General features: G+C 40.9%; 4 protein-coding genes across 9 annotated transcripts; 2 read left to right on the top strand and 2 right to left on the bottom strand.

Annotated features, from left to right (window-relative positions):
* Nucleotides 1-1,333: 1,333 nt before the first annotated feature.
* Nucleotides 1,334-35,479, top strand: LOC147330651 (AMP deaminase 2-like). 4 transcript variants are annotated; one of them, XM_086292369.1, is made up of 19 exons: nt 1,334-1,479; nt 1,780-1,826; nt 22,519-22,649; nt 22,902-23,032; nt 23,614-23,682; nt 25,921-26,026; nt 26,333-26,519; nt 28,147-28,288; nt 28,376-28,465; nt 28,560-28,689; nt 28,832-29,026; nt 29,159-29,290; nt 29,384-29,547; nt 29,795-29,921; nt 30,015-30,178; nt 30,293-30,413; nt 31,152-31,325; nt 31,425-31,535; nt 32,216-35,479. In XM_086292369.1, exons 2-19 carry the CDS (start codon nt 1,817-1,819, stop codon nt 32,429-32,431), a joined length of 2,400 nt encoding a protein of 799 aa, XP_086148495.1. In that variant the 5' UTR covers nt 1,334-1,479; nt 1,780-1,816; the 3' UTR covers nt 32,432-35,479. The 4 variants fall into 4 exon arrangements, with proteins under 4 accessions (XP_086148495.1, XP_086148494.1, XP_086148493.1 ...); XM_086292367.1 differs by lacking the exons at nt 1,334-1,479; nt 1,780-1,826 and adding an exon at nt 4,776-5,467; XM_086292371.1 differs by lacking the exons at nt 1,334-1,479; nt 1,780-1,826 and adding an exon at nt 13,795-14,169.
* A 272-nt stretch (nt 35,480-35,751) lies between these two features.
* Nucleotides 35,752-45,381, bottom strand: eps8l3a (EPS8 signaling adaptor L3a). Of its 3 annotated transcripts, XM_086294226.1 has the most exons (20): nt 45,286-45,381; nt 43,914-43,993; nt 43,724-43,797; nt 43,410-43,474; nt 43,160-43,318; nt 42,166-42,315; nt 42,002-42,066; nt 41,818-41,909; nt 41,604-41,716; nt 41,352-41,466; nt 40,638-40,711; nt 40,464-40,538; nt 39,278-39,423; nt 38,954-39,170; nt 38,843-38,868; nt 38,674-38,770; nt 38,476-38,583; nt 37,899-37,984; nt 36,002-36,134; nt 35,752-35,890 (listed from the first exon to the last, which is right to left on the bottom strand). In XM_086294226.1, exons 2-20 carry the CDS (start codon nt 43,976-43,978, stop codon nt 35,879-35,881), a joined length of 1,872 nt encoding a protein of 623 aa, XP_086150352.1. In that variant the 5' UTR covers nt 43,979-43,993; nt 45,286-45,381; the 3' UTR covers nt 35,752-35,878. The 3 variants fall into 3 exon arrangements, with proteins under 3 accessions (XP_086150352.1, XP_086150351.1, XP_086150350.1); XM_086294225.1 differs by lacking the exon at nt 45,286-45,381 and having other exon boundaries at nt 43,914-44,014; XM_086294224.1 differs by lacking the exons at nt 35,752-35,890; nt 45,286-45,381 and having other exon boundaries at nt 35,900-36,134; nt 43,914-44,014.
* Nucleotides 45,382-49,479: 4,098 nt separating this feature from the next.
* Nucleotides 49,480-50,337, top strand: LOC147330649 (uncharacterized). Its single transcript, XM_086294223.1, has one exon. It carries the CDS (start codon nt 49,480-49,482, stop codon nt 50,335-50,337), a length of 858 nt encoding a protein of 285 aa, XP_086150349.1.
* Nucleotides 50,338-51,600: 1,263 nt separating this feature from the next.
* On the bottom strand, nt 51,601-54,584 carry LOC147330648 (interferon regulatory factor 6-like). Its single transcript, XM_086294222.1, has 6 exons — nt 54,409-54,584; nt 53,561-53,756; nt 53,155-53,442; nt 52,292-52,684; nt 51,966-52,084; nt 51,601-51,857 (listed from the first exon to the last, which is right to left on the bottom strand). Exons 1-6 carry the CDS (start codon nt 54,580-54,582, stop codon nt 51,684-51,686), a joined length of 1,344 nt encoding a protein of 447 aa, XP_086150348.1. The 5' UTR covers nt 54,583-54,584; the 3' UTR covers nt 51,601-51,683.
* Between the last annotated feature and the right edge of the window lie 275 nt (nt 54,585-54,859).

The raw sequence follows: 54,859 nt of genomic DNA, 5'->3' as shown, positions 1-54,859 counted from the left end.
TCTTTGCTTTTGCAAACAGCCTTGCTTTCTAAGCTAACATATAAGCTTAAGCAAACTTTCAGTAAAAGTTTAGGAAACTATATTTTACATTTTCACCACTGCTTTACTTTTTAAACACCGGTATTCACTGTGGTAAATAACAGTAAGCAGAATAAGTTATATTCTGCTATAAGTAGATACAAATCTGCTTTTATGTCATTTTAGAAGTATTTTACTTCTACTCAACAGCATTTCAGAGAAAAATGCTGTACTTTTTACTCCACTACATTTACTTGACTTTAGTATTTGACCTCTGTAACAGGTATGACAAATATGATCTACACATAGAAAATTATTTGCAACACACACTCACCATGTGTTTTGTTAAGTATACCTGTTCAGCTGCATATTCATGCAAATATCCCAACCAGTCTCAGCCAGTCACATGGCAGCCACTCAGTGCTCTGTGGACATAGCCAAGATGACCTGCTGAAATTCAAACTGAGCATCAGAAAGGAGAAGAAAGGTGATTTAACTGACTTGGCATGGTTGCTGGTATCAGATGCGCTGATCTGAGTATTTCAAAAACTGTTGATCTACTGGAATTTTCAAAAACACAGCCATGTGTAAGGGTTATAGAGAATGCGCCGGATAAAAAGGAAAATATCCAGTGAGTTTCGAGTTCTCTGGCTAAAAGTACTTTGTTGATATCACAGGTCAAAGAATGATGAGACTGCTTTGAGCTGACAGGACAGCAAAATTAAATCAAATAGCCACTTGTTAAAACAAAGGTATGCAGATGAGCACCTTATGCACAGCATGCTGAAGCTTGAATCAGATGTGCTATAGCAGCAGAGGACCTCACTGGGTGCCATTCCTTTTAGATAAGAACAAGACAATTAGGGTAAAATTCACATAGGCTCACGAAAACTGGACAGCAGAAATGCTGTCTGGTCTGATGGGTCTTGATTTCTGCTGCCATTTTCAGATGTTAGGATCAGCATTTGGCATAAAGAACACGAAAAGCATGGATTCGTCTCCAGACGGCTACTTCCAGTACAATGCACCGTGTCGCAAAGTTCAATTCAACTTTGGGATGTGGTGGACTGGGAGACTTACTAGCAAGGTGTACCTAATAAAATGGCCAGCGAGTGCATGCCAGGCGCTAAAAAATGTGCTCCATCTAAATAAGAAGAGGAAAGTAACACATAAAACTAACACCGATAGCGTTTAATATATGGTGACCTTTGAGATATTACCAGTAAGAAAGTCATTCTAGGATTTAATTGCTAAATATTTCAGAACTTGTTTTAAATACAGCTGCTGAAGATAAGCTACTATCAAACGTTATCTAACCAGTGTGGAAACACATTTGTTCTTCTTTCACCGGGACCTTTGAACCCTCTCCCAGCGCCTCCTTTGAACACAACACTTCATCCTACTGTGGAGGAAACTGAAGTAACAGAATAACAAAGCCACCCAAACCGAATATCACCACTGGTAAGTATTTCCTAGCTAGAATTATTTAACTAATACTTATTTCTCTCATGGGTTTGCCATTTTTAAGCTAAAACGTAGGCTATTGACACTGCAGTTATCGTGCTTGAACTAACTTTGTACATTTGATAGTGGACAGTTAAGCTAGTACGAAGCAGTCGCGTTGTTAGCTATGTGAAACTCCTCGATAACGTGTTTACAGTCGGCGCTCTTGTTAGCTACTCTGCGGATGTATACGCACACATATTTAGAGCCCGTATATACTGTAACGAGCCGTCGTTGTTGCTTTATCTTTGTGTCAAGGTATTTCCTGCCACTTCCAGCGAACGAGTCGTCAACAATGTCCGTTGGTAAGTCGGCACCCGACATAGCTGTACTCAAATATACACGAAACACGCTCTAGAAAAAGGAGTTTAGCTCTCCCTTTAAGTGTCTTATCACCAGAAACTCTGTCAGAAGCTTATTACATAGGTAAAAAAACAAAAAACAAAACGAATTTAACCTTATTGCAGTGCAATACATCACAAAACCTTGCCTCAAATAAGGGAAAAACAGTAGTTGTTTGGTATTTTTATGCGTTAAATGTACTAATAGTACTAATATTTGAAAGCTTGTACCCCTGCTTGCTTTTACGTGGCCAAGGAGGAAGCTGTGAGGTCCTATTTGTGCCAACATTATGCTCACATTCATCGTGTCTTTTCGGTTATGCTTTGGTTCACCTTTAAAGTTGTGACAAAACTATTGTTACAAACTGATTGTGTCTGTGCGTTGATCAGCTGACAGGACAAAAACAAAAATGTGGCTGTGACTTTGCTTTCGTCATCCTGTTGCACTTCCTGTCATTTGACAGTGTGGCTTTGCAGCTGGTCTTGATGCGTCTTTTGATTGTGTTGTCTTTATGTGATTTATGAGTAATGGAGTCAATTTGTGTGTGCCATTGGATGAACTTGATCAGCTTTGACGTTGTAGGTGGAGTGAACAATATAGAACTAGTTCTCAACTGACACTGGTTATCAGTTCACATTCCTGTATACCATCAGTATTTTTGTTACAGTGGTGGGTGAAAGCCACCACTCATTTGTTTCTGCTTTTCTTCCAACGAGCTAGACTTTCTTGTAACATGTTAAAAGTGCTCTTAAGCAATAGTTCTCCAAAGTTTTTTCTTTGGACACTGGCTGCTTTTTTAACTTATTTTGAATACAGTCTGTGTATCTGATCATATTCATAGGAATGTTTTTTGCTTGTTGAGCCATTTGATAGGGAACTGAGAGACACTTAACTCAGGGGATGTCTACACATAACAGACAACTTTTTAAAGTTTTAAAGGTACTTTTCCCCCCCTGGCAACCTGGCATGAAAACACATAATTAGTTCACAGTTTGACAGCCCTAAAAATTGTATTCACTGAAAACTTGGCATATGTTGGCATGATGTGCTGTGCATCCTTAAAAAACTAGACTAATGGAGGATAAGCAAAGAGACTTAAAGAGCTATTTACAGCAGATGGACACAATCTGAAAGTGTTCTTAAGATATGCTAAAAATAAAAAATCCAGCAAAGACCTGACTTGAAAGATGCATTTGACCCTGCATTTGATCCATATACTGTTTTCTGAAGCCTCATCAAAAAGGTGGCTGTCACTAAGCCATTGTTAAGAAAGGGAAACTGGGAGAAAAGACTAAGGTAATCCAGGGACCTGGCAATAGAAGAAGCAGTGCTATTAATAAAAACATGCCCTGGTTGTATTTTATTATAGAAAATACCAGTATAGACTATTTCAAAGTGTATATTAGCTCATTTGAAAATATGTTACTTTGTTCAGCAGGATTTTGTGTAATGTACACTGTCAAGATGCTGTTTAATAGATGTGACCACACTAGGGGTTTTTCCTGTATGGCCCTGGTAAACAAAATGTTGCACTTCATAAGCACTGGTCTGAATAAGTGGGGGAAAAATCTCCTAAGCAGCCAGATATATGCTCACTGGTCTCATTTTTAACAAAAGGGTGTGCAAACAGAAGGCTTGACCAAGCAGCAGAAGCAGGGAGAAAACCAAAGGAGAGTTTTCAGGTACTATGACTGCTTTCTGTTTCTTGCTGAGGCTTTAAGAATATGACTAATTTGTATTTTGCGAAGTAGTTAAGATATTCATCGGGTTAGTTATTTATTTTTTCCTTTTCAAAAGTGGGCCTGTGTGTTTTAGGCTTTTCTGCTGGTGCTGCCGCACCAGATGGTAAGCAGTGTCATTAAAACCTGGGTGAGCTTTCAGGAAAAAGAAACCCTGATATAACCTTTTATTTTTTCCTTACTTTGCAGACACTTCCACTTCAGTACCCAAATAAGATTATCTTTTAAAGATATTATTGTAAATTTAAGTGTTTGTTGTACAATGTACTAGTCTTTTTTTAAAAGCTTTATCAGTTTCCGTTTTGCTTTTAGAGTTTTGGTTAGATACACTTGAATATTTTACTATCACATGAGTTACTTGGATGTAACTGTTAGATATAAAGGTTTTACCATGTAAAAAGCAAAAACCTTTCACACACATGTTTTTTAAACTTTTGAAAAGAAGGAATAGAAATTTTCATCCAGCTGCATACAGTTTTCATGCCACTAGATGGGGCTCTTTGCTTGTTCTTAACAACTCTCTTTGTATGACTATTCTGGTCCATAATATAGTTTCTTCCTAGTTTTGGAGAATTGGATTTACAGAATATTGAAATTTAATTCTCAAGTTGAATAATTGCAATCACTGATTCAGCATTGTGTTTAAAAGCTAAATTAGCAGTGACGTTAACATTACTAAAGCATAAAATATGCAGTATTGAACTTATAAAATATACCAGTGTGATTATTAACTGTGTAAATTTCCAGTCTGTGAAACTTTCAACAGAAAACACTTTAGTTTGCAATTTAGTGATGTGTGTATTGAGAGCATGAACACTAGTAAAATTTAAGATTTTTTTTAAATCATTGACCTTCTGTGTTGACTTTTGGATGCTTGTGTGTTTGCTAAACTTTTAAAAGAGTTTATGATGTATTGTAATTTTGCTCCTCAGCTACAGGAAGTAAGTGACAACGAGTCATTAATGCACTGTACTTGTCACAGGTTGTACCACAGCCTCTAGCTGGGCAATAGCTGTCACTATTTATAATACTCCATGTCAGGCGGGCCTGTGTGTGTGTGTGTGTGTGTGTGTGTGTGTGTGTGTGTGTGTGTGTGTGTGTTTAAGCTGTCCGTCTCCCCTCAGAATTTTCCAGCAAAGAAGACTGGGAGCTCATTGGTGAGCTGGTTATCGTGCTTATCCGCAGAGTACCTTCTCTGTTCTTTATTTTTTTAGTTACTTGCTGTTCATCGCGATCCTTTGTTTTTGCTTCTCTTGGATACACTGCATGTTTTAATGATATCTATCTAGCTGCTATTTTTAGAAGAGTGGAAAAACTTTTGTCCTTCGCTGACCTAGGCGCTCAGCTGGCTCAGCTGCAGCTGGTCTTCTGGCTTGCTAGCTGTCATGCTAGCTACACTCTTTGATTTCCAATGCCCTCCTCTGTGGCCGCTTTTCCCTGTGCTGCCTACAGGAAGCTCCTTCCCTGGTTGCTAAGGCAACCGAGGACGATGGCCCCCAGCAGGAGTTGGGGAAGCCTTGGGCTGTCTTTCAACTCGGCGTTGTGCAGTGTGCCTGCTGACCCGCCGCTGACTGGGAGGAGGAGCCAACTTTGCAGAGGAGCTTCGCCTGGCCCAGTATGGGTCCTACCGTCCCGCTGTCCCACTGTGAGACAGAGCTCCAGCATCAGAGCTAGTGCTCCTTTCTCCCCCTGCTGGCCACTTCAATGCTCTGACCCACTGTGCTCGACTAGTAACAAGAGCACAGGCGGCAAGATGTCATCTTCTTCCTCCACCTCCTCCTCTAATGCTGCAAATGGACAAGGGAAGCCTAAGCCTAAATCCCCGATGCACAAGAGGGGGAGCCTGCAGAGCACCACCAGCCCTGGTGAGTGTGGGTGAAAGGGTGGGTTTGGGGGGTCCCAAAGAAGAAATGGGGGAACATCTTACGTGGATGTGGAGTCAGAAAATTACACATGTGCTTGTGCAATGGTATTTAAGAATCCATGCTGCTCACAAAGAGCAATGAGAGGGAAGTGGAGAATTCTGCAACTCTAGCTAGTTTTTTTCCGCCTGTAAATTGATTTGAAGCTTCCACCCATGTTGGATACGTTCAGCATGTGTGCTCTTCTGTGTGTAATACACCTCGCTGAATCGATTAACTGCAAAGAACATTTTCACAAAACTTCAGATGAAAGTGATTATTTAACAATTGCTATTCTAGTTTTTTCAGTCGGACAATTACTTAGTGTATGAAACATCAGAAAGTATTGACTAGCGCACATGAATGGTTCTCGAAGCCAGATAACAGTGTAAAGTCCAGCAAGGTTGTGCAAAAGAAAAAAATAATAGTGTGTACTTTGATAAGAAGGTAAAGTTCAGGTTAAGTGTATCATTTGTCATAACGAGGCACCGATGAACAGCCTTTGCTTAACTTGTGAAGTTAATGTTTTGCAGATGAGTGTGACAGTGTAATGTGCATTTATTGTCCTCTTTTGCACAGTGAATATCGCTTTTTGTATACACATTTCTGACTGTCTGTGTATTATTGTCAGATTGTAAAGGAATGTGAGGAGTTTGTGGGCCTATTTACCCGACCACCTTGCACAGTTTCTGCTACAGTTTATCAGCTTTGCACAGAGCAGTGGTATCAGTTTATCTTTCAACTGCAACTCTCTCTCTCATTACAAGTTTCTGTTAGATTGTTCTCTCAGCATCCCAGATAAAAGAAAACAACACATTTAACATTTTGTTTGTGTGAGTGATGGAATAGACAAAAATTATTGTGCTTTTATGATTATCTTTGATTTTAATGTTAACTGCTCTTTCCAGTGAGAAACAATCAAGTTAGACCTGCAATTTATATGTGAAATGAATTGGTTCCTCAGGGTGCTGCACAGCACAAAAGTCGAGCATTTGGAGGGATGCAGCAGCAGATCGTGAGGAGTAACTCACGCTGACACACTGCTTACAGTATTTGCTGAGGACGCCTGTCTTTGGTGCAGTAATAAATAACTTATAGGTCTCTCCAGCCATGCAGTCATTCAAGTCCTCTCAATTAGCCGCTTGGCTGAGCCTTGTGCTCTCCCAGTGTGATAATATGGTCCATTATGGTCCATCTGACTACATTTTTATTTTTGCCTCTAAACGACTGTTCTCAAAGTCAGGTCATGGACTGAAGCTCAATATTTGCATTGTTTCTTCTTGTAACCTCAGCAGAAATAGTTCTCTTATCACATTTTCCCCTCTCACCAAACACATCTCTCCAGCACTGATGCACCCCTGCATACTTGAAACAGTTCTCTTATGCAATGGTTTGAGTGGATTTGCTGGTGTAAACATTGATTAACCAACCAGCTTCCTGGAGGAAACTGCCTCTGCCTGTAGGCTCCGCAGCTCTCCCACTGGACTCTGGCATAAAGCAGAATATGTAATACCCAGTTATATGACGTGATATGTGGAGGTTATTAAAGTGTCTGCCAGAGCAGTGCAGGGAATTCCTCTCACCAGTTTGGATCAGCGCTCTTCTTCCTGTATGCAGCCTTCTATCTTTATTTTTGGCTCTAACTTCATACAGGCTTTTGCACATTTTACCTGCAGGCTGTCTGGTTGTCTAGCTTGATGCTTTTGTCGAGGCAGTTATTTTTGTCTCTTGTATGTATGATGGTTTGTCAGCTCAGCATTTCATAGGTGTGGGGATTGCTGTCTTGTTACCTGGATTTAACATTAGTTTTGTGCCATCTATATAATACTGGATAATGTATTTCTAGTACCCATTTATGTGATTTACCCTCGAACCCCCCCCCCCCCCCCCCCCCCCCCCCCCAAAATACTGTATCGGTTATTAATAGGTGGCCACTGGTCTGCGGGCACCACATTAATCTGTATCTTTTATACTCTCCACACATCCTGCTGCATGCTGCAGTTGGATGGTTACCGTATTTCCTCCAAGACTCTGGCTGTCTCCTATTCTGGTTCATTATTAAGCAGATATACTGCTTGTGTCACAGCATGTCTCTTGTGCATCTGTCTTCAATTTATGTGTATTCTTACCCCAGGTCATGTGAGCTCTGTGCCGTTACCCCTGAGGGGATTTGCTGTAGTCCTTACTGAATGATTATCATATCTACTCGTCTCCCTGTGGACTTTAACCCAGCTGACTGAAAAGCACCGTGCCTGTTCACCTCTTCTCACTCCCACGCTCTGGCCCTGCAGTAGACAGAAACACGTGACAAGCAAATACTGGGAGAAAACCAGAAGTTGTGTTTTGATCTCCTATTGAAAAGTTGTCAGTGTAACATGTTTTTCAATGTCACTCCTACAATGAATACGCTTAATAGCTTCAATTTAAAGTGAATTTGTTTAGAGAAAAACAGATTATTTTTATTCCGTTTTTGCTCTACACTTTAATATTCAATATTAAAAATGTTTCTTTGCTTTTCTTTCTAACCACTAGAGGGAGGCTTGGGAAAATACAAGGCAGCCCATCGGTTTGAAACAAGCAGCTGGTTGTTAGGGTCTCCGGTCTGTGGCTGTGCTCCCCTCAGACATGACTGAGGACCACTTTGCTCTGTGTTTGGTGGAAAATTCCAGGTCTTTCTTTTGCTATGAATAGCTCAGCTGCTTCCCATGTTAGAAAGGGAAAGCGTCTCAGTCCTGGAAAAGGGATTTTGGAGAGGTAGGAAGTGAGGCCTTGAAAACTGTCACACCAACAGGTGGGCCTGTCGCTATCTGGTAACAACAGGCCCACCTGTTGTTACCAGATAGCGACTGATATCATAATATCTGTCCAGGCAACCCACTCCACTCCACTCACACAGACACACACACAGACACACACAACCCCGTTCAGCTATCTTAGTGAGAACCTTCATTGACATAATGGTTACCCTAACCCTAACCATTAAAAATGAATGCCTAACCCTTACCCTAAACCTCACCATAACCTAATTGTAACCCTGACACTAAAACCACATTTTGAGCCTCAAAAAGGCCTTCAAACTTGTGAGGACACACTCACTGGTCCTCACAAGTGACTGCTGGTTCTCACAAGTATAGTAGAATGCGAATTTCGGTCCTCACAAAGATAGCTAGACAGAAACAGACACACACTCACATAGAAACACACAGAAGATTGGTTTGTTTCCACTCTACCATTTCTCACTCGGGTGCTCTGCTGGCTGACAGGCTGTACAGATGGTTATGATGGGTTGTATTTCAGTGCTTAAGTACAGTTAAGCATGCTACTTTGGTCTGTCTCTGCTCTTGTCGTGGCTTCCAATGAAGATCCATTTTCATTTAATCCACCTCATTCGATCACACATGAAGCAGCATCAGCTGATGTTTCAGTCCTTCACTGACTTCTTATTGTGTTTTGACCTCAGTGACTCATTGAATCTCTCACCCACCCCCTCCTGTTCATTTGATGATTCTCCAGATCATATTCTAAACTTTAATTAGGAATATACTCTCACACTTGCAACTCCACACTGATGTTTCTCACATTCCAGTTCATTGGTCATCTCACACATAGAAAAGTCATTTGTTCAGTCTGACAGCTGGCCAGTTTTCCACATTTCTGATATCTTCATGTTAAACTATTCATCTTTAGTTGATGTCAGAACATATAATAGGAACTTTTTCCTTTTGTTGTTATATTCTTATCACACCGCAACTCGTTCTTGCTTTGAAAAAATAGATTCCGCTATACAGCCTGAGTCAGGTTAGTCGCAGTTGTTTTAGTTTGCAACCATTAGTTGATACAGTAATGAAATATTAGTCATTAAAGCAAACAGTGCACAATTGGCCAGAGTTTAATCTTTAATCAAACTTCTGTATTTATAACATCCTTTTGTGGAAGCTCTGCCAGCAACACAAGACACTAAATCACAGCTAGAATTGCGAGTTTTCAACAGTGCGCAATTCATTTACACCAAAGCAAAGAGAGCAGTAAATGTGCATGGAAACGGATCAAAAGCTTTCTTGCTTAGCCATGGCAGGGAAGCAGTAGTCCCTTTATTGTCTCTGGCTTTGATACTTCACACAGTTTTTGTCTCAGGGTTGGAATTGTGAGCTCTTGATGTCCGAGCAGCGCTAACTGCAGAGGGTTATATGTTGACACTATCAAATGACACAGTGTTCCTTTTAGATATTCCGATATGGTGAGAAGTGCACTGACAGTGGTGACAACAACAACTGTGGTCTGGATAATCACAGAGGGTCAAAATGAATGATGTGAATACGTGTGCCTTTTTTGGTGTGTGACTATTAGTGTTTACATGTGCTGCTGTGGGTATGCAACATGTTTTGTGCACAGTTCGGTGTCTCGGGCTCCAGAGAGAACTTATTGTTTTGAGAAGATTCCCGTTGGACGGGGGGATGGGATACAAAAACAGCAGCGCAAATGCTGGGAAGCAGTTTTATTTGCATGTTCACCCTCTTTCATTCACACGGAAATGCTTGTGCAATTGTGTCAGCTCTCTTTTTCTTCAGGGAGAAAGGGAGTGAAAAATAATGCACAGCGACTCCCCTGTGCTGTTAATTAGTCTCCAGGGAAAGAGATTTGCAGAACACAACAGATGATGTAACTGCAGAAAAACTCAAGCTGGGGCTGAAAAAGAAAACATACCTCAGTGCTTGTGAGAAATGTGACTTAACAAAAACCACTGGACATATAGTATGTCTGAATTTAATTCACACAAGGCTGTAGGTGGTTTCAGCCAGCAAGCCTCTTAAATGATTCTGTTGTAGTAACACAATCAGTGGCAGAACACATTGCCATTTGTTGTTTACAATGGATGTCCTTCTTGTTTTTAAGCTCAGAACAGAAAGTCAAAGGAAATATTCCACAAGCCAAAGGCCCGAAGGTCAAATAAATCAGGACTGGTCAACTTACTCTCATAACATTTATAACTTCCTCAGTCAGCTTCTTGATAGGTTCATGAAGATGAGATATCACCTATTTGTACAAGAAATTTAACCGTCAAGTCTCCAAACAGTTGGAGTGTTTCCATTCAAGCATCTAAATAAATCTCATATACTTTTGCTGTATTAAATTTGCAATATTGAACTCCATTAACCGTGTTGCTTAAGTCCTATTAGGTTATCATAGACAGGTAGACAAAATAAAATAATAAAGAAATATAAATAGTAAGACTGAGAATGTGCAAAAGACAATACAAGCAAGTAGTAATGGCAGTTGAGTTGAATAATTCTGAAGGAGAATCAGCTTGATTTAATTAAAAGTTTTTGAAGACTTCTATAAGAGGCTCCTCATCTGTGCTTCAGGTTGGATTATATAACAAACACAAATTTCAAATTCAAATTTTATTCGTCACACACACACACAACCATGCACAGTATGACATGAGGTGAAATTATTATTGCTGTGCAATTGCCCAACCATTAAATGACAGTAAGAATTGACACTAATATTTACAGATTACTACCAAAAATTTGCAGATTTTAACTTAGAAATTTACAGTAAAAATGTTCAAAATAGTTTACATAAGAAATTATTAATAAAAAGAAATTATAAATTATAAGAAGTGTGCAAAAATAAAAACCAGAGTGCGTGTGGAAATGTAACATCTGTGGGAGAGTTCAGTCCTACACCTGGTTCAGAGCCCGAATAGCCTGGGGGAAGAAGCTCCTCTTCATTGTCTCTGTTTTGGCCTTAAGGAAACGGAAGCACTTCCCAGACCTCAACAGTGAGAAGAGTCCATTGTTGGGATGGGAGAGGTCCATCGTAATCTTCCTGGCTTTAGTCCTGCACCACTTGGTGCAGATGGACAGCAGGTCAGGAAGCTCTGATCGAATGATACGTTCGGCTGAGCGCACCACTCTTTGCAGATCTTGTTTGTCCTGCTTGGTGCCGTTCCCATACCAGGTGCAGATGTTTGCCGTCAGGACGCTCTCGATGGTGCAGGAGTAAAAGTTCTTAAGCTCCCTCAGTGGCAGATGGAAGTCACTACTGTAAGTCTTCTGAAGAATAAGAGACGCTGGCGGGCTTTAATGTAGCAGGACCATGACAGGTCCTGAGTGATGTGGACACCCAGGTATTGGAAACTGTCCACTCTCTCCACTGGCATGCCATTGATGATCAGGACTCATAATTCCTCGCCTGCTTTGTAGTGAAGTCCACGATCAGCTCCTTAGTCTTGCTGACATTTAGGAGGAGGTTGTTCTCCTGGCACCAGGTCTCCAGGTTCCTAATCTCCTCCAGGTAGGCCTTCTCGATGTTGTCGGAGATCAGGCCCACAACAACAGTGTCGTCAGCAAACTTGACAATGGAGGTGGTGTCTGATGTGGCTACACAGTCATAAGTGTACAGTGATTACAGCAGGGGGCTTAAAACACAGCCCTGAGGCGCTCCAATGCTGAGTGACATGGAGGGGGAGACTTGTTTTCCTACTGATTGGGGTCTGTCTGTGAGGAAGTTGAGGATCCACTGACACAGTGATGAACTGAGTCCTAAATCGTTCAACTTGGTGAAAAATTTAGAGGGAATTATTGTGTTGAATGCTGAACTGTAGTCCACGAACAGCATCCTAACATAATTCCTTCTGCCAGTGTCCATGTGACTCAGGGATGTTTGGAGCAGGTGAGCTATGGCATCGTCTGTGGAACGATTAGTCCGGTATGCAAACTGAAGTGAGTCGATGGTGGCAGGAAGTGAAGAAGTGATGTGATCTCTCATCAGTCTTTCAAAATACTTCATCACAATTTATAACATATTAAATGATTGTTACACAGGAAGGTGTAGTGGGGAAAACAGAACATCACTCAAAACAAAGAAGATTAACTTTTACAGAATCACAATGATCACATTATCAATTATTTGTCAGTAATGAAATATAAAGCAAACATTTGTTTGTTATTTCATCTGTTTACATTTATTTGAATAAATTCAATTAATGTTCTACACTTGCCACATCCTATACAAGAGCTGCATTTGAGGCGGGCTTCCTCTTTACCTGCAAAACAAGATGGCTGCCACAGAGGTTTGACCTGAGTGACTTAAACGAAATTTTTTTTTCCTGTACATTGGTCCACAAAGGAGTATTTAGCACTCATTTTACAACATTTAAGAAGCACTATAGGGGAGATGAACTTAGTGATTCCTAACAGTGATTGATTGTTTGTGTGTCCTGCTCACATTCAAAGCCCACAGTGACTAACATAGTCACATGACAATACCATTAACACTACTACTGCTGTTATTAATAGCAAACCCGTGGGTGGGAGATAAACATATATACACATGCTACGATCATTGTAAAATGATGCTATGGGTATATTGTAATCTGAAATTCTATTCAGTGCTCAATGAAACTGTCAAATGCACCAAAATGATGTATGATGATGAATATAATGAGGGATATGTATAAAATATTTTAAATATGTCATATAGATGTTGGCACTCACGGTACCCTGGGAAATGTTTGTTTCTATTTAAGTTTCCTCAAGACTGTTCCACATGCCTAGGAGAAGATAGTGATTTCTTTCATCCATGGATTATTTTCATTAATTCCAGTTACCGGTAATGTACTTTTTGTTCAGTCTTTTGACTGGCAGTCAAACAATAGATCAGTCTTTACAAGAACCACACCCACCCCATATCCCTTTGAACATCTCACTTAGCCATAAAATTTACTCCCACAAAAAACAAACAAACACCTTGCTGTTTTTTCAGGGACATGCTGGAGACCACAAACCTGCAGTATAAAAATTAACCTTATCCTGCTGCTGACTGTGTGTTCTCATCTATAAAGTAGTTGGATACACAAAAGGATAAATTACACTTGCAGTCAAATAAATATTTTAATCACAAACACAAGACTGAACTTCCAAAACCACTCTTTAAAAGTCGTCCAGCTCTGAAGGACAAAATAAAATCAGAAATTAGAAAGAAGCAGTGAATGAGCATCAGAAAAGCAGTTTGTACAGAAATAATAAATTTCCATTTATTAGATTTTCTTAATACTGGTATTCATAACATCATTTACAGTCATGACATGACTGAAGCTGTGTGTTCATGAATGAGAGGTGGGAAGGGAAGTAAAGTAGGAGTGGCTTTTTATCCAGGGCCGCCTCCATTTTATAGCACAATGCATGAAGCATGAAGTGGTTAACGCTTGTCCTTCCCCCTTTTTTTTGCCACGTGGTATGATCCAACCCAGTATTTAAATCCGGGGGCTTGAAGGCTCTGCTGTTCATGCACAGTAAACCGGTGTAGTACAGGAAGCAGCTGAGAGAGAGGCAGAGACAAAATCGGGGAAAAGAGGAGAAGAAAGAAAAAAGAGAACTGCTTCTGCAGCACACTGAAGGTGGCGGCAGTTACAGCAGGAGCAGGAAAGGAGAGACAAAAGGAGGAGAACTGGGTGATGTCGTCTTAGAGCGGCTTGGTTTCTGGAGAGAGCGTTCTTTTCTCTGTTTGCTGTCATTCTCTCTCTTCCACTGTACCAGCGGGGGAGGGTACATCGGCCGTCCCAGGCCTAGTTACATGTCCCAGCATCCCACCACAGCTCAGACAAGGCCACTGCGACCGTAACGGAGACTGTGAGAACAGGACAAGACAGGGAGCTAGAGGTACTGTAATCTATGGCATTAAAATACAAAACAGTACCTTAGCATGTAAAGCCTGTAAACGTGAATAGTGTGTTAAAAGAAGTTTCATCAGTTCTTATTAAGCATGATACTTATCGCTCCCAAAATACCTCACAAACGAGCTCATCGTGACAGATGAGGTGCAAGTAAACAACAGTTGTTGTGTATTGGAATAAGTTGACAGCATAAGGCTGACAGTGAGGGGAAATGTGTACATGAGTGTGAGATAAGTGTGAGGTAAGGAGCATAAACAACCGGTGTGTTGCTTATGGTGATCTTTGCAAAGCTTAATATGCTTCGGTTTTTTGTTTTTTTTGTTTTTAACAGGCTCTGGATGTTGCAGTGGTTGAATATTTGGGGCATCTAGTCTTTGCTGCTGTCTGCTACAGCTAACTATAGTGCAGTACCGTTACTTGCTTGATTAATCGGGCAAATTATTCAATGTGAGTTGATTAAAAACAAAACGCATACAGTTCATAGCAACCATTCTCTCAAGAGTGCACAGTGAAGTAAAGAGGTGATTTGCAGCAGCGTGTCGGTTGCTGAACAGGTGCCACTGTAGCTAGAAGAAAACAAACATCCTTTTCAGATTTGCCCCTTCATTAACACTGAAACCCTCAGGCGGTTAGTGTCAGCAGATACTCGCTTAAAAACCCACCTGAGCATGTTTACCTTCCCGATGTTTGTAAGGGCAGTGCTTTAGTGAGAACAGCTGGTATCTGTTTTCTTTATTTTTGTATGCGAAGGGGATTATTAGATATGTTTCCATCTTCTGTTAGAGGCTGTTTATGTTATACACAGCAAGGGAAAGCACTGAGAATGATCCTGTTAGTTTCTATGTGTGAACTGACACATGTTATCTCTGTAGCAAACCTTCATTATGTTTAAAAAAAGGTTCCTTCAGAAAGCTTTTTTGCAGGCAGTAGTTAGCTGGAAAATTTCATCATCTGTGTTTGTTTCCTTCTGCAGGCTGAGTACTGAAACTACATTTTGGAGATTAAGGTCCAAAGTAGAGATTTATTCTCATCTGTAGTTGCTAAGGAACATATGAAGCCTGTGTCATTACTTTCCCTCTCAGTGTAATCTCTAAAGCAAAGTAAAGCTTTCTAAACAGTGGAGCTACAGATGCAGTAATCCAGGCCTTGTCTTTGCACCGGACATTGAATTGAGCTCAACTGACATAGGAGTTGTATGCCTGATCCCATTATTTGGCGATTTAAAACTACAATTCAGACATTCCAATATTTAGACAATTTTTTTTTCTTTTAGACACATGAGATAAACCGATTTCCCAATCATTCCATATGTTTAGTTATTTATTTACTTGTTTATGCTCTGCCTGACTCTGCGTGAATCAGCTGGTTGTCGTGTTTGTGGCATTCCAAGCATGTTACCAACAGGGAAATTGCAGAGTAGAAATACACAGCATAATGACAACCTTTATTTAGTTAATTTATATACATACTTATTTTTTGGTTTAAAATTTGCAAGCTGATTGATTTTACATGGCCAGCACGCTCAGCTATTAGTAGGTTAACTGCATAGTCATATTATGTTGTAAATATGCTATCATTACATTAGTGCTCTACAAACATCTGTGTGCCAGTAGAATGCAGTACAGTGCAGCAGCTCAGATGAGATGATGCCTGATGCTGAGATCAGCTAGTCTGCTGGGACTGAGCTGATTTCAGGGCCTGACTCAACTAATTGATGCGCTTAATCTGTAAGAAACATTTCGTTTTTGTTGACATTATCAGAAAGTTGATCATTCTACTATATGCGGAGTTTTTAGTACTCAACACAGTACTTTAAATTTCATTTAAAAGTGTTTCTAATGTCTTGTCTATATAACTGTCTTAATGGGGTGACAAATATGCCCAGTAGAGAATTTAAGCATATATTGTTATACTTCTGAGAAAATTGTCATTATATTATTATTTTTGTTCAGTCAGCACATTTTTGTTAATTTTTGCATAGCCAGCATGGATCCCTGCAGAGATGCAGGTCCATATGCCTTCACTGCATTGTTCAGCAGAGGGTCATTTGGCCTCTCAACTGCCTCTTGCTGCAGAAAAATAGTTATTCTCTGTTATTTGACCATATAAGGTGTATATGTATGCAGCCAAACTCCATCAACAGAGACATGTGCACCAGTTAAACAAAAGGGCAAGAAAATACCAAGAAAAGCGTTTTGGCAAGGTTGCTGCAGTTAGTGGTAGACACACTTTTAAATTCATGTCATTATGTCAGGGTGTGTCTGTTTCAAATATAGGTAGGTCAAAAAACAGCATAGAGAGGAGAAACAAACATATTTTGCTAAGTATAATACTTGAAATTCCACTTTAGCTCAATTGTAGTCACCTTAGTTTCATTCCTAAGAGGCTTTGAGACAGTGTGGCAATCTCTAATGCTCGAGATTCTACAGTTTTTGTCTTTTAGAAAAGATTCAAACTCTAAATGAAATAAATGAGATGTGATTGAAATGATCAGTTGTCTTTTGGGTACCAGAAATGAAGTTCATTTGAGGGTTTATTTCAGCCTCCTTTGACTAAAGGTGATAACTGCCTCTTTTATGCTGCACTAAAAAAAAGCAGAGATGCAACATAAAGGGTTTGTTTTTAGTGCAGTCTCATGCAATTGGTAGCTTGATAATCAGTGAACCTGACAGAAATGCCCATAAGTTACAGAGAAGAATGGAATAAATGAAATAAAGTATATGAAATAGTAGCAAAGCTTTGTTTATCATTATAGTGACACCTAAAATGAGATTTGGAGATAGATGTGGTATTTTAGCAAATCAAGTACATTTTTAGTTCTGCCGAGTTATAAAATTCCAAAACACAAAGATTCAGATTGATGTCTGCCATCACCAGTTCTCAAGTTAAGCACCATCATTTAAGCTAGGCCAACTATTTGCAGCTTGTAGTTACTCAACCTGAAAACATGTTAAGCAGCATTTCAGCAAGAATATTCTTACCTACTGTGAAAAGAGCTGTAACATAGTGAATTTGATACAAAGCAGTCCTGATTCAGAGGCCAGTGAGCTGACTGGGACTTTCCTGCCTTTAATGTGCTGCCTTTAACAGCTGTGGTGGTCTGGGATTTTCAGAGACTTAGTGAGAGCCAATTAATTTCATTATAAACAAACAAAGCTAAGCTAAACTTTTTCATTTAGTGTCATTCACCAAAATGCAATGTGTATATGCTCAGGCTTTAATGAAGATCTTGAGTGCACTTCCCTCCTTATAAAACATTAGCCAAGCCAATGCTATCATGAAGTCTTCTTCCCTCTCTTTGTTGGCACACTGCTGCATATCTTGGTACATTAATGCAACCTGTAAATCAGAGGACGTCAATGATGTCGTTGGTAGGACTTTGTATTGCCTCTTTGTGCTTGTGCAGATGATAAACAAAACAGGAATTCTTAGGACAGTGAATTAGCTTTGATGTAAGTGAAAAATCTCATTTAACCACTCAACAAATTTTTCAGTCTAGCCTTAGAGAAATGGCAGAGCCAGACCTGATGTGTCTGTATCACCAGTAAGTTTGTCATATAAAGAAAAGTGAACAAACTGCTAGCTGTAAATTAAAAACTTACAACTGGGACCTGCATTAGCAGCTTAGCCAATCTGCATTATATTTTGCAGATACAGAAATGTATCTAAACCTGAATTGTAATGTTAGATCTGACACTAGGAATTTTGGTTATCCAGTGGGGCTGTTTAAGACGGACTATAATACGAGGCTTATGAAAAGTTAGATTCTTACAAACTTGCTTTGCTGTGAAAACACACTTTTGTTAAACTGCTACATTTTGCTCTTGCTTTGACATATGTTCATGAATAAACTGTACAGTGCTGTGTTTTGCTTCTTTGGTGTGATCTAGAGCTAGAACTTGGGAGAATGAGGTAGACTCGAAGGACTGCATTGATCCTTTTAGAGTAGGAGCCAGCTCCTCAGATACTAAACGAGCATGTGGGCGGTGTGCAGTCTCAGGTCCCAGGGACATCACAGAGGCTTAGGATGGAGTGCTTTGTCAATATTACCCAGGGTTATGAGAAAGCTCAAGATGAAGATGAAAGGGTTAAGCTATTTCACTCTGAAATAGGCAGGAACGCTCACACAGCAAACGACATGTTTGGTCTGGAAGTCAGTGCTTGTGTACCAAAGCAAATAAAAAGGATGCTTACAAAAATACTGCCAAGAAAAATGAGCACGATTAGATTTTAGGTCCCTCTTTAACATAAGTCTTAAATATTAAAAATGTGTAAAGATTATAGAAACAATGTCGTCTTCATTTTATTAATTGACGCTCTTGCTATTTCTTATTGTAATTTCACATTCTTTTTTTTTTTTTTATAACTTTTTATTTGTCAGTTTACAGTATGAGAATACAAAACTTACAGTCAGCATAGGAGACATACACAATTCCAGTAATAGCATCTTCTTACATCATGGTAATATTCAATTATTCAGTACAATTCACATTCTTTTTAAGTAAGCCATTAAATGACTTGGTGGGCCTTTGTAAATAAAGTTTCCTTACCGGGCTGTTAGGGCTAGGTTGTTGTTTTACTGTGTAGCACATGTTGTGATTTTGAATGTTATTTGTTTTAGTGATTTTAAATTAGTATTATTAGTAATATCACTGTTGTTAGCTAAGTTAGTGGAAATGTACTTTTTCTGCTTGCTTGTGCTTTAATTTTTCTTTTTTTTTTTCCAATCATTTTTGGTGCATTTACTTGCATTAGAAGTCTGTAGAAAGTTTGTACTGCCCATCAGAGTGATGTCACTGAGATAAATAGAGTTGTGATGTACTGGATTAGGAGTCATCTGTTATGGAAAGGCCAGAGGATTACATGGATACTATACTGGGAATGACTGTTTATGTGAGCATCTGTATACTTAAGTCACCTGTTTGTCCATTTTAAAATGAAAAATAAGCCTCGTTTGGCTTGAAACTTTCCGTCCAGTGTAATCTGTGTCACCACCGTAATTCAGTTACATTTGGGTTTTTCCATAAGATAAGATAAGATAAGATAACTCTTTATTGTCATTGCACAGTCATACATAGTACAGTAGTACAATGAAATTGGAAAAACTGTCCTACGTCGGCACTACATATAACACAACACGACACGATATGACACATCGCAACGTAACAAACAACACAACACAGTATATTAACTTAGTATAAAAAAGAAGAATAAGTGTATGTGTATTGCACACTGTTATTATTGCACATTAATTATTATTGCACCTTGTTATAAATATAAATATTATTGTTATCGTTTTAAACATTGTTACCTCCCCCTAAAAAGTCCAGGGAGGTATCCAGTCAGGTCAGCTATTTACATTGATCAGGGCTATTGCCCTGTTGTAAAAGCTGTCCTTGAGTCTATTTGTTCGGGACCTCAGCAGCCTGAACCTCCTGCCAGACGGCAGCAGCTTAAACACCCGGTGTCCTGGGTGTGTGCAGTCCCGTAGGATGCTGCGTGCCCTCTTGAGACAGCGAGTGCTGTACAGGTCCTTCAGGGAGGGAAGAGGATGTCCAAGGATTTTTTGGGCCATGTTGATGACCCTCTGGAGTGCCTTTCTGTGTGCTGTGGTGCAGCTGGAGAACCACACACCGATGCAATATGTCAGCACACTTTCAATGGAGCAGCGGTAGAAGACGGTCAGCAGCTCCTTCTTCAGGTCCATTTTTCTGAGGATTCTCAGAAAGTGGAGACGCTGTTGGGCCTTCTTTAAGACCGCAGAGGTGTTAGAGCTCCATTGGAGGTCTGTGTCTATGTGCACACCCAGAAACTTGAAACTGGACACCCTTTCCACGCACTCCCCGTTGATGCTGACAGGCTGCAGCTCGGACTTCCTCCTTCTGAAGTCAACTACCAGTTCTTTTGTTTTGGTGGTATTGAGGTCCAGGTTGTTGTCTGCACACCAATCTGACAGCCTCTGAACTTCAGCTCTGTATGCAGTCTCATCTCCCCCTGAGATGAGCCCCACCACAGTGGTATCATCTGCAAACTTGATGACTGTGTTGTCTGGGTGGGAACTAACACAGTCATGTGTGTACAGAGTGTACAGTAGGGGACTCAGTACACAGCCTTGTGGAGAGCCGGTGTTGAGGCTGAGGGCTGAGGAAAGATGAGGCCCCACTCTAACTCTCTGTACACGGTCTGAGAGGAAGTCTCTGATCCAGCGGCAGGTGGTGGAAGGAAGTCCAATTTCCAGCAGTTTAACTATTAGTCTGTCCGGGAGTATCGTATTGAAAGCAGAGCTAAAGTCAACAAAGAGCAGCCTGGTGTAACGGCCCTGCACTTCCAGGTGAGAGATGGTGGTGTGGAGCGTTGTAGCAATGGCATCTTCAGTTGATCTGTTAGCTCTGTATGCAAACTGGAGCGGGTCGAGTGTGGGTGGCAAGCAGGACATGATGTGACGTCGGACCAGTTTCTCAAAGCACTTCATTATAACAGGTGTTAGAGCAACTGGTCGGTAGTCGTTGAGGCTGGTAATGTTAGTACGCTTTGGCAGTGGGACAATTGTGGCTGACTTTAGGCACGGCGGGATGCAGGACTGGGACAGTGAAGTGTTGAAGATCTTAGTGAAGACCCCAGCCAGCTGGGGTCTTCACTCATAGAGTGTGCAGACATGAGTCACTTCAAAGTGCAATAATGAAATGTTTCACAATACTAATGTACTGTGCTAAGTTACCCTCTTCTCCTTCCTGACTCCACCGCCTTAGAGGCAGACAGCAGATGGCGGAGACTAATTGTGACAGGGCAGACACGTCACTGATGATGGCAGGAATTATAGAGGAGCATGAACACACCACTCCCAGAGGCCTCACGAGTGGTTGAATGAGGTTTTGTGCCTTTTTAACTACGGAAGTTTAAATTGTAGTTTACTTTAACTGAAATTCCTGGCTGCCCCCAGGAAATACGCAGAATCAGTAGATTTGATTTTCTTCAGTGTAAAAAGGCACGAATTTTCTCATTTTGCACCTCTCCCACCCCTTTTTGTTGTTGTTTTAGTGTGAAATAGTGTTGTCATCCATTTCCAACTCATGTCACTCTCATTGTGTTTGTCGATGTTTTTCACATGAAAGTACAGTGTGTAAAATTAGTCTTTTTTTCTAAGCTGGCCTTTGTTCGACAGCATTGTGCAAGTATTTTCATGCTCCATCCCTGATTGCAGACACAACTGCTGCGACCAGATTTTTAAAACTACTCAAAGTTACACCCTGTTTAATTATTTTGACCTCTGGGTAAGTGTTGTGTTGTGTTTTGTTTTTTTGTTTTTGCTTGCAGTGTTCTTGCAGCTGAAGGAAGGAAGCAAAGTAACGTCTTGAGTAAAAACTGCCCAGTGTTGTGATAACTGCCAGTGTTTGGGTTGACTTGAAATCTGTCACCTGCTACAGTTACTTTTATAATAACACACTCAAGATTTTAGCTGACAGACATGTTTGGAGCTGTTCTTCTTCTTCTTCTTCTTCTTTTTTAATCTTTTTGCTCATGGTAGTTCGAAGTGCCACATTAGACTAAGCTGTTATGTCTGAGCCAAATTTATGCTTGTGAGAGTCGTACTTTTCCTCTCTTAGATAACCTCTCAGTCTTTCCTAATCCAACGTAGAGTCTTTCCCTTTTTTCTTCATTTGATATTAATCATCACTCTTGCATATTTGGATGTCTGTCTCTGTTTTTAGCAGACCGTGAAATGAATAAGAACTTTGTAGAATGACTTATGTCATTGCTACAGAATTAGCTTTGGCCTGTAAAGTACCCAAATATGTATGTGAACCTCCATGAGTTTTTTGGCAGTAAACACACACCACACGTCCCGTGCACATGATAATTTATGTGGTTATCTAAACTCTGTGACTAATTTTAAATACAAATCTAAAATCTAAAAACTTGGGACCCTGTGTAAAATGTAAATAAAAACAGAATGCCATGATTTACAAACTGCCGCTTACTGGATAGCTTCTCTTTTTCAGACCATTCTCTATAAACCTTAGAGGTAGCTGTTCAAAAATCCCAGCACATCAGCCGTTTCTGAAATACTCAAATGTGCTCATCTAGCATCAACAACTAGGTCATGTTTAAAATCACATTTTTCCCCACTCTGATGTTCAGTTTAAACTCCAGGGGTTGTCTTAACCATGTCTACATACCTAAATATACTCAGTTGTCGCCATGTTGTCTGATTTGATAACTGCCTTATTATTTACTGGCTATGCCTTTATCAAATCCTGGAATGACCCACAAAGTTTAAGTATTTCAGATCACATACCTGTCGCACGCTGTAACACTTTTCTGTGCATTTCTGTAGATCTTTGCGGTGCATCTGGGCCCAAACCCCTCAAAACCCAGCGATCCCTTCCAGGGACGCCTGTTTCTCTCGCACACTGCCCAATCGACCTGCGCACATCAATGGAGGAAAAGTACAAAGAGATTGCTGAGGTAAGAACTTAAAATTGGACAGCTATTGTTTCCAGACAAAATAGGGGGGTGGTCTTTTAAAATCTCACACAAACTATGCAAATTGTTTTGACACACCCCAGTTCAACCTTCACCTTTGGTTTTCATTTGTAGCTAAATATGATGATGTTTTATCAGAGCCTCAGTGGCTTCCATATCTCCATAAATGCATAAATATTGACATGGCTTCCTGTTTTACGACACCATAAATGGTATAATCTGTGCCTCAACCAGGAGCTGTTCACACGCAGCATGACAGAGAGCGAGATGCGCAGTGCTCCGTATGAGTTCCCGGAGGACAGTCCCATCGAACAGCTGGAGGAAAGACGTCATCGCCTGGAGAGGCAGATCAGCCAGGATATTAAGTGAGGAAATGCAAACACACTACACATACAGAGCCCGTTAAACGAACTCTATATATTATCAGAGACAAACAACTATAGCTTTCCCTTTTCCTCCTGCATTTTACACAGTCTTGTTTCCACTCAAGCACACATGCTTATCAGCTCCCAACTTGCCCACGTGCAGGCTGACTAACCACAATTTTTGGATAACTGGGATAGCCAGCAGCTGGCATCTTTTCTCGTGGCCTAGTCATACTTTTATAAGGAGGTGGGGTCTGTCTTGATTGCCAGGGTTGACTATCTGCACCACTAAGCTGATCATTGGGTGATTATCTGACTTGCCCTCTGCAAGTTTCTGTTTACCAATCAGAGTTCACTATTATTAACCAATAATAATTGCTTGTGTAGATGACCTTGATCACTTAATACCTAAAATTCTTTGTGTAGAGTATGTATATGTGTGTAAGACACAGTGCTTTTTGAAAGGGTGTCTATATCTGGTCTCTCTTCCTTTGTGTGCTTAATTTCTTCTCACTACCTCTTGTGCCCATCTGCCCCCCGCCTTGCCCACGCTATCCTGCACCGCTGCATATCACCCCAAGGCTTGAGCCAGAGATCTTGCTCCGTGCCAAACAGGACTTCATGAAAATCGACAGTGCTGCAGACCTAGAGTGAGTGAGCTCTGCCTCAGTGGGTTTTTTTTAATCCTTTGTTTAGTCATTATTAACTGTGGTTGTTATTTTATTTATCTCTGTTATCTGTTTTGTTTGCCCATACTCTGAGAAACAGAGATGGTTAAAGTAGTAATGTGCAGAAGTCTTGAGCCAAACCCTGGTTTTTTTTGTTGTTGTTTTTTTAATTGGTCTCTATGCTTTCTGAAAGTCTTCCATTGGTGACTTTGTAAAATCGTTTTCAGTTCAGTCCTTGTACCTGGACATGTTTCCTCCGGCTTTTGTTAAGCCATTAAACCCTGACCAGCAGATCAGTTCTTGTGCTTGCTTATTGTTCAAGCATAAAAAGCTACCAGTGTTAAGTTTACATATAACGGACAACTTAGCAAAGACCTCATTTTAAGTTGTTTATTGTATATTAAATTCTTTAGGCACTTTGTTGCCAGAGGCCTGTCATAAATACACAAAATTCCTTCCATATTTCTTCAGTTGAAATTCAAGCTAACATAGTTTCTAATAACTATTAAGAGTTATTAACTGAAAACTTAGCATATCTCAGGATGGTGTGTAGGGCGTACATAAAGGTTGTGACGAAAATCGACAAGTGGAGGGCAAAAAAGCCTAAAAGCTATGACAGCAGGTGAGGTGGGTGTTAAAAACATTCTTACAGAAAGGAAACAGGGAGAAAATAGTGGTATATGCCAATTTATACACACTCCATGGCAGGATATATTATATAGTCATGAATTCCTAATCTGAAGTTTCAACATGAGGAGAAAGAAACAACAATTTCTACAGCCATCTGTAAAACATGGTGGAGGCTCTGTCATAGTTTGGGTCTGAATTTCAGTCAGTGGAGTTGGATCTTATCAAAATTTAATGGAATTATTAATCAGAAGCTCAATCAGATTTTGACCCAGCATCTGATTGGCAACGGCTTCATTTTTCAGCATAACAATGCAATCCAGTAAAACCGGTGGAACACTCAGTCATAGATTGGCCTCGAAAGTCCTTCGAGAAGTCTGGATTTCTGAAGACTACTTTAGGAAATCTTACTTAAGAGAGTTCAGGCTGTGTTAAAGAATAAAGGTGTTCGAACTAAATATTGACTTTCAAGCTCTTTATGATTTTACAAACTCTGTTTTCCCCTTTAAAATGTTTTCATATTTATGGATGCTTTGATAAATCTCTACATCTATTTCCAGTTTTCCTAAGAAAATATAAAGACATGAGGGGATTGCTCAAGGCTTTTGCATAGTACTGTACCTGTGGACATTTAATTTTCATCCTTAATATAATATTTATTAATACCTAGCCTATAGTTCTTGCTAACCCAGTGAAAGTACTTTTTTCCAAAACCAGTGGCAGTGACTTTTGCCACGTCGAGATGGACTACGTCTCCCCCCTGCTGGTGACTTAATATGTCTTAGAAATGGTTACAGTGACCTTTTATTTAACTTTTTATTAAAAGAGCTAGGTTTACCAAACATGGTAAATTAGTGTGTAGCAATGATTCAATATCTTATGGAACAAATGTGATAGGAGACAGAAGTGGCGTGAAAGGCAGAGTATTTGAAGGCTTATTTGTGATGTAGGAGAGCTCTCTGTGTGCTTGCTGCTGATTAAAGACAAGAAATCTGAATCTTTGGCGCTCTCTGCTGCTTTTATTATGGACCTGTACTGTGCAGAAAACCTTGAAACACTGCAAGCTGCTTTTCTTACTGGAACGAAGTCACTGAACTCCCTATAGTGCATCTATGGCACTCGGGCATCTTGTATCCCCTCTTTTTAAAATTTTGGGTTTCTTCAATAATGAAACTTGTACTTCCTGTAAATCCTGACTTACTCACAGAGTTGTGGTCATTGAGCAGCTTCATGGGTTAACTATTAAGGGTTTTACCCTGACATCTTATTGTTACCCATGCTCAGTCAGTTTGTTTTCGTTTCTATACCTAGGATTTCAATCTCTAGGACTGAAGAGAACAAAATCCTCATCTCACCACTGTAAAATGTTTGCAAACCAGTCTTGTTTTTTTCAGTTAATGGATAATCTACCATAAATAAATGTTTTAAATGTATCCAACATGAAAAAAAGGTTTTAAATCAAGTCATCTAAATGTTTTTCAGACTGACTGGACTGCCCTGTCATGTGTTTTTTTTTTTTTTTTTTCTCTTCCATCTCACCACTCTGTGTGCCATTGCGCTTCCCCTCCTCTGCCCCCTCCTCTATCATTTAAGGTTAATGAAAGATGAAAGTGTGGACACTGTTGATGATGCCGTTAAGGAGCGAGAAATGCCGATGGAGTACCAGCGGGTCTCAATATCTGGAGAGGAAAAGTGTGGGGTGAGAATCGTTTGCTGAACGCTACTTACAGGATTTAAAAATAATAAACAATAGTTAGCAAAGTAATTCAGTCCAGTTCAGCTCACTTTTACTTATTTGGTGTCAGATCACAACAACAGTTGCCTCAAAGTTTATACCACAAGGGAAAGACAATATTAGAGACCCTAGCAGTCAGTATGAGAGCATAGAGAGTCAGTGACAAATTGCACAAGGTGGTGGCAGTTAAATGTATCAGGAGTGAAAACAAAATACTCAAATCTGTTTCATTTGCATCCTTGCTCACGACATTTCTATTTATATTTCCAGGTGCCCTTCACTGACCTAGTAGATGCTGCCAAGTGTGTTGTGAAGGCACTATTTATCCGGGAGAAGTACATAAACCGTTCCCTGCAGAACTTTTGTAAGACTACAGCTCATGCCTTGCAGGACCTTGGGATGAAGACTCTGGATCTGGGAATTTATGAAGATGTACCAGAGACCCCTGTAGATGCTGGTAAAACATGCAAACATTCAACATAGCTAGGCAGAAAAAAGCAAAGGTTTCATTAGAAAGACGGAGCCAGAAAACATACTTGAACCAGCTGGACTTGACTTCATAAATAGACAAAAAGCAGCTACTTTTGACTTGTTCCTTGAGATTTTCTGGCAAACAGTCAAATAATGAAGAAAATAATTGGCAGAACAATAATGTCAGCAAAATAAATAATCACAAGTTCCCTTGTCACAGTTATTTCCACTTTACACTGTAAATAATAGTTCTTTCATAATAGTAGCTTTACAAACTACCAAGATATGGTTATATTTCCTGTACTACAATGACATTTCAGATTTTGTGGAAAATCAGAGGTTTCACGGGTACAAAAGCTAATTGGCTCATTCAGCCTTCAAAAAGACTGACAGACGTCAAACAGTAATTATATACTAATTATAGATTAGAGAAGTGATTGAATTTCCTGAAGATTTTTTTCTGTATTTTTTCTCTGGTTTGATGGACATTGCCACAGCCCTCAGTTCCCAGAATGGTGGGATGCTGAAAATGAGAATAAAAGCAATGATTTTCACATCCCATAAACCCATATTTTATTCACAATAGAACACAGAAAACAGACATTTGCTATTTCATGAAAAACATTAGCTCATTTTGAATTTGATGGCAGACAACTCAAAAAAGAGAGTCCGAGAGAGGCAGATAAGCAGACTTGTGGTTTAGTGTTTTTTTTGCAGATTAATAGAAGTTAAAACAAAAAACAACAATCGTAGAATAATGGAATAATCTTCAGGCAAAAAAAGGCATGATGCTGTCGTGGAAAATTACTGAATGGGCTCAAAAACACATCCAGAAATCATTGTCTGTAAACAGAGTTCACTGTGCAATCCACAAATGCAGGTTAAAGCTCTTTCATGCAAAGAACAAACCACATGTGAAGATGACACACACACACACACAGGTTTTAGAGCAACATACAATCCCATCCAATTGATGTCTTTTTCAGGAAAGGCCTCGCATATTTCAGCATGCCAATACTAAACCATATAGTGCATCTAATCCAACAGCATGGCTTCATATTAGAAGAGTCTGGGTGCTGATCTCGTCTGTCTGCAGTGCAGACCTTTCACCAGTTGTAACAGCGTTTAATTAAAATACAACAAAGCAGACACAGGAGTGTTGAGCAGCTTGAATCTTTTGTCAGAGAAAAACGGGACCCAAAAGTCTGTTAATGCTACACAGCGATGCTACACATGAAACATGGCCCATTCCAACTTTTTTGAGATGTATTGCATCCTTGAAATCCAAACTGAACACATTATTTGTTAAAATGATACATTGTCATAGTTTAAACATTTAATATGTTGTCTCTGTTATGTTGTTCAATAAAATGCAGATTTACGAGATTTTTAAATAATTGCAACTGAACTTTTTTTGGTAAAAACTAGACCGAGTGAAAACAGAAACGCACCAGGTGAATTGTGTAACAAAAATGCTTCTTACATCTGAGCATTATTATTGGCATTAAAAAGTATAGTTTCTGTAGCATATATATTTTATACCTATGTGTTTGCTGTAGCATGAAAAAAAATGATTGATATCCATTTCCCGTTTTGTTTTTTGTTTTTTCCAGATGCCCCGGTCCATCCACCAGTTTCTGAAACACACCCTTACGACAATCAGGACCCCAATAACATGCCACCAGACACAGGATATGGTTGCAAGATGGTAGACGGGGTAGTCCATGTCTACACTAAGAAAACCAATATGGACAAGTATGATCTGTTTGCACCTTCATAATGATGTGTTATTTTTAAGCAACTCTGTATTAAGTATAACATTATAATCACTCTGCTTTTCAGAAGTGGAGAACTTGACCTGCCGTATCCTGACCTTAAAGAGTATATTGCAGACATGAATGTGATGATGGCTCTTATTATCAATGGGCCAGTGTGAGTTTTTCTTTTAACAATATGAGTTGAAGTCTGAGTTGTTTTATGGCTCAGTGCACAGTCTAAATATAACACGTCCCTGTCTCCTCTGTAGGAAGTCTTTCTGCTACCGTCGCCTGCAGTACCTAAGCTCTAAATTTCAAATGCACATCCTTCTGAACGAGATGAAGGAGCTGGCAGCTCAGAAGAAAGTTCCTCATAGAGACTTCTACAACATCAGAAAGGCAAGAGTCAACAAGTGACAGTTAAATATAGATACCTACATTAAAAGAATGCTTAAACAATTTCATCGAGAGCTAATCCTGCTGCATAAATAACTGTTTTTGGTGAAGCTCGAACATTAAACCTGCTCTGACCTGACTCCAGGTGGACACACACATACACGCCTCATCCTGCATGAACCAGAAGCACCTGCTGAGATTCATTAAGAGAGCCATGAAGAAATATCCCGAGGAGATCGTTCACATTGAGCGTGGGCGTGGTCAGACCCTCAAGGAGGTTTTTGAGAGCATGAACCTGACTGCTTTCGATTTGAGTGTAGACACGCTTGACATGCACGCGGTGAGAGAGAGTAACATCTATATTTATATATATATATGTGTGTGTGTGTGTGTTAAGACACACTGTGTGATACATGTGGTAGAAAAATTATATTTGATATAATATTAAATCTTTTTGTTTTTTACTCATCAGGACCGTAACACATTTCATCGGTTTGACAAGTTCAACGCCAAATACAACCCCATCGGAGAATCCATCCTCAGAGAGATCTTCATCAAGACAGACAACTACATCGAAGGGAAATATTTTGCACATATAATTAAGGTGTGAAGTGATACTTGTACGGTACTGTATGTGTCTTATTTAAATAATCCTTGAAAATATTCGCACCCACTTCTTTTGGCTTTATCTGTCCAGGAGGTGATGTTTGACCTGGAAGAGAGCAAGTACCAGAACTCTGAGCTCCGTCTGTCCATCTACGGCCGCTCTAGAGATGAATGGGACAAGTTGGCTCAGTGGGCTGTCAAGCACAGCGTGTATTCTGATAATGTGCGCTGGCTTGTCCAGGTGCCCCGTTTGTTGTAAGTGTTCCTCCAACAGTTCATCATTAAATGATTGAGAGTACGCAGCAGATTACAAAAAATACACCAAGGACACGAGGAAGTTTCATTAGCATTTAGATCAGGATATTAGGATTAGGATTTAAGTAAGGACCTGTACTGTGCTTGGACTGTTAAATCTTTAAAAAGCAAAAAAGCAGAAAGAAAACAAAGCTGAGTTAAAGATTACAGCCTGACACAACTTACTGTCCAATCCCCACCTTTCTAGTGACGTGTACCACACAAAGAAGCAGCTGGCTAATTTCCAGGAGATGCTGGAGAACATCTTCATGCCTCTGTTTGAAGTCACAATCAACCCCCGTAGTCATCCTGAGCTGCATCTCCTCTTGGAGCATGTGAGTGTCCCTTCATGAGGAATTCTCCGCATCAGGATCCGTACTTAAAGACACTAAATGATTATGTTGTTGTCCGCTTTCGTGGCTTAATAGGTGGTGGGCTTTGACAGCGTGGACGATGAGTCCAAACCTGAGCACCACATTTTTAATCTCGACAGTCCGCTTCCAGCAAACTGGACAGAAGAAGACAACCCACCCTACTCTTACTACCTCTACTACACCTATGCCAACATGAGTGTTCTCAACCACCTGCGAAGGTATATGGATATATTGATTCTTTTTTTTTTTTTTTTTTTACTTAATTTAACATCAAATCAAACAAAATCATAAATGACAAATACATAAAGCTTTGCTTTTTTAATTTGATTCAGACGGCGAGGTTTCCATACGTTTGTGCTGCGACCTCACTGTGGGGAAGCGGGGCCGATCCACCACCTGGTGTCGGGTTTCATGCTGTCAGAGAACATCTCTCATGGTCTGCTGCTCAGAAAGGTCAGGACACCACACTGGGGATTGTTTCTGAAAGACTGCTGTGGATTTTTTTTCACTTTATCATCAAAAAACAACAAAGTAGTTTACGAACTTTGGATTTGTAATGCTGACATTGCATCAACACTTCTGACGGGTTAAAAAAACATTAACAGGGCACCAGGGGTTCTTAGCTTGGTGTGTTGTTTTTGTTATATTGGTCTATATTATATTATGTTTTTTAACCATTAGTGGTTAAAAAGTGGCTTTTCCCCCCCCCACATTTGCTATAATTGCCATCATAGCAGCTGAAATAGAAGATAAATCATCTGACCTGATACACCACCACCTTCATCATCACCATCATCATAGGGGTGCTATATATAGTGGATGGTGAAAATTTGGAGATTTGTACAGTGAAAGTGAATTGAAGATGTCCTGATGGCCCAGGACCTTACTGAGACACTTACAGCTATGGCCATAGGATTTTGAACACTGACATAGTTGTTTTGGGGTTTTTTGTATAATTTTGCTTTGAAATGAAATGAGTTAATTTTTCAAAGAAGTTACAGATCTAACCCCATATGCTATAAATTGAAAAATGAGAGGCTGTTTTTTAGTTTAGTGTGACTGTGTGGGTGGTGTGCTTTTTGTTTTTTTTGTTTCTGCAAGAATAATCAAAACAAATGTGCCAATCCACTGTAGCTTTTAGCTGTATTTGCTGATTTGTCTCTGTTGCTTTTCACCTTTGTCTGACCTCAGGCTCCAGTGCTGCAGTATCTTTATTACCTTGCTCAAGTCGGCATTGCCATGTCACCACTGAGCAACAACAGCCTGTTCCTCAGTTACCACCGCAACCCACTGCCAGAGTATCTGTCCAGAGGCCTTATGGTCTCCCTGTCCACCGATGATCCTCTCCAGTTCCACTTTACCAAGGTTGGTATGAATCCACACATGGCCTCACTTAAAGCACACAGTGTGAAAGGTTATAGAAGCAAATTGTAGAAATCTCCATGTTTGCTTGTTTGGACCCAGGAACCTCTGATGGAGGAGTACAGCATTGCCACTCAAGTGTGGAAACTAAGTTCATGTGACATGTGTGAGCTGGCAAGAAACAGTGTCCTCATGAGTGGATTTTCACACAAGGTAAACTAATTTAAAGCTCTCTTCATGTATTTGTGTAGCAGGGATCACATGTATATGTATGCACTGCACATATCCACACAATCCATTGCAAGTCATTAAAATATTGTAGTTTGAGCATAAGTAGTATCATTTACAAGTTTTTTGTTGTGGAAACACTTTAAAAATCTCTTTAATTTATTGCTCAGCGTTAAATTATGTAACATTTTTATATAATGTGGTGCAAGACTTCAAAAAATTAAAATCATTGTGGGCGCCACTTTGGCTCAGTGGGTAAGCAGGTGATCACATGCCACAGGGCAGGAGTGAACTTGAGTCTGACCTTCTGTGTGTCCTCTCCTCTCTCCTCCCCACTTTCCTGTCTGTCTCCACTATCCAATAAAGGCAAAAATGCCAAAAAATAATGATGGTCCCACACAGACCAACTTGACAGTAATTAATAAATCTTGAAACAAATCTAAAGAAAAATGTAAAGAATTAAGAATAAATTAAAACATTCAGAGCGAGGTAGGGTGCAGGCACGATGGCCTACAGGCAAGTGGAGGTACAGTAGCTGAGCTCGACTGAGGAAACCCTGCAACAGAGCAAAACGCACACACACAGAGCCACCACAAGATGGCGAAGCGCCATCACACACATACACTGAACATCAGTGTCAACTATGTATTTTCCTCTCATTCCAGGCCAAAAGCTACTGGTTGGGTCCAAATTACGCTAAGGAGGGTCCTGAGAGCAACGACATCCGCCGCACCAATGTCCCGGACATCCGCGTGGCGTACCGAAGCGAGACGCTCACCGAGGAGCTTCAGCTCATCACTCACGCTGTGCGCACGGACGAGCTGGACGCTATCGACGAGGAGGACTCTCTCACCATGGGCTCTTTCCCGGGACGGCGTTGAAATCTGACAAAATGTAAAATCCCCAAACCCGTGGCCCACCCAGCATGACACTGAAGACATGTGCTGTGAGAGCAGCATAAACACCACCACAACAATTGTACAAGTATGTCAGCTGCACAGCTATGAAAAAGCCAAGAATATAGTTCTGCCAGAACACTTAGGCTCCACTTACTTTAATATTGCCATGTGTTATTTTATTTAAAGTTTCCCCAAATGTCCATTGTTTGCAGTCTGAGTCAGTTCCATGAAGGTTTGCAGGGCCTGCCATCAGGGTTTTCTGAGATTGAACAGCAGGGAAACGTGTGGTGTATTCCTGTCGTGTCCTGTCCATCAGATGGTCCCTGTGGTGTTTTCTATTAATTAGTAACTTGCTTTCATAGTAGTAGCTGCAGTATTTACACTGACAACCAGCACATTTAAACCTCTCCTGTTTTGCTTAGCCTCTTCTATACTTAGTCATTCTGTTCTTTCATTTGATTACACACAAATAAAAAATTACTGATGTATTTTTGCAGGAATAACACGCTTTGATTGTTGGTGGAGGTTGGACTTACCTGCACAACAAACTTTGACGGGCCTCTTGTTTAATCTACTGAATGCTGCAGCACTAAATCATAGCTGTGTGTGTCTTGCTTGGCGTGGTTTTTAATCATATACTTGCTAAATTGCACTTTCTAGAATCGTTCTTCCATGATTCAGTCAGCACAGAAAGAAAAAAACTCCACAGTCGAGAGGAGAGAAGCAGGCTGATGCAAACATTCCTTGAAGCGAATGGGACTCTTTAAGCAGCGTACGAAGCGACCTCGTCAAAAATGATGAGATGTTTGTGTGCTGAAAGAGAGACACTGTAGATTTTAATCACAGCACAAAAAATGTGGATGAGTTCTCACTTTGACCTCACTGTGACCACAAACCCCCCTCTGTATGTCTTAGGGGCCCCAATCATTCTCATTCCTTTTACTTAGACAGTCACAGAGGTTTTTCCCCTTTGCATGCAATGCACTGTACATATGCACCCAGCCAAGGTTTCACAGTGCCTTTTCATTTTTAGCTTTGAGCAGTGCATGCTCTCTTTCTCGCCTGCTTATTTTCCCTCAGTCGATAAACACTGAGCATATACGCGCTTCACACCGATTAGCTGAAACCACCTAGCTGCATGATCAGTGTAAAGTAGCTTTTACTTTGGCCTTTAGGAGGATCTATTACCGGTTCTGTGAGTATGTAAATGATTTTTTTTTTATTTGCATGTCTGCATGATTAATGGATGGCAGGAGAGAATGAGACTGATGTTTACAGCAAGCTTTAATGTAAAACATCTAAACTAATTCAGGGCTGCTGACCAGCTTTCAATCCAGAATCTGTTTTGTAATGTAGCAAGCAGGTTTGTACTCGGTTCTGTTCACCATGTACAAATTCACAAACCATGCTGGGACATGGTTAAGACATTTGCATGGTACTTGTAGCATTTTTTTTTTTTTTACTTGCCCCAAACCTGGTCAAAGCTGGTATCACCCACCTCGGGATTTTTGTATTATAACATCACACTGCCTGCCACTGGACCTCCCATCAAACTGCTAGCATACTTGTTAAACCCCAGTCGAGTAAGACTTGATGCCAAGACTAGAAGAGAACGAGTCAGAAAGTATCGGGCTTTATTTGAATAACCAGCTGTAAAGTATTAGGGTAGGAAAGTGTTTGCTTTAGAGGTGTTTAGGATAAAAACTGAGAATCTGTCATTTTTCAGCTATAAATCGTAGCTACACAAGTGGAGCTCCGTGGAAATGTCACTGTGGGAGTTTCTGTAAAGAGTGTATTTTTCAAAGGCAATACAAAGATGGGTAATTTTATCTAATTGATGTGAAGGTTTGACACTTCAATTTGTCTGTTTATTGCTTTTTGAATCTAAGTGGACACAGAGTGTCTGCTCTGCCTCTTTATTACTGCATTAGTCATTATTCTTCACCTGTTTTTATTCCTGTGAACTCTCAGTATTTCAATGCAAATGTAACAGATAAAGTGTCAAAGTTGGTACTTTTTACTCTAAAGCCAAACGTCACCTCCAGCAGTGTCTGTGAACACTTTGGCCCTTGCACTTTTTCATTTGAACCAAAACACTGATGGATTTTACATCTACACTGACGTTAGCCTTTTACTCGCTCGTTTAATATTCAGTTTTGACTACTCTGTAACATTTTGCACTGTGATTATGGGAGTTTTTTGATTACAGTTGCTCATGCTGCTACGGCATTTGTCATCTGAACCGACCCAAAACTTTTCCACCTGTTCGGTTTCTATCTGTTCACTTTTACACCTTGTTGTTTACTGTTTATTATGCTAATTATGTCCAACATATAGTCCACCCTACCTCACAAATCATGTCTTTTTGGAGCCCAGCAGCAGTATTCAAGACTGCAACTCACAGCAATCAACTGCTGACAATCTGAAAACTACATAAAAGTCCCATTATAGTTTGCATAATTCAAATTAATATATTACTCATATAATTAATATATTGAAGCCAATCATCAGGAAAAAAGAAAAAGCAACAACTCCTTTTACTTCAGAAGCTCACGTTTCTGGTATTGTTGTATTAAAACCAATATTTCAATATATAAAGGAGATTGAGCTCAGTAAATAGTAGCACATGAGGGTCAGAGATAAAATACGTGAAGTCGAGTAACACTGAGTGGGAGCCAACACAGAAACACAGCATATATTCAAACATGTCGTTAACAGTTCACAATCCGGATAACATGTTCGGCATCATTACATTACTAACCTCATAGTGCTCTAAGTATTCTGATACTCAGTATGTGTTTGTTTTCAGCTGAGGTTTTTTCTTTGTTTTTACAGCCATGTAACTGTGTAGACATTATGATTATTATTATCATCATTTTTATCATTTTTTAAATTCTGCCTGATTTTATTTCCATTAATCTGTAATCTGTAGCCTTATTGCTTGAGATGGACTGCCAGAGTTTTACAGATTCAGATGCCTCTGAGGTTCACGTGTAATGACTCGACAACAAAATAAAGCATGTTAATTCACCCAGGTTGTGTCACACTTTTATTTACAGGTTATGCTGTGACAAATTAGACTCCAACTTTTTATTACAGAATTCAAGCGATTACTGATCTTATATTACACAAGACGACAACACGACAATATGTGTGTGTGTGTGTGTGTGTGTGTGTGTGTGTATATGTATATATATATATATATATATATATATATATATATATATATATATATATATATATATATATATATATATATATATATATATATATATATATATATATATATATATATAGATAGATAGATAGATATTTCAAACGAGACGTAAGTATGCACTGTAAACTCAAAGCTCAAAGTTTTCAGTCTGATCATCGGTGACCAGTTTTGGTCCTCTTCTGTCCCCTTTGATGTCCCGTCACTGGTCTCACTTAACTGGAAGCCTAAAGTGTTCACAAAAGACAGAGCAGAGTTGTCTGTGATACATGCAGCATGCTTCTATAGAAACTCCACATGGATGGGAGAAGCGAGTGAAGCAGTGCTTTGTCACTTACGGCTAGCTGCGACCTGACTGCGTTTAACTGGAAGAAGACTCGGCCTCCTTCCTCGGGACACATCACCTTCAGCTCCTCTCTGGTCATGCCCAGAAGCGTAGCGCCGCTCACCACACCGAGACAGCGTACAGTGCTGCAGGAGATAAATAACATGGATCTGTGTTTCTCACACTTTGGAAAACCTGCTTAGTGTGCAGCAGTACACACAGCTGTGTCTTTATATACCTGCAGATTTATATAGCCAAGCTAAGTACCTCCCATGATTCACTATCTTGCAGAGCCGTTTTTAGCAACAAAAACATGAAGTGATCATTTTCTGTATGACTTTAACAGTTTCTCGTGTAATTATGGAGAACTTTTGGCCCACTCTTCTGTTAAGTTGTAGACATTTGTCCATGCATAGCTCTCTTAAAGTACCACCACAGCATTTCAGTCAGTTGCAGGTCTGGACTTTGGATCAACGCCTGTATTTTTTCACTTTCAGTGATTCTGTTGTAAATTTACCGCTGTGCTTGGGATCATTGTTGCATCACTCACTTTTAGCCAAACATGGTAGATGGCCTCACATTAGACTCTACAAATACTGTGGTACTCAGAGGATTTTGTGTCAGTTCAATGACTGCATCATACCCAGGGCCTGTGGCTGCCAACAAAACCTAAATCATCACCCCTCCATCAACGTGCTGTCGGGTGGTATGAGGTGGGTTTTTTTGTGCTGATATGCTGTGTTTGGCTTTCCCAAATGTGGCCAAACATTTTGATCTCATCTGTCAAAAGGTCATTGTTACAGAAGTCTTGTAGTTTGTTCTTAGTGTAGCTTAGGCTTGGCAAACACAAACCATGCAGCCACGTTCTTTTTAGAGAGAAGAGGCTTTTTCCTGGCAATCCTTCCAAACAAGCCATAGTTGTTCAGTCTTTATGCTGTCAGGAACTTTTACATTTAACATGCTGAGGCCTGTAGAGTCTGAAAAGTGTGAGTCTTGGATTTTTTGCAGTTCCTCTGCATTGCATGGTCTGACCTCGGGTTGAAAAGTCTACTCCAGGGAAGATTGGAAAATCTTGAATGTTTTTCATTTGCGAAAAATCTTTCTCACTGTAGAGTGAAAGACTTCAAATTATTTGAAAATGACATCATTTCTTATGTCTTGGCAATGCTAACTGCCAAGACTTCAGCTTTTATAGAGTTGCTCACACTCGCTGATGATCAGTACTTACTGCTTCCATAGAGATTAAGAGGGTAAAGGAGAACTCAGATTTTCACACGGTGCTTCTGCTTTTTGGATTAAATACATAATAACACAGTGCAATCGGTAGCGTGGCTGAGCGGTCTAAGGTGCTGGATTAAGGCTCCAGTGTCTTTGAATCCCACCGCTGCCATGAATAGTTTTGGGGCTTGAGTAAGGTACCGTCTCTACACACTGCTCCCTGTGTGCTGGATTGGTAGCTGCCCACTGCTTACTGGTAGAATGGGTTAAATGCAGGGGACTAAGCAATTTCTACAGGGTTAATAAAGTATACATTAATATGTCATGTTTTGTTGTTCAGCTAAGGTTGTTTTTAATATTTATACTTAACAGACTGAAAAAATGAATAAATAAAGCTGAAATGTATGAAAATTGCGATAATTTTGATAATTGATAACACTAATATTAATATGAAGGAGAACAGAGATGATTGCAGATGTCACAGCAGGTTGATCATCCACATCTGAGACCATTTTTACTCTTTAACTGTTTGTCCACATTTGTCCCTCCTCCCTGATATTTCAGCTGATCTTTCTGACCTTCATGTTTCTTTTTATGCAGACACTGGATAGTAAATGCCAGAAACTAGCACCAAGGCCACCTGCACAGCCAATTCATTACATTAGGGAGTGAAGAATTCTGGTTGTACTCACATTTTACTGAAGCCCTTGTCTTCGAGCCAGGCTTTCACTTCGGCAGGCTTGGACCTCTTTGTTAGGACAGGTGAGGCCACAATTTCCTTTGAAAATGGAACAATAATGTATTATTAGTTTAAGTGTAAAGTAGTATTACTTTAATTAAGTCTGAAAATAAAAATGCACATACAGCTTGCTATATAGTTTAAACTATATGATTATTGGTTTTTGCTCATGTCCGTTCCTGTTTTATTTTGTGATTCCTGGTCTCTTTTACACAGTTGAAAGTTTTACTTCCTGTCTTTGTTGGGCTTTCTGCTTTGTTTTACAGAAGTAAACATCAAATTAGAAGGGCAAAAACACTCAGCAGTGACTCATTACAAGTAATGTTTCTTGTATTTATAGTAAATTCCCAGTTTCCTGGAGTGTGGAATGAAACAGGAATGGGATCACTCCCATTAGCACCTGTGGCTTGGCAAAAGTCTAATCCTGCACAAACATGCTTTTTATTTCTTATCATCTACGCTCAGAATAATTCAGTGTTTGTGTATCTTTAATGTGAACTGTAACGTGTTCGTGTCTGCTAAGTGGTAACCTCTTCATCAGGTTGGTGATCATTATCGCTCAGGATATTACTGGGGACAAAGCCTTCCTCCCCTCTGTCATTCCTCACTTTCCACCACTGCTTGGACTTGTCCAGCAGCTGTAGGCACAAATAAAGCAAATATGGAGGCAGTTAACAAAACAAATGCGAGTAGGGACAGAAAAATCGGATGAGTCACTTTGCTGATACCTGAACTGTTTCTCCTTTTCTCACGGTGAGCTCTCTTTGGTTTCTTGAAATGAAGTCAGACTTCACACGCACTTCTCGCGGTTTTGGCTCCACTGAGCTGGGAAAAAGTCAAAATCAAAAACACTCACTTTGCACTGAATCATTGACTCCTTTGTGTGTTCATGCGTACCGTGTAGGTTTCCAACTGGCATACGTCTGTGTGGAAGAAGAAAATAGCATTGATGTGAACTTCTGTGCTTTTTATTTAAGTAACTAGAAGATACTTGAATGCTTCGTTTACCTGACTGGGCGCAGGTTGCCGATCCTCCTGCCTGGTTACTGGTTTACTGGGTCCAGGTTGTGGGCTCTTTGGTCTGGCCACAGATTTGGGTGCACTCCTCTGTCTGGTCAGAGGTGGAGTGGGGGGAGGTTCTGCAGTGACTTCAGGGGGCTGCCAGCCATCGAAGAACTGCGGGGTGTAGGTTGGAATGTCCTCATCATCTTCTGGCCACTGGGTACTGATAACAGTAAGAGTACATGTTTGATTGCCCTGCTGACATTTAACAGAACACTTTCTCAGCTGTAAACAAAAAGAAGTCAAAGTATAAGAGATGTCTTGTTACACCTGGGAATGTTCCAGGCATCTCCCAGAGACTGCCACAGCTCGTCCTCCTCCGTGGACGCCTCTTCACTCATGAGACGGATACACTGAGGCGTCAGCAACGGCGCAATAATGCTGGGCGGCAGAACCTCAGGACAGTGTGACACCACCTGATGAGGGCATTAACAATTAATAACGAATATAAGTCCAGTGGAACAGTGGTGTGCACAGCCCACCCTGAGCAGGTGGAAGGCTTGCTGAGATGACAACAGGAGGTGTCTGTGCAGTTTAAAGTCCAGCCAGTGAGCAAATGAGAATCAAATCCCCAGTTAAGTTAATTCCCAGTGTTTAAACACTCATTAACAGTTCTTTATGTGACAGCACTTTTACAAAAGCCAAACGAAGAATATCAGCATGAACACCTCATAACAACTGTCAAGCACAGCGATGGAGTGGTGATGATCTGGGCTCGTTTGCAGCCACAGGACCTGGAAACCAGTCACTGAAGCAACCATGAACTGCAAAGTATTTTGAAGTCAAACATGAGGCCCTCTGTGTAACACTTCAAGCTTTCATTAAATTGGTTATAAGTAGGACCATGAGCCTAAGCAGAGCAGCATATTTCAAACAGAACAGCTGTAAAAGAAAAGAATGGATGTGTTGCAACCTCCAAACTAACCCAACTGAAATGCTGTGGGGCGACCTTAAGAGAGCTGCGCATAAATAAAATGCCCACAACACTCAATTAACTGACACAACCCTGTAAAAAGGTGTGGGCCAGAATTTCATCACAGTGATGTGAGAGACTGATAAAGTCACAAAACAATTAGTGCTAAAAGTGGTTCTACAAGCTAATGAATCATGGGGTGCAGTCCTGTGAAAAAACATCTTTTTAACTACGTTTCACAGTCAGGGTGCTTCGGTTTTGAAATGACCTGTGTGAGCAGAGTCGGCTTTGAAGAAATGACTTTTAAAACCAATTTTGTTTTAGTCCTGCTTTTAAGCAGCTCTGTTATGCGTGATTTTTAAAATGTCCTTGCTATCTTTCCTCAGATTTCTTCCTCACTGCCCACTCTAGACTATCATTAATTTAATCCATTTATGTTTTCTGTTATATTTGCGATCGCGTGGGTGGGCGTATGTGTGAAGGTGGAAACAGTGCTGGGAAATTCTAAAGATGATGCCAAAAATGTTTTTAATAGTCACTTACGAATTTTAACGAGACAAAAAAGGAGCGGACAAATTCAGGAGCACTGGGATTGTTGATCTTTCCATTGAGCTCCCCCTGTCAAAGAAAGATGTCGCACATGCTGTATGTTACACAGGAACAACACACAGACCCACAGCGTGATGATATTGTGTTAACGGAAAAGGGGGAACAAACCAGCAGGTTTAAGCCGAATTTAATTTTATGGAGGCATTCTTCAAATTCTTCTTGAGAGGGCATGCTGTCCATGACTGAAAAATAAAAAACAAACAATAAAGATAAATAATTAAATAAACATGCAGACATCACAGCTGCTAATATTTATTAGAATAAAATGTATTTTTATATAAATATAGAGCTTAAAGTAAAGGCAATACATTTGTTTAAATACAGATTATAGTCTTTGTCATTTTAGCCAGCCCACAGCAATCTACAGTTATGTAATGAATATAGACCAAAGCTGAAACTCACAGCTAAACTAAACTAACATCTAAAATTCTGTTTTTAATACTAAATTAAAAGAAAAAATAGAGGTCCTTCCTTTTTGATAAAGTATATAGTTAGGGGATCAGGTGACCTTGAATCATCCCTTAGTTATCTAGGCTGGAGGTTTCTTCCTGTTAAAAGGGAGCTTTTCCTTCCCACTGTCGCCATAGTGCTTACTCATAGAGGGTCCTCTGATTGTTGGGGTTTTCTCTGTTTTCTCTGTATTTTTATGGGGTCTTTACCTTACAATATGAAGCACGTTGAGGCAACTGTTGCTGTGATTTGGTGCTACATAAATAACACTTAATTGAATTAAACTGAATTGAGTTAAACCAGGCGCTGCTGGAAGCTGTGAATTTCACACAATATGGGATTTTTTTTTTCAAGTGTGCTTTTAATTTTGACCTTTCCCCTTTTTCTTCTTCTTCTTCGTCTTCTTCTTCTTTGCATTTTTAGCTTCTGCTGCAGCTAATTGTCCCATGAAGATTTCGATGTCCCTTAAAATATGATTCAACATATCCTGCAAGAAAGAAAAAAGCCACTGAGAAAAGAGGAATTTATTCATTTATTCTTCCCTTATCAGATGTTATTAAAGATGCTTTCTGATTTAAGCATGCAAAGAAGAAGCAAAATATACTTCTCCTAAAGAAAACTCACCACATTCCTGTCCAGCTCCGTGTATGAACGAGGTACGTCTTTACGCATGAAGGGCTCCTCATCATCCTCCTCATCTTCAGGCAGTAACATTTCAGGATCGTGCAAATGGTCTTCTATACACACAACCACAAACAGATGAAAAAGAGGATGAATACGCCATCATCACACCAATAACAGTGCATCAGTACCACCATGTGTGCTGTCACAACCTTACCATAGTCAGGCTCACTCCACTGCCACGCTGGTTCAGCCGCAGGCTCTGGCTCGCTGGGTTTAGGGATTACTGCAGGTTTCACTCCTTCATTTCTGATTTTTTTTTTAAAAAAAGGTGAGATACAGTTTCACAAAGAAAACTTTAATAAAGATTAAAGTGTATGGACACAGAAATTTTACAGTACTTGATGCCTGAATTCTGTCCCTGGCGTGCCAGTGCTAGTGAGAGATGTTTTTCAACATAGTCGGCCTGTAAAAAAAACAGAAGAAAGTATTAGAAAATCACTTGCCCTTTGCTTTCGCTTGATATGAGTCATGATGGCAGCCATCTCGGCCGGTTTGCCCTCACCCTGACATCATCACACTGGAACATGAAGACAGTGTGGTTGCGTTTTTTCCTGGCCTGGACTGACACTGTGAGCAGAGAGTTAAACACCCCGGCGTTCAGCACAGCGGTGAACTCCTGGATGTCACTGAGAGGCATCGACTCCAGCTCGTCCTGAAAAAGCACAATAACAAGTACAAAGTCATCACAGAGGATGTTGGGTTGTTGATTCACATGTTTTTATAGCTTCTATCATTGCAGGAGAAAAGCTTGAACATCATTAAACAGTACTGTGAAAACCTCTGGAGTCACAGCTCCATGTTTTTATGTTTTGCTAGAGAAACTGAAAATATTTAAATGAATGTATTAAAATGTTTAAAAAAATAAATGGCTATAGAGTACAAAAGCCAAAAACAAAGTCTGCATGATTCTAATGAACTTGAAAATAAATATTTCACATGACCACATTTATTCTTCAACACAGTCTGAATTCTCTTTGTTTTCCTTTGGGGGTTTTTTTTAAGTAGTCTTCAGGAATAGTTCTTCATGAGTCACATTCAAAGCTCTTCTTTGGAAGTTTCTGCCTTTTGTTCTGTTCTCTGTCAAAATAATCCTACACTGTTTCAATAATGTTGATGTTTGGGCTCTAGGCAGGCGATGACCGATAATGATCCGCAGTGAGTTTCTTATCCAGGTATGTTTTTACCCTATTGGTTAGTGTGTCCTAATAAATAAATAAATCCTAATAAATAAATAAGGTTTTAAAGGGTTTTAAGATGAAATGCTACTGGCAAATGTGCATTTTCCTCTTACTGACATACACGTGGTTGCCTCTCCATGTTATTAGCTCTGCCCAGATCTTTCAACACGCCTGTATGACACATGACAGCGGGTCTGCATTTTACTATACTTTTGATATCAGACATTTATGCAAATTGGCACAAATTTAATGATAACTCATCCAATTAACTCATTCCAGTTTAAATAGACTTTTTGTAAGCTGCGCTGTGGTTGTTACCTTGTTTTCAATATCTGTGAGCATCATTTTGGTGCCTTGCACCTCCAATTGCATGTTCTGACCCCACACATGACCCATCTCCTCCAGCAGGTTCAAACGGTCCACACAGTCTGTGATGTTTTTCAGGTCCTTCCCGTCCAGGTCACAGGTGAACAGGTGCTGCGGCACAGAAGGATTAAAACAGAAGTTTGACACTATCCAGAGACACGTACATTTGGATGTATAATAGAAAATGTTCTTAATACTCCACCTCCACCCTGCACTGAAAGTTGCCCATCATCTTGTTTATTGATGCTGCATACTCCTGCCTCTGCACTGCTGAAACACAAAGCAGGTCTTTATGTTCTTTGTTCTTCTTTTCACAAATACAATTAAAGGTGGAAGCATAATAATAATAATAACAATTGACAATTGAAATATTTAGGATGGAAAGGCAGCAATGACATAGTCAAATGATCAGTTGCATAAGGTCATAAAAGAAATAAATATCCAATAAGATAAATCAGAGTTATATATATATGAAATTAAAACCTATTAGTACGTTTAACAGCAATGTTTACTTACAGTAAACTGATTTTGCACTTGGCCTCGACATATTTGAGAGCCGTGATGGCGCTTCATCCATCGTGGAATAACCACTGTCACAGAAAAACAAAAACCCAAATATAAACCTTTGAACCTTTGAATAAAATAAATGAATAAAGCAATCAGCCAATTGATTGTTGCCCAGATAAAAAATTGCCAGAATACATACTTGGACTGGAGTGAGTCTGCATAGCTGCTGGTATCACAGCCAAAGGGGCTGTTATTCCTGAACATACTGACTGGACTCACCTGGAACATCACATGAATCATACACACGTCATACATGAGTGGACTCACCCACCTGTATCTGAAATCAACCCATAAATCTTCCACTTTTACAGGTTTATTGTGTTAAGTCTGAGCTAATTAGAGGAATGAAAATTAAATTAAAACGCAGAGAATTATAAACGGATCAAGAAAACAATCTTGTGGTAACACAGAAATGTGGTCAGTTACATCACAACTGCACACCTGCAGTGACACATGACCAAACACACTGAACACAAAACACAAATATGATACAAATAAAACAACGTGCACTGTACATCTAACATCTATCTATCTATCTACACATCAAAATAATTAAGGGAACACTTAAATCAGATCTTGATTAATGACATATGAAGAATACATGAGGTTCAAATCCTGACTGACATATGATGTGTGTTAGGATGCCTGGGTCGTTGACCCAGGGTTTTTGAGTTTATTATATTATTATTTCTAGTCTTTGGTTTCTTTGAGTTCTGTCTTATGGTTTATGTCTCTGTCTTCTCTAGTTGCTCTGTCTCCCCTGTCAGCTGTATCCCCTTGTCTAGTTCGCGTCTCTGTGTATCCTTAGTTGCTATATCCCCGTGTCCAGTCAGTGTCTGTGTCTGCCCTGGTCCCACATCTCTGTTCCCTTTGTTATAGTGCCTGCCTGTGAGTCTGTGTTATGTTTCCTGTGTTACTTTGAAAGTCCATGTCTGATGTTAATGTGTCTGGTTTTGCTTCCCCTTGTCTCGTTAGGCCTTATTTGCCCCAGCTTTGTTTTCCTCCTGTTACCCATTCCCTGAGTGCTCCCTCTGTGTATTTAAGCCCTGTGTTTCTCTGTGTCTGTGTCGTGATCTACCGTTTACCTAGCTGTGTGTTCTGTCAGTCCTCTGGTGTAAGTTTATTTTGATTTTTTCCAGTTATGTTATATTTGAGTTGACATCTGGCTCTGGAGTCTGCACCTTGGGTCCTATTCCTGTCTGCACACAGCCTACCCATAACAATGTGTAGTTGGTGGAAAAGTGGCGTAATGACAGTCAGTGGAAACCAAAATCATTAAACCTTTAAAAGTTTGGATTCAAAACCACACCATGAATTCATTTACATAATTATTCAAATTTTCCCTTATTCTTTAAATTTTTATTTTGAAAAGCATGTTTTTAAATTATGTTGATAGCCGTGAATAAAGAGAAGAACTAAGTCCAACCTTTCAGCAAGCCTTCGCCGTACATCGTTCAGACAAACAATAAAGACATATTCAGTGTACCGCTGATATTGTCACCAGTTCTTACCTTTTGCTGTTAGTTCCTTATGCGTTGTTTTTGCTTCCAGTCAAACTCTGCTCATGTTTGAAACCCACACTTTGTCGATGTACGGCTTAGACTTCCTCATCAGAGAGAAGGACAAAGTCCGGATCTGTGGAAGAGCCACCTGGATGAGGGCGTGAGATCTTTAGTAGTATCCCGTTTGAGCAAAGGTTACCAGATATCGTGGAAATCCCCTCCCATCAATAAATGCTACAAAGAAAACTTGATCAGCATTTTGCATTCTTTCCATTTGTAAATATTAAGATAAGAGGACACTACTTAATTATTCTTCCATATTGGTTCAATAGTCTGCTGTTATGTAATCTGTATATCTGTTGTATTCTCTATACATAAATACATTTGGGGCTAATGCTAAATGGGTACAAGTGAAACAAGGTTAAAAGAGAGAGAGAGAAGGAAATCTAAATACCGTTGTAGCACTTAAAGTCTCCCTTTTACGTCTCCTTCCTTTAGCTTTAAATGCCCTGTTATAAATGTTCAAAAAGGATTATGACACCATCTACCTGGCTTGTTGATTTTTATGTCCTCTTAGCAGATATCACAAAGCCAAACATTAACCAGACACAGCGTGTCACAGCATCCAGTGTGAATGTATTTAGCTCAAATGATCTATGAAAACTTTACCAGATTGAGAATAATTTGTTCACCACATTTGCTTTGATTGCTTCTATACGACTGAGATTGCCCTTCCAGAAAGTAAACCGAGGAGCCTGCTGAACAGCAGGAAGTGGCTACTGTACCATGTCATTATTTTGGGATGCTTGTACTATAAACAATGTCTCATTAAAGTTTTGCTACTTTTTTATTGCCATTTTGCTGTATTTAAGAGGGAACATGGCTCATTCAAGCCGCTGTAACTGGCAGAAGCTTTGCAGATTAAGATCTTCAAATCCAAAAATATGACAAATCATAAAAGCATGACGTTACACACCAGATTAAATGTATAAAAACCTGAAAAAAATGAGCTCTTTTGTCAATACCCAAAGCGGCAATATTATTCAAAAGTGTAATACCTTAAGAAAATGTTGAGAAAAGCCTTGAGTCATCCCTCATTTCCTTAGTTTTTATTTCCAAGGAGCCAGAACTTTTTTATGAGTGGTTTTGAGTGATAGTTCTCCAGGCTTTCTGGCGGTCTATCAAAGTTTTTCTTTAGAATTGGCTACTTTTTCACTCACTTTCAGTTCAGTCCTTGTTTGTGACCATTATCAGAAGAATGTTTTTTGTTTGCAACGCTAATTAAGAATGACCTATGAGTCATTCAAACATTAAAAAGGCTCCTGAGTCAAGGGATGAATCGGTGTTGGGTCTACACATAACAGACAACTTGGCAAAGGACCCGATTGTGTCTTTAGGCACTTTGTTATAAACAGCCTGAGACAAAAACATATAATTCTTTCCTAGAGGTGCTGTTTGCCCTGAGGCAAGGCAGATAACTGCTTAGAACCTCAAGCCAGTGAAATGCCTCCAAGTGCTGACAGACTTCAAACAACAAAAATGGCATTAAAAAAGCAGACATGGAAAATGCTGAGTGGCTCACAATTGGTCATGGATTGGAGCTAAACATTATTGAAGCAATGTGGGATCCTGTTGACAGAGAACAGAACAAAAGGCTATCAACATCCAAATAAGAGCTTTGAATGTCCTTCAGGAAGCCTGGAGAACTATTCCTGAAGACTACTCAAAGAAATGACAGGAAATCTTGACTAGGAGAGTTCAAACGGTGCTGAAGAATAGAGGTGGTCAAACCAAATATTAGCTTTCAAGCTCATTCCAGTTGTTTAGACTTTAGTTTTTCCTTCTGTGCTGTATTTCTGTGTATAATTGCACGTTTCAATAAATCTATTTCCCATCTTCGTCACAAAATATAAAGAAATGATAAGTGTGGCTGAGGTGTGATCCCTGACTCAGCTGCAGGGGAGGGGCGGTGCAATGAGCTCAAGGGTGCCAGAGAGGTTGGAGAGACAGGTGGATGTGATTGTGCTGATGAGGATTTCCCTTTTTTTAGTGATGTTGGACAGCAGAGGGCAGGAGAGGGCACAGCTGACTGGAAAGTTGGCTGCCATGTGTGCCAAGCCAGGAGTGTGCAATAAAAGCTAAACAAAACTGAAAGACGGTGTGTTGGGTCGGAATCATTTACAGTGCGTAGTTTAACACAATGCAGGGGACTATATATAATAAAATCTCTTGTATTCAAAAGATTCAAATAGGGATGTGTCCAGGAAAGAAAGGATTTTAAAGCAAACATGCTTCTCTTTCTTTGTCTGTTAGACAGACATAAAAATAATAATACATGTTTGATGAGCAAGTCATTTATTTTGTATGATTTTTAGTTGAACGCTTTTTTCTGACGAATATCAACATTTTCTCAGTCGAAGAAATAAAAAAATGAGCGCTGGAAATTGACCACCTCCAAAATAAAGAGGATACACTGCTCAGAGGCTCTGGCTGGAGGAACAGATGTTTGTCAGATTAACAGTTTAACTCATCACTGTCACGTAGATTTGTGATACATTAAATTTGACATAATTTTTTAAAGGTTTCTAAGTGTAAGTGACTCAACAGACACACGTTCAGTGCCTGCTCTGTGACTTTAACACTACAGTATGTTGTGCTGATCTCATGCTTGCTGTTGTTTAACTAAACCACTGGAGGTCAGCTGTGTTTCATTGAGCACATTTATCATTTCTGGGGAGCTGATTTGCAATTAACTCAAATCTCTCTCAACCTCCAGAATCAACAGCAAAAATAAACAATGTTTTAACAAAGTCTGTTTTTTTATGAGCAGACATTCACATACCAGCCAGTTCACTGGAGACACCTGTTCATCTTCTTGTTAACATTAACATGTAATCAGCACATCACATGGCGGACACCCCATGCAATGAGATTCAATTCAATTCAATTTTATTTATATAGCGCCAAATCACAACAAAAGTCGCCTCAAGGCGCTTCATAGATACAGAGAAAAACCCAACAATCATATGACCCCCTATGAGCAAGCACTTTGGCGACAGTGGGAAGGAAAAACTCCCTTTTAACAGGAAGAAACCTCCGGCAGAACCAGGCTCAGGGAGGGGCGGGGCCATCTGCTGCGACCGGTTGGGGTGAGAGAAGGAAGACAGGATAAAAGACATGCTGTGGAAGAGAGACAGAGGTTAATAACAGATATGATTCAATGCAGAGAGGTCTATTAATACATAGTGAGTGAGAAAGGTGACTGGAAAGGAAAAACTCAATGCATCATGGGAATCCCCCGGCAGCCTACGTCTACGAGATATTTACACATGATCACGATAACATGCTGAAGTTCACACTGAATATCAGAATAGGTTGAAAAAGGTGATTTAATAGATATGTATGTATATACTGTGAACACTATACAGATGCAATTTGAAAAAATTTGAATATCATGCAAAACTTCTTTTATTTCAGTAACTCAACTTAAAAGGTGAACGAAAATATGATATCGATTGGCAAAGAGAGATATTTCAAGCCTTTATTTGTTATGATTTTGATGACTATGGCTTACAGCTTATGAAAACTCCAAATTCAAAAGCTCAGAAAATGTAAATATTGTGAAAAGGTTCAATATTGTAGGCTCAAAGTGTCACACTCTAATTAGCTAATTAATCCAAAACACCTGCAAAGGGTTCCTGAGCCTTTAAATCAGAGGTGCCCAATCCTAGTCCTCGAGAGCTACTGTCCTGCAGTTTTTATGCATCCCTAATGGTTTGATTACCTCTTCAGCATGCCATCCATCAAGTTTGGCAAAGGCCTGATAACAAGCCATTCATTTGATTCAGGTGTGTCAAAACAAGGATGCATCTAAAACCTGCAGGACGGTAGCTCTCGAGGACTGGGATTGGACACCCCTGCTTTAAATGGTCTCTCAGTCTGATTCAGTGGGAAGACTGCTGACCAGAAAAACCATCATTGACACCCTCCATGAGAAGGGAAAGCCCCAAAAGGTAATTGCAAGAGAAGCTGGATGTGGTGGGGCGTGGTCTGCGGTGCCGTGCGGACGCACCTGCACGGCATCCGCAATCACGCCCGCCGTGTTAAAACACGGGGACTCAGGGGTTGGTGGTGGTGTGGTGTGACGTGAATCAAATAAAGTTGGCTCTGAACGTCGCTCCGTGGTCCCGCCGTGCCTTATTCATGCCACATTGGTGCCGAAACCCGGGAGGCGGCATGGCGGGTACCTACCAGAGCCAGGAAAGGAAAGAGCTGGCCGAGAGGGTGGCCGAAATAGCGGCCGCCCAGCGGAAGCAGGCGGCGGAGGTGCGTCGCCAACAGGAAGAGCTGCGGAAGGAGAGCGAACGCCACCTGGGGAAGATGGCAGAGCTGGCAGCGCTGCTCTGGGCCTGGGCGCCACCCCCACAAGTGTGTCCCGAGGACAGTGAAGCGGTGGAGGAGCCGTGTGGGTCACCTCGGCAGCCGGAGGTGGTAGACGAGCCACGCGGGGGTCCGAGCCTGCCGGAGGAGGAGGAGCAGCCGGGTGAAGGGCTGCTCCTGCCGGGAGCGGTGGAGGAGCCGCTCCAATCGGAGGCCGAGGACGAGGCGGGCGAGGGTCTACACCTGCCGGAGGCAGAGGAGTCGCTCCACCCAGAGCTGGGCGAGGGGCTGTGCCTGCTGGGGGCGGAGGCGCAGTGCGGGGAGCCGCTCCAAACGGGAGTGGCGGAGGCGGTGGCGGAGCAGCTGTGCGGGGAGACGGAGGTCCCTGCTCCAGGGCAGCCTGTGCAGCCGGAGTTGGAGGCAGAGGAGCGGGACAGCCCCGCTAGGCCGTGGATCGGCGGGCTGGCTAGTCCAGCCTCGCTGCCACCAGTCGATTCTGCGCGCCTGACGTCTGCCCAGCCGCCTGTGTGCAGGAGCGCACGGCCATGCCTGTGGGGCCGTGTCCGCTTGCTACGCGGCCGACCTCCGGACCAGCTTCGCCGTTGCCGCTGGATGCGCGGGCGGCCACCAGAACGGACGCTTCCCCGTCGCTTGGTCAGGGGCTGGGGCGCCGATGTGTAGGGGCCGAGTCTCGCCCCAGTTCGCGGGGGGGGGGGGGGGGGAGTAGGTTCGGCCGGATTGCTCCCCGGCCTCAATCGGGCGATGGGGGTATGTGGTGGGGCGTGGTCTGCGGTGCCGTGCGGACGCACCTGCACGGCATCCGCAATCACGCCCGCCGTGTTAAAACACGGGGACTCAGGGGTTGGTGGTGGTGTGGTGTGACGTGAATCAAATAAAGTTGGCTCTGAACGTCGCTCCGTGGTCCCGCCGTGCCTTATTCATGCCACACTGGATGTTTCCAAAGTGTTGTATCAAAGCACATTAATAGAAAGTTATGTGGAAGGGAAAAGTGTGGAAGAACTGAACAACAAATATCAAAAGCATCTTACCTGGGATAAAGAAAAAAAGAGCTGGTCTGTTGCTCAGTGGTCCAAAGGCCTCTTTTCTGATGAGAGCAAATTTTGCATCTCATTTGGAAACCAAGGTCCCAGAGTCTGGAGGAAGAATGGAGAGGCACACAATCCAGTCTGTATTTTCCAGTCTGTGTTGATTTGGGGAGCCCTGTCATCTGGCTGGTGCTGATCCACTGTGATTTATTAAGTCCAGAGTCAACGCAGCCGTCTACCAGGACATTTTGGAGTACTTCATGCTTCCTTCCGCAGACGAGCTTTATGGAGATGCTGACTTAATTTTCCACCAGGACTTGGCACCTGCCCACACTGCCAAAAGTACCAAAACCTGGTTCAATGACCACTGGATTACTATGCTTGATTGGCCAGCAAACTCATCTGACCTGAACCCTATAGGGGCACTGCCAAGAGAAAGATGAGAGACATGAGACTGAACAATGCAGAAGAGCTGACGGCCGCTATTGAAGCATCCTGGTCTTCCATAACACCTCAGCAGTACCACAGGCTGATAGCATCCATGCCATGCTGCATTGATGCAGTAATTCATGCAAAAGGGGCCCAAACAAAGTACTGAGTACATATGCATGACCTCTTCAGAGGTCTGTGAGGATCTATGCTCACTGTACTCACAGTCCACAGATCCAAATCCAACAGAGCACGGTTGGGATGTGACAGAGCAGGAGATCCATATCGTTGATGTGCAGCTGACACATCTGCAGCAGCCGAGTGATGACATCATGGAACTAATAAAGTGCATTTTACTCTTATGGCTCAAAGACGAGCATGATTTGTATTTTTGAAAGGATTTCACACAAATTCACAGTCACGCTTTTATTGATAAAATAAACATGCGATCACAGGCTAAATACAGTTACGTTCAACAAGCCATAAAACAATTCAGACCCAAAGTGCAGCAGCAGCATCCATTTCAGAACAAACCCATTACTTTACTGCCTGCTACAGACCCTGGTGGGTCTGTAGCAGGCAGTAAAGCTGCTTTAGCTGGGTCACAATGTTGTCCTTGATGTCTTCCATTGAAATCTGGAGGCGGATGCTGCCGCTGTCAAGTGATCGCGTGTTGTCGTCACTAGAAAACAGCTCACTTATCATTCTGGCCACCACTGGAATGACCTGCAGGGTGAAAGAGGGCTGTTAAGTGTTGGGAAAAGACACTTCGCAAGCTTATTTGTTTAAAAATTTCAAGATAGACCACTTAAATTATGTTACACATTTCTTTACCTGGACCATGATAAGTTTCCTCTCCTTGGGTCTTCCATCTGGCCACTCCTCCCCGAAACACAGATTGATCTCATAGTCAGGAGTGCTTGGTGCCTGGCCACGCTGTTGAGCTATCACACCTGCACAGCAAACAAAAAAATATATATTTATTAAAAAAAAATGCTTTTCCACAGGTGCTCAAACTCATTTTACATTGCAGGCCACACCTGCCCACCTTGATCTTAAGGCATGGGCCAAACCGCTGAAACTCCCATTTTTGTCAGTGTAAAGATGCTTAACTACACATTGTATCTCATTTATTAAAAAGAAGTGACATTAATACATACCAGCGAGAAAAGACTCAAGACAGAACAGTTTGACCTTCCTCTGCCGCTCTATGAGATTCGGAGCAGCTGGATTTGGAGCGCAGGGGCCAGACCAGTACACCTTGCACTGACAGAGACGGACTGCGTAGATATCGTGGCCGCTGACCTCCAGGATCAGACCTCTGTCCATCACGTCCAGAAGGCGGTTAGTGAAGACCCTCTGCTTGTCATTGGTGATGTGCTCCGTGGTCGGAAAGCGTAGCTGTTCCAGGTTCACTGGGCCGAACAGCTCTTCCTGATTGACCATGGGCCCGAGGTCTCCGTAGAACAGCCTGCAGCCTAGCGGGTTGCTGACTGTCGCTGGAGGACACATCTCCTTCCCTCTGTAAAGAAACTGCACCTCCAGGTCTGTCACTGGGTCAGAGATGAAGGTGGAAGCGTGTTAAAAAGGAAAATGCAATAAAACTATATTTTAGGTAAAAACAGAAAAAGAACTAAGCTTAATTTTTGAAAAAGGAGAGGTCACAGGGAAGCAGAAACTTCAATTTTACGACCATGGTGCACATACTGGACACATATTCTCAATTAATTAATAAAAAGTTCTGTTTATTTAAAAACAACAACAGGAATAGTGACATCTTCAAGCTTAAAGCAGAGGAGTTGAAACTATCTTTTTATAAAACCAGCAAGTATTGCTGTCTAGAGAAGAGGTTTTCTGATGTTATATTTTCCTAATTTAAACCAATCAAATGTCATGAAGTTCAACTGCACTTGGGGAGCTACAGCAGGTATCCCCTACACCTCAGCCTGCCACAACAAAAAGCTCAAATTATTATTTTAAGTTGAAGTCTGCCAAGCAAGCAGGTGCAACAGTTCACACTCACTTGGAAGGGAACTGATCCACATTTTGGGAGAGGCAAACAAGCCGTCGGGCAGGGGAGGGGGCTGCAAAGACGGATCGGGCAGAGTAACTGGGGGCATGTCGTGTGTCGTTTGCTGCATCTCCACATCCACGGGCTCCTCTTTAGGCCAGGGTTTAACAGGCTCCTCTTTAGGCCAGGGTTTAACAGGCTCCTCTTTGGACCAGACCTCGTTTGATGGGGGACAGCTGGGAGGCTGCATGGATGACTCAGAACCCATCGGAGACCACATAATGAGAGGAGAGGGGGTGCCTACACGAAGAAAATAATTCATTTACTGTTAATAAGCAATCAAACTGGACATTGCAGAAAAAATTAAAGATGAACGAAGAAAGACGAGAGCGAGCCGCATTAAAGAGCTCTCATTTACCGTGGTTGCTGAGGGGCTGAGGGATGTCACAGACATCATATATCTTCCAAGGATTCATGGGGATCTCTTTGGTGCCGTCATAGACGAGGTTGAATTCTCTGCTTTTGTTCAGGGCACATCGAAGCTGAGCTTTCCACTTTGTAGGATCAGGTTCGTCAACTCCCTCCTGGAACTTTCCGGTCTCCACAGCCCATGCCTGGGAGAATATTTAGACCAAATGAAGGGATCAGTATCACACAGTTATTTTAATTTCTATTTATGCACAGTATGCACTCACAAAAAATAAATAAAACCAGTGTTCTTTATTTACTGAGTGATGCTGGGTCAGCATGTTTGTCAGGAAACAGCTGTATAATGTATTCACAGCTATGTCAGAATGAAAAGACTCAAGCCCAGAGGCTCAATTTTTCACGAGGTACACACACCTCGTCACAACAAAGTTTATGCTGATCAAATTCTGTTTTCTTTTCTTTAAAAAAAGTTTACTTTTTTTTTTTAAGAAAAGAAAACAACCTCATGAGCCACAACCTTTTCCCTTTATGCCTCTCCTGTTTAATTTGGTAGGTTTACAGAAGAACAATAAAATAAAACACCTACATAAAGTTTCATTCAACATGACCCAGAGAAACAAAATAGAACTGGGCTGCAAAGCCAGACGTTTTATTAAAAGTCCTACTTATTATTATTATTATTAGAGGGTATTTTTTAAAAGGATATTAACCAGGAATGAATTAGCATAACCCCTGCTTAAACCTCCTCACTGTCTCTGCAGAAGTACAAGTTCTGATCAGGTATAAGGAATAAAGTCACACACACAGGCAGACACCCCTCTTTTAGTGAATCTTTACCTTAAAGATGGTGTCCTCATCCTCGTGCTGGGGTGTGTGCCGTGTGGCGTGTTTCCATGGGATCCTGAAGCGCATGTTCTCACGGTCAAGCCACGTCAATCCCGGGTAGCGCCCGCTTTCCACCTGCGCGACCAGCCAGGGCTTCAGGCGGACACGCCGAGGGGTGACTGCCATCCTCACTGCCGAGAAAATCCAAGTGAAATCAGTCCACCCTCAGAAGTCTTAATACCTTAATACCCCCCCCCCCCCCCCCAGCTGGCAGGAGTTTCGACGAAAAAAACAAAACAATGCACACAATGAGTTTGTCTGGACGGTTGATGATGATCCTAATCACCATTAGGAGCCAAAAACAGGCCGACAATATCAAACCACTCCCTGAAACTGCTCATGGACTGCAGAAAGCGTGTCAATTGGCCCGCTTTTGTGATTTTTCCCGGTGTTGGCACAGCAT

The sequence above is a fragment of the Aulonocara sp. 'chitande type north' Nkhata Bay genome, linkage group LG5, assembly GCF_057382095.1.
Source record: "Aulonocara sp. 'chitande type north' Nkhata Bay isolate Kocher_YH1m ecotype deep benthic linkage group LG5, A_spYH_male_GT1.1, whole genome shotgun sequence".
Taxonomy (NCBI): Eukaryota; Metazoa; Chordata; class Actinopteri; order Cichliformes; family Cichlidae; genus Aulonocara; species Aulonocara sp. 'chitande type north' Nkhata Bay.
This window is presented reverse-complemented; position numbering and strand designations above follow the sequence as displayed.

Bases quoted from the DNA above. Each gene is read 5' to 3' on its own strand.
- LOC147330651 (XM_086292367.1), top strand. From the start codon at position 5,014: ATGCCCTCCTCTGTGGCCGCTTTTCCCTGTGCTGCCTACAGGAAGCTC. The intron at 28,690-28,831 runs GCAAGAGTCAAC...ACCTGACTCCAG, and splicing joins ACTTCTACAACATCAGAAAG to GTGGACACACACATACACGC. The intron at 29,922-30,014 runs GTGAGTGTCCCT...GTGGCTTAATAG, and splicing joins TGCATCTCCTCTTGGAGCAT to GTGGTGGGCTTTGACAGCGT.
- eps8l3a (XM_086294224.1), bottom strand. From the start codon at position 44,014: ATGATTCATGTGATGTTCCAGGTGAGTCCAGTCAGTATGTTCAGGAAT. The intron at 43,798-43,913 runs GTATGTATTCTG...TTTCTGTGACAG, and splicing joins GCAGACTCACTCCAGTCCAA to TGGTTATTCCACGATGGATG. The intron at 38,584-38,673 runs GTATCAGCAAAG...TTGTGCCTACAG, and splicing joins GAAAAGGAGAAACAGTTCAG to CTGCTGGACAAGTCCAAGCA.
- LOC147330649 (XM_086294223.1), top strand. From the start codon at position 49,480: ATGCCACATTGGTGCCGAAACCCGGGAGGCGGCATGGCGGGTACCTAC.
- LOC147330648 (XM_086294222.1), bottom strand. From the start codon at position 54,582: ATGGCAGTCACCCCTCGGCGTGTCCGCCTGAAGCCCTGGCTGGTCGCG. The intron at 53,757-54,408 runs GTAAAGATTCAC...ATATTCTCCCAG, and splicing joins ATGAGGACACCATCTTTAAG to GCATGGGCTGTGGAGACCGG. The intron at 53,443-53,560 runs GTAAATGAGAGC...TTCTTCGTGTAG, and splicing joins TCAGCCCCTCAGCAACCACG to GCACCCCCTCTCCTCTCATT.